General features: G+C 38.5%; 4 protein-coding genes and 1 long non-coding RNA gene across 5 annotated transcripts; all 5 read left to right on the forward strand.

Annotated features, from left to right (window-relative positions):
• Positions 1 to 18,048: 18,048 nt before the first annotated feature.
• Positions 18,049 to 32,680, forward strand: LOC141647346 (respiratory burst oxidase homolog protein B-like). Its single transcript, XM_074455488.1, has 12 exons — positions 18,049 to 18,392; positions 18,753 to 19,297; positions 25,467 to 25,623; positions 28,636 to 28,684; positions 28,775 to 28,888; positions 29,153 to 29,529; positions 29,735 to 30,173; positions 30,461 to 30,556; positions 30,646 to 30,761; positions 30,853 to 31,032; positions 31,455 to 31,990; positions 32,234 to 32,680. Exons 2-12 carry the CDS (start codon positions 18,766 to 18,768, stop codon positions 32,341 to 32,343), a joined length of 2,706 nt encoding a protein of 901 aa, XP_074311589.1. The 5' UTR covers positions 18,049 to 18,392; positions 18,753 to 18,765; the 3' UTR covers positions 32,344 to 32,680.
• A 2,741-nt stretch (positions 32,681 to 35,421) lies between these two features.
• LOC141648785 (uncharacterized) lies at positions 35,422 to 36,186 on the forward strand. The gene has a single exon (XM_074457502.1). The coding sequence runs from the start codon at positions 35,422 to 35,424 to the stop codon at positions 36,184 to 36,186; it is 765 nt and encodes a 254-aa protein (XP_074313603.1).
• Positions 36,187 to 41,031: 4,845 nt separating this feature from the next.
• Positions 41,032 to 44,506, forward strand: LOC141647347 (MLP-like protein 43). The gene is made up of 2 exons (XM_074455489.1): positions 41,032 to 41,300; positions 43,925 to 44,506. Exons 1-2 carry the CDS (start codon positions 41,114 to 41,116, stop codon positions 44,188 to 44,190), a joined length of 453 nt encoding a protein of 150 aa, XP_074311590.1. The 5' UTR covers positions 41,032 to 41,113; the 3' UTR covers positions 44,191 to 44,506.
• Positions 44,507 to 50,558: 6,052 nt separating this feature from the next.
• LOC141645984 (uncharacterized) lies at positions 50,559 to 52,850 on the forward strand. Its single transcript, XR_012545251.1, has 3 exons — positions 50,559 to 50,657; positions 50,755 to 50,864; positions 52,565 to 52,850. It is a non-coding gene; the product is annotated as an uncharacterized LOC141645984 (long non-coding RNA).
• Positions 52,851 to 55,360: 2,510 nt separating this feature from the next.
• On the forward strand, positions 55,361 to 58,981 carry LOC141647348 (ferritin-like catalase Nec2). Its single transcript, XM_074455491.1, has 3 exons — positions 55,361 to 55,916; positions 56,381 to 56,606; positions 58,434 to 58,981. The coding sequence occupies exons 1-3, from the start codon at positions 55,492 to 55,494 to the stop codon at positions 58,815 to 58,817; spliced, it is 1,035 nt and encodes a 344-aa protein (XP_074311592.1). The 5' UTR covers positions 55,361 to 55,491; the 3' UTR covers positions 58,818 to 58,981.
• Positions 58,982 to 72,089: the final 13,108 nt, after the last annotated feature.

Below are 72,089 nucleotides of genomic sequence, written 5' to 3' on the forward strand. Positions count from 1 at the left end.
TCAGTGGGTCCACCATGTGTATATGAAAGCTAGTCCTTGGTCTGATTACACTCCTTCTACTGATGTCAGTTGGCACTGGAAGAAGGTATGTCAGGTGAGGGACATTATTAAGCAAGGTTATCTGAATGATGGGAATGTTGATATCTATACTGTTAAAGGTTGCTACAATTGATTAAGGGATAGTAATGATGAAGTCACTTGGTATAAGTCTGTCTGGTGTACTCTAGCTGCTCCTAAACACGCGTTCATTGCTTGGTTAGCTTCACAACATGCATTGAGGATGAAGGACAGATTGTATGTCTATAATGCGGTAGCTGACAATCTTTGCTGCTTGTGTGCTATGGCTATTGAGAGCCATATTCATGTGTTCCAGGATTGTCCCTACACTTTGCAGGTGATGAAATTGGTTACCACTTCGTTAGGGGCTTCTTTTAGCTCTGGAAATGTGTTTCAACAGATTAAGAGGAGGAGATGGAGTAGCCTGAGAAAGAAAGTCACCAATGCTGCTATAATTGCAGTATGGTACTATGTGTGGATGCAAAGGAATGAAGCCTGGGTTCATCATAGATTGATGTGTCCGTCCATGGTGGCTAGGCAGATTGCTATTTCTCTTCGTAATAGATTTCATACATGTTGTAACAAGCCTATTCTTTCTAAAGATAGGCTTTGGTTAAGTAAGGTGCACTTGATGTAAACAATAGCACAAATATGATTGACATTTGTATGTATTGCTGATTATCAATGGAAAGCTGACATTTTAGCAAAAAAAAAAATATTAAATAATAACTTATTAATATAATAATATTAAATATAATAATAATAATAAATATGTTATGAATAATATTAATAATAATAAATATAATAATAAAATAATAAATATAATAATAATAATAATAATAATGATAATAATAATAATAATAAATGTATTAAATATGAATATAATAATATAAATAATACGAATTAATTATTAATAAATATAATAGTAATATAATAAATATAAAAATAATAATAATAATAATAATAATAATAATAATAATAATAATAATAATAATAATAATAATAATAATAATAATAATAATAATAATAATAATAATAATAATAATAATAATAATAATAACAATAGTAAATACATTAATTTAAAAATAATAAGAAGAATATCAATAAGAATAATAATAGTAATGTTGAAATAAACTAATATGAACTGAATTGAATGAATCGATCTCGAATCGAATCGAATCGAATCGAATCAATTGAATTGAGGTGAACTAAAATCGAATCGAATCGAATCGAATCGAATTGAATAGAGTGAATCGAATCGAATCGAATCGATTAGAATCGAAATTAAGTCCAAAAGAACAGGGCCTTACAAAGGATGGATTGGAATTAGAGAGAAAGCTTCACCATTAATCCAAGCTTAGCCATGGTGGAGGATGATTATGAGGATTTTTAGAGAGAAGGGGAGAGTTTAGAGTGATAAGAAGTAGGTGGGAGAAGTGGGGTTGAGTTTGGATAAGAAGAAAATCCCGAAATAAGATTCACGGGTACTGAACAGTGTCACTTGGCCGAGTGACCGGTTCACTCGACTGAGTGCACTCCACTCGGTCGAGTGGCTCACTTACTCGACCGAGTGGCACCTCATTCGGTCTACTGACATTCTACTCGGTCCACTGCAAATTCACTTGGTCTAGTTCGGGTCTTACTTGGCCTAGGTTATGATCGTTCCCTTACTTCCGAGTAGTCATGGGTCCCCTTACGTGACCCGAGATCCTTTGTGGGTTCCTAGAATAACCGAGTATTACAATCTCCCCCCCCCCCCCCAAAATGAAATTCATCCCCGAAGTTCGTCATACTCTCTCTTTTCTATCATTCCATTCCACTCTCAAGTCTCTCCCTTTTTGGCTTTATGCTCATGACTCTCATACTTGTAGTCATACGATGTTGTTTTACTTCTTTAAACTCTAAATTACTACATTCACTCCCCCTAAAATGGAACTTTGCCCCGAAGTTCGCTATGAGACCCTTTCCCAGTAAGACAATGTATGTACGCATGCCATTACACAATCAGTCCTATTTATCATCTATCCTCATTCCCATACGTATGTTGTCAAGTTTGCTCTCATGATTCCAAGTACGTCATATAATGTCCATATTCGCCTGTAGTTACCACTATACTCGTCCAATTATCAAATTCTCGCAATCTAACTATTGCCATAACTGTTGTTATCATTTACCCTTCTTATTATACCATGGAATTCACATATATGCATCTATATGTATTTATTATCACATTGTCATGTTATTTATCAATTACTCTTAAAAGTAGACATTCATGCACATGGAACGATGAAATAATGCAAACACATGTAGACAAATCACCAAAGCGTCTATTATACGGTTCTTAGGGTCGTCCCATTAGTTTTAGGTTGATTCATGCATAAAACAAGGTCAAATACTCCCAAATGTGTTCGAATTTTATCCTAACGTAGCTAAATAGAGTTCACTCGGTCGATAAGGTAGGACATGTGGTATTTGGAGTCGGAACTAGGGCGGGATCGGTCAAAGTCTCCGGTATAGGGTGGAAGCATCCTCGGGGTCGACCCCAGAAGAGGGAATGAGACGGAGGCTCGCCCGGCGGTAATAAGAGGTGAAAGGGGTAGCGGAGGGGTAACCTGTACTTCGTCCGCATTAGTCAATTCAAAGGTAAGGTCACTTGGGATGATGAAATGGTGGCCACGAGGACGAGGTTCATCCATAGGATCTAAAGGTGCGGTTGAGGGTAGGTTATTATTCAGAAGTTTTATGTACCAATCAGTGTCAATCTTCCAAGAAAAGGTGCCCCTGGTGTCATCTTGAATTACCCAACTATTATCCTTTAACCAAGCGAGGTCGAAGTACACCATATCCATGGACATCGGTCCATCCACTGCCCCCGGCGCATACTCTAGTAACCTCCTAGCTAGACGGGTTATCAAGGCCCCATAATCTAAGGAGCACTTGCCCGTCGCGGTCATTCTCTCAAGAGTTAGGCACACCATGGATATGACATTGAAACGGAAACCTCTTTGGTGGCGAGGGTTTAGGTAAGAGCTCAATAGTAGTACCTCAGTCGAGTTAAGTTTGCTTGGGTCTTTCCTCCCATATAGGAGGTTGATCAAACAATGGATAAAGACTTTGATGGCGGGGTGCTCTATGTCACTCACCTTAATTGCGCCACATCGATCTTACCCTTACTAGTAAGGAGGTGGAAGTACCTAGAGGCTCTCATGTCTTTGGCAAGTTTGTCATGGTACCCATCCACTCGCCTACTAATACCCACACGGTCGGCTACGGTGTTACAAGTTAAGTCAAAGGTGGTGTTCCTAAGCCTAAAGTGTACCAAATGGTTGACCTAATCATAAGAGAAGGAGCTTAAGAATTCAAGGGTCAAATTATGGTAGCTCACCTCTTGAAGGTTGTATAAACCTTCCAAACCAAGTCCCGAAAACATGACATGGACTTGTGTCTCCAAACCCAGTGTCGAAGGGTGCTTACCGACACACATTTTGTAGCGGCCATTCTCCTCGTGGCTAGGATTTCGAATCGGTCACGGTGCTCCTTACTTTCAAAAGCAATATCCGGATATCCCGGTAGTGATAGTTGGTGGTGCCTTTTGTTGTTGTTGTTGTTGTTGTTGTTGTTGTTGTTGTTGTTGTGGGGCGTTCTTCTCACGAGCGGCTCTAGGGTTCCTCTGCATGCTACAAGATCGAAATATACAAGAAGGTGCCAAGTAGAAGGTGTAAGAAGCAAACAATTTGTAGTGAATGGAGAATTTCTTGATCGTGAGGATGAAATAAAATAATTTTCCAAGACTTTAGCTCTCCTTTGAAGTAGTGTGAGGTTAGACTACCATTTGCCATGTAAAATAAATTTAAGTATAAAATACACATAAGACATTAGTATAACGGTTATTGTTCCGAAATTTTGAAAATTTAAGGATGGAATTATTACAAGAAACATCACTAACCAAGTTGAAGGAAACTTCTTAAGGTCCAATTTGATTGAAATAATCGAAATTTTCGGTTAACACTATTCATTTTCGGAAATTTTGACGGTTGAATTTCGTTATTTAATACTCCACTATGTATTAAATCAAATGTTACGCCATAAAATTTAAACTTAGAATTATTTGTCAATACATTTTGCCATTAAGTAAGTTTTTAAGACGGAAAATTATATTACAAAATCATATTCATATTCATAAATTTATTGGCCATGTGCCATTATAACATGTCCTTGTGAGATGTCATGAAAGGTTTTACCATACCATTCTAAGACGGAAATTTCCGGTTTCAAACTAAGCATAGGTTCTTATAACAAGGTGGTAGTCTTTCAACCTCACTACATTAAGTTTATGCATAAGGATCCAAATTTGGTCCCTTTAAACTCATCATAAATACCAAAATTTTTAGTTCATTTTGGACAAAATTTCCACTTTGTAACAACATTTGGCAAGATTAATGCTTGCTAATAAGTTCTGATAGACTGATACCACTTTGTAACACCGCGATTATCTTGGCCGGATAATTGGGGTGTTACAACTCCGGTTCCCATGTGGCCTCTTCCACGTTGTGATTAGACCAAAGTACCTTAAGTAAGACGGTTTCACCATTCCTTGTCTTGCGTACCTTACGATCCAATATCTCTTTAGTATTCTTTGCATAAGTTAGAGCCTCATTTAACTCGATGTTCTCAACCTCAAGTACATGAGACGGATCTCTCACATACTTCCGGAGTTGTGATACATGAAACACATTGTGGACCCGATCAAGCGATGGTGGTAGAGCTAGCCGATAGGCTACTTAACCTACCCGGTCTAGAATCTCATAAGGACCGATGAACTTCTGACTCAACTTTCCTCTCTTGCCAAACCTCATCACTCCTCGCATAGGTGACACTTTCAAAAGGACCTTGTTACCTACCGCAAACTCAATGTCTCTGCGATACAAGTCTGCGTAACTCTTTTGTTGATCTTGAGCTGCTTTCATCTTCTGTCGAATCAAGTGTACTTGCTCAATCATTTCTTGCACCATCTGTGTCCCCAAAACCACGGCCTCGGCACTATCATCCCAACACACCGGACTCCGGCACTTGCTTCCATATAAAGCCTTAAAAAGGTGTCATCTTGATGCTAGAGTGATAGTCGTTGTTATATGAAAACTCTATCAAGTCCAGCCTATCCTCCCAACTTCCACCAAATTCCATAGTGCAAGTTTGTAACATATCCTCTAGATTCTTTATAGTCCTTTCAGTCTGACCATATGTCGTGGGATGAAATCTTGTACTCATCTTTAAGGTAGTTCTCACGAATTCCTGCAGCTCTTGCCAAAACTGTGATATGAACCTCGCATCTCGGTCCGACACTATATCTTTTGGTACTCCATGTAACCGAACCACGTGCTTCCTGTACCCCAAAGCTAGCTAAATATTACTCCAAGTATCTTTCATTGGGATAAAGTGAGCTGACTTTGTTAAATGATCGACGATCACCCAAATCATATTATTACCTTCCTAAGTCCTTGGTAACCCCACAATGAAGTCCATAGACATCAACTCCCACTTTCATTCTGGTACCTCTAGTGATTGAATATTGCCATGTAGTCTCCGTTGTTCACTCTTTACTCTTTGACAAGTTAAGCACCTAGCCACGAACTCAGCAACATCTTTCTTCATATTAGACCACCAAACGTCTTCTTTAAGTCCTTATAGAACTTGTCACCACCCGGATGTACTGAATAAGGAGTGTAATGAGCCTCCCTCGTGATCAACTTCTTCAAGTCAACGTCACTAGATACACACCATCTCCCATCGAAACGAACACTCCCTTATTTGTGGATAGAAAACCTTGAAACTGTACCACTCTCCACCCTAGACTTCCACTCTTGAATCATGGGATCAAGTTCCTGTTTCCTCTCTATGTCATCATACAGATTAGGCTCGATAGTTAAGTCACTGATGGCATCACCCTTTCGAATCATATGGATCCCCGTCATAGTCATCTCATCCCTCAGTTTCATCAAAGAAATAGCAGTGCACAACGAATGTACACTCTTCCTACTCAAAGCATCCGCCACCACATTAGCCTTCTCGTTATGATAGATGATTTCCATATCGTAGTCCCCAATCAACTTCATCCATCGTCTCTGGTGCATGTTCAACTCTTTCTGTGTATAGATGTACTTCAAGCTCTTATGATCCGAAAACACCTTAAATTTCGCCCCATAGAGTGATCGCCTCCGAATCTTTAGAGCAAAAACCACTGCACTCAGTTCCAAATCGTGAGTAGGATAGTTCTCCTCGTACAGCTTCAGCTGCCGCGAAGCATAAGCGATAACTTTCTCTTTTTGCATCAAGACACAACCCAACCCAACCCATTCTTTGAAGCATCAGTATATACCTCAAAGTTCTCATTTCCTTCAGGTAGAGCTAGAATTGAAGTTGTGGTCAAACGCTCCTTTAATGTTTGGAACGCCGTTTCACAACTCTCATCCCAACGAAATCTAGTCTCTTTCCTCATCAAAGCTGTCATAGGTCTGACGATCTTAGAAAAGTCGTTAACAAACCTCCTATAGTAGCCAGCTAAACCCAAGAAACTACGAATCTCAACGACACTCTTCGGTGCTTCCCAGTTTGTAATTGCCACAATTTTACTAGGATCCACCGACACACCCTCTTTCGAGATCACATGGCCCAGAAAAGCCACCCTCTCCAACTAGAACTCACACTTAGATAACTTGGCATACAAGTGATTATCTTGTAAGGTCTGTAGTACGAACCTTAGGTGCTCCTCGTGCTCCTTCTTAGTCTTAGAGTAGACCAATATGTCATCAATAAAGACGACCACAAACCTATCCAAGAACGGACTGAAGATCCGGTTCATAAGATCCATGAATACTATTGGTGCATTAGTCAACCCAAAAAGCAACACCACATATTCATAGTGACCATACCGCGACCGAAAAGCTGTCTTTGAAATATCCTCCTCTGCTATCTTCAACTAGTGATAACTCGACCGCAAATCGATCTTAGAAAACACTATTTCACCACTCAGCTGGTCGAAAAGATAATCAATCCTTGGTAAAGGATACTTGTTCTTCGCGGTGACATAGTTTAACTATCTATAGTCGATGCATAGTCTCATACTCACATCCTAGTTTTTCACAAACAAAACTGGCGCACCCCAAGGTGATACACTAGGTCGAATGTACCCCTTGTCTAGCAACTCATCCAGATGCTTCTTTAACTCCTCCAACTCTTTAGACCTCATCCGGTACAGTGCATTAGATATAGGTCTCGTTCCCGGTTTGAGTTCAACACTGAAGTTAATGTCCCTCTTAGGAGGTAACCCTGGTATCTCATCTTGAAAAACATCGCTAAACTCCCCAACCACTGGTATGTCTGATGTTGTTGGCTCCCCTACCCGCATATCCCTTACATGACAAAGGACTAAATGACACTTATTCCTCAAACATGACTTTAAAGTCATTACCGCGATCAACTTCATCTTAGGTTTTACCACAAACCCCCTATATGACACCTTAACTCCCTTGGGCCCTTTTAAAGACACTCTCTTTTGTCGACAATCTATCTTAGCCTCATACTTGCCCAACTAGTCCATCCCGACAATAACCTTAAACCCATCCATAGGAAAATCTAACAAATTGAGCGGTAAGTCTACTTGCCCAACGATCATGGACACCCCTCAATATAACTTGGAACAGGACACTGACTCTACCAAAGGTATAAACACATTATATTTTACCAACTCATACTCTCCTAGACCCATAGCTAAGGCATGACTCCTAGACATAAAAGAGTGGGTTGCCCCTGAATAAAACAGAACAAAAGATAGTGTGTTATGAACAAAGAAAGTATCAGTAACAACATGAACATCATCCTCATCAAGCTACTTGCCCATCATAAAAAAAAGCTTCCTACTATTCTTCTGGCCTCCATCCTAGACCGTGGTTGCTGAAGTGGTAGGCTTGGCAACCGAATTCCGTATCACACTGTTGTTTGGACTGTAACACCCCAATACACCAAGATGCCTTACCAAGACCACCTAATGCATGAAAGTGCTACCATCTCTGTTTTCCGAGACAATGTACATCAAATTGACCATAAAGAACGTACTTAATTAAGTAAATGAGTTTAAGTGTTTACAATCATCAAAATTCCAAAACTGTTAAATGAAATACAAATGTTCCAAAACCAAATCCAACAAAATGAAAATGAGTTCAAAGACACAGCGGAAGACTTAAGTGACACGTGGTGACTCCATCCCAGCTATCCCTCGCGCAATCCACCTCATACATGCTTAATAACAGCTCACCATCCCCGAATGGATCACCACAGTTTTCAAAACATTTAAACGGGGTCAGTTACTAATTACACAAAATAATATACACAAGATACAACACACAGATCACCCAACTTCGTCAAATCTCCGCACACCTGACTACACACTAAAGTGTGTAGTACTGCCAGAATACCCATCGCAACAGATATTCCTCGCCGCCAGTGGGGGACCGCAGTCGTACCCACCAAATCCCCGCTCATCTATTCCGAGCGAAAACCCAAGTTCTTTAATGTGCACATCCCCTCATGTGGCGGGTTCCACGGAGGGTGAATCAAGGGCGTGAAGCCACTCCCGCAAGTGACTCCACTCAGCTGAGGACACGTCTCGCGAACCACAGACAAACACAACCGAACAAATTATACAACAATTGCCAATATGATAAAGATCCACAACAGTAAACAACCAATAAAAATTCACCATCAAACTCATGTAATCAATAACCGAGTAGGGAAACTGTAATACTGCGTTTAATATTCAATTTGGCGGGTGCCTTACATACTTTTGTATATGCGTTTCATAATTCGTTTGCGTTGGTTGGTAGAGAGGGTAAACTTCGGGACGAAGTTTCTTTTAAGGAGGGTAGACTGTAATACCCGGTATTTTAATATGATATTATATTAGGCCGAGTTACCAGCTGGGTCGTGTAGTGTATTTGTGACTCGGGTAATTATGTGACTCGGGTTTTAATTAATCTAACTAGGCTAGGCCCGTATCGTCTTAATAGCACCTATCCTATATGTATAACTCATCTAACCAAACCCTAATCTCCCTACCACCATATTCACTTTAACCATGAGAAAAGAGAGAAAAGAGAGAAGAGGGAGCCGTGTGTGAAGGGAGCCGCGTGAGGCATTGCGAGGCGATTTCTCAGCCTATTCTCATCCTATTTCGTAAGTAGACTATCCTATTACCTCTTTATTCAATTATTAGCATAATTATAGTAGTATTGGAATTATTTTTGTAACCCTAGAAATTGGTTTGGGGGTTTTGATTATAGATTGTATGAGATAAATGAATAGAATAGTTACAGCAAATTACAGATTCGTTGGTCTGTGTTGTTTGAGTGTTTTACCTGTCTTAAATTCGTGGGATGCAAAAAGTTAAAGAAGAGACTCATATTTATTCCAAGCCTAGTTTATGCCTGTGAAAATTGGTAGCATTTCACCTTGTAGTTTTTCCTGAAGAAATTATTTGTGAACGTCTATCTAAAAAGTCCGCGAATCAGTAGAGGCTGAAAGATTACTTCTAAAACATAATTTAGATATTGAATTGGTGCTGGGTATTTTTCATATATTTAATTTAAATAGTTTAGATGAGTTAGGCGTTGGTTTTACTTAAAAATCATTTGTCAAACTCGTTTTATGAATCAATACTTTTTATGCGACGGTTTCTGTCAGTTTTTGGAAATCAGTCTGAAAACCCTTGATAAGTTTGGAATTTGAGAAAAACATGTTAGATATAATTTGTAGCTAAGACTCATGGGGTTCCAATTCAATTGGCCTTGCATCAATTCGAATTTTCTGGAATTAGTTATTCATTTTATACCGAGTCTGCCATGTGCAGGAAAATCAGGGAAAGTCGTGTTTGTTCCTTAATTTGATATTCCTATTAAATTACGATGAGTCTAGGTTATGTGAATGATTAATTGACTGAGTAGGTAGTAATTATACATAATTATGTTATGTAGGTGATGGATATGTGAAGGATCATGATTGATTGCTTGTGCGTGCTTGGATTGCGAAAAGGTAGGGAAATACACTTGACTTATTATCGTTGTTGTTGAATGGTGTTGATTTGTTGTGTTTCGTATGACCAAGTTGTGAACGTTGACTTATTTCGTGGTTGTTGCTTTATGCTATGACTCATATACTAGATTGTGATTGATCGAGTTGATCGTATTGAGTATGCTATCACAACATTTTGTAGCTGGCATGATTTTATAATTGATCAGTTCAATGGTATACATATCGCATTGCATTGTTTACTGTTAAGCATTTCATGTGCATTTGAGTTGGAGGATAGTGTGGTGGTGACGAGGTTGTAATACGTTGTGATGTTGTGATAAGGCCCGGGCGGGTTCTGCGGGAGACCGCCTGGATAACCTCATTGCGAGTGGTATATCGACGACGGTCGATTGATAGTCTGTCGGGGATCGGTATGGCTGGGCGTTCCGGGTTATGAGATATGAGTTGAGATGGAGGTGGAGGTGACGGAGGAGCATGCATATCATATTTTGTTGTTTCATTGTATTCCCTACTACTCAACCTCGTGGTTGACCCTGTGTATTCGTGAACACCTGTGACGATCCAAATATTGGGGAGCAGACTTGACAGGTTTATGAGATAGGATGGGAGCTTGATGGGCGTGAGACACTGGATCAGAAGACTTAGTAGCTAGATCATCATTTAGAAGACTTTCACTTTTATTTATGTTAGCTCTTTGTAATTTGATGTAAATGAGGTTTTGTAAAAAAGTTAAGTTAAAGAAATTATGTAATTTGCCTTGGAGTTTAATTTGTTATTCACTACCTCGGGAAACCGAGATGGTAACAGTCCGGTTTATTAGGGAATGTCTTGCTAGAGGCTCCTTTATAAATCGGGGTGTTACAGAAACCCTACCTGGAATAAACAAATCACCAAAACCGTCACAATCAGCAATTCAAAATTGCTCCTCTACAAAATCACCTCCTATAACCACATAATCATATAATTACTATCTAATACACATCATACTCCCAAAATCCTCCAAAATACCCAATTAGGGTTTCAATCAAAATCAACGAAAAGACATAAAACTGTACAAGGATCTTATCCACAGTACGCCGAACTCAACGGCATAAAGAACACAACGATCTGGCAGCTCTAGCCCTTAGGATTTGATAGCAATGCGAAGAAGAAAGCGGCATAACATTGTTTAGGTTTTGTGAGATTTTAGAAAAAGTAAAAAGTGAAAAAGAAATTGGGAAGTGTTTTTATATCATTCTCGCATTGCTAACAAAACCCGGCAAAATAACCCGTAGAACAGACTTACTCGATCGAGTAAGTCACTTACTCGATCGAGTAAGTCACTTACTCGATCGAATGACCCCTACTCGGTCGAGTGCCACACTTACTCGATCGAGTACCCATCAGACAGTGTACTGCTTCGTAACCAAAACTCACTTACTCGACAGAGTAAGCCTTACTCGATAGAGTACCCAACAATACAGAAAACCGTAGTATTACATGGACGCTGGTAGGACCCTCAATTATTGCGGTTGTAGCCGCCATTGTTGTTGTTTTGCCTTCGATGATTATTCCACGACTCAGCTGGTTTGTTACCAGCCAAACTTTGACTTGGAGAATGTGAAAAGTTCCCTTGGTATGACCTCGGAAAACCTCATCCTCCTCTAGCAGCGCTCGTACGCGCATACCTCTTGTGACCCGTACCACCGTAGTTGAAACACGTAAGATTAGAGTTATCACTAGTACTTCGACCGCCTCCTCTTCCCCAAGCTCGAGATCCCCCTTCATAGTTAGATCCTCTAGAAAAAGTCCTAGTCTGATTATAGTTGCTCCTCTTATGGCTTGACTGATTGCCACCCTCACTCTCAGCCTTTCTCTTTTCAGCACCTTTTTCTTTAGCCTCCTTAGCCAAGTCTACTAGCCTCTCAGCGTCCCCCGCCCTTGCATAAACCTCTTTCAAATCCTTGAGTACCCCAGTTGGTAGCCTATCCATGATCTTCGGTGCTAACACTTTCTCAAAACGAAGAGCCAAACTCCATTGACTCAGTTGCATATCCTCCGCGTATCGTGACAGCTCAACAAACCGGTGGTAGTACTCTGTGACGGTCATGCTATCAACCATAGAAAGGAATCGAACTCGGCTCTCAACTTATGGCGAATGTGCTCCGGAACAAAGTGATCTCTCATAACCTTCTTGAATCCTGCCTATAGAATATCAGATTGCCCCAAATTCCTGTAGTACGCCCATGCCCCTTCCTTCTCATTATGCCACCAAACCCCAGCATCCTCCCTTTGGTAGAACGCACCCTGTTCTACAATAATCTCTTTCGGACACTTAACTACCTCTAGCACACTCTCCATCTCTCGGTGCCATTTGTCAAGCAGCTTTGGCTCACCAGTGCCCTCATAGGTAGTGTGGTTGAAGTGAGAAATGGTGGTACTTAGCCGGGATGCATCAACCGGTTTCCCTTCCCCTTTTCCCACATTCTTGAGTGCCTCCATGAGCAGTTCTTGCTGCTCGATCATTCTGGCAACCTCATCCAAAGTCATCTCAGATTCCTGAATTTACGCAGATGATCTCTTTGGCGGCATTTTGAGCTGATATAACCAAGATAAACGTAAGCACATAGCCTACGGCTCAAAATAAACAAATCATCCGCCAAAGAAGTACTCGACCGAGTACGTGGGAGTACTCGGTCGAGTACGGACTACTCGGCCGAGTACTGAAACTACTCGGCCGAGTATCCTTCTCCAGTTGCTGACCTCCAAAACACATAAAACATACTCGGTCGAGTACTCAAGGTAACCGGTCGAGTACGCCTCACTCGGTCAAGTGCCCCTCTTACTCGGCCGAGTGGTCATAACTAGTAGCTACTGTTTTAAATCTACGTACCCACACTCGGTCGAGTGCCTGGCTACTCGACCGAGTAGGCCTTAATCGGTCGAGTAACCACGCGCTCGGCCGAATCATGCCAGAAACACTATAACCCGTCACTTAAACATTATATATGCATATCATTTTCCATATTCATATTACTAAACATGCCAAAATCCATATAATAACACCTATCATGCTCATATCATCTACAATGCTCATATTCATGCAATCATATACTTTCAATTCATCCAACAATCTCACAAGAAATACATATAACGCATGTAACGACTTCCCAAGACACCCCATAGTGACCGGCTCAAAGTTGTAAGGGCCAAGATGCGGTTTTAGGACATCTCCCAAGCCTTTGCGGTAGTTCCAAACAACTCTTACCCGGGTTCATTTTAATTAGACACTCTATGTTCATTTGTTCATTGGTTTGAGGTTCCAAAATCATCGCTCTGATACCACTTTGTAACACCCCCATATACCAAGATGCCTAACCAAGGACCACCATAGCATATAAAGGTGCTACCATCTCGGTTGCCCGAGGTAAGTATATCAAAAGGGACCATCAAAGAAAGATTCTTAAGTATATAAAGTTAACATATTACATGTCTCAAAAACAAAAACCAAAGTGTAAAGCAACGTAAACCGATTCCAACTCAAAAGTATCTAAAGACTCATGGTAGCGGAAGCTAAGACTCTAGGTGATGATACTCCCTTCTTCGATCCCGCAGCTATTATACATCATCATCTGTCAATCTACTGCTCACCATCGCCGAATGGATCACCACAGTTTTGTAAAACATAAACGTGGTCACTTCACTGAATAATCAAGATAAGAAATCACAAATACAACCAATACAATCCAATCCAATCCAATTGTAGAACCATCCTCCAAACTCCATTAGTAACCAGTAACCGACTACAAACCTAAGTGTGTAGCTCTGCCAGATTACCCATCGCAACAAGTAACCCTCATCGCCAGCGGGGGACCGCAGTGTTGCCCACCTAAGCCCCGCCCACCGCAACGGGCGAATAACCCATGTCAATTCATCGCCAGCGGGGGATCGTAGCTACTGTTTTAAATCTACGTACCCACACTCGGTCGAGTGCCTGGCTACTCGACCGAGTAGGCCTTAATCGGTCGAGTAACCACGCGCTCGGCCGAACCATGCCAGAAACACTATAACCCGTCACTTAAACATTATATATGCATATCATTTTCCATATTCATATTACTAAACATGCCAAAATCCATATAATAACACCTATCATGCTCATATCATCTACAATGCTCATATTCATGCAATCATATACTTTCAATTCATCCAACAATCTCACAAGAAATACATATAACGCATGTAACGACTTCCCAAGACACCCCATAGTGACCGGCTCAAAGTTGTAAGGGCCAAGATGCGGTTTTAGGACATCTCCCAAGCCTTTGCGGTAGTTCCAAACAACTCTTACCCGGGTTCATTTTAATTAGACACTCTATGTTCATTTGTTCATTGGTTTGAGGTTCCAAAATCATCGCTCTGATACCACTTTGTAACACCCCTATATACCAAGATGCCTAACCAAGGACCACCATAGCATATAAAGGTGCTACCATCTCGGTTGCCCGAGGTAAGTATATCAAAAGGGACCATCAAAGAAAGATTATTAAGTATATAAAGTTAACATATTACATGTCTCAAAAACAAAAACCAAAGTGTAAAGCAACGTAAACCGATTCCAACTCAAAAGTATCTAAAGACTCATGGTAGCGTAAGCTAAGACTCTAGGTGATGATACTCCCTTCTTCGATCCCGCAGCTATTATACATCATCATCTGTCAATCTACTGCTCACCATCGCCGAATGGATCACCACAGTTTTGTAAAACATAAACGTGGTCACTTCACTGAATAATCAAGATAAGAAATCACAAATACAACCAATACAATCCAATCCAATCCAATTGTAGAACCATCCTCCAAACTCCATTAGTAACCAGTAACCGACTACAAACCTAAGTGTGTAGCTCTGCCAGATTACCCATCGCAACAAGTAACCCTCATCGCCAGCGGGGGACCGCAGCGTTGCCCACCTAAGCCCCGCCCACCGCAACGGGCGAATAACCCATGTCAATTAATGTGCACATCCCCTTGTGACGGGAACCACAAGTGGCGAATCAAGGGCGTGAAGCCATTCCCGCCGATGACTCCACTCGGAGGAGGGCGCACCTCGCGAACCATAGACAAACAAACAACCAAGCCAATCATCCAAGGACCACAAATTCAATAACAATACTAATCATGCCAATACATCAATCATTATCGTCTTAAATCAATTAAACAGGTAACTGAGTAGGGAAACCCTACCTTATTATGAATCCGAAATCACAAGCAAACAGCGGAAGCTAGAACTGTTCCTCTACGAATCCTTCACCTAGCAATAAAGACAAGCATGCCTATGTCACAATCATACCAAATAACCCCCTTTTCCCCAAATAAACCATTAAGGCAAAACCCTAAAAGACAACATACTAACTGATTACGAAGCACTAGAGACTTACCACCGAGATGGGGATAAAAAACGGAAATGTAGACTCACGATCGATCAATAGCCTTGAGAGTGATTAGGTTGATTAAAGAGATGATGAATGTCGTTAGGTTTTGTAAAAGTGATTTGTAAACTGTTAAAATGTAATTTATAATCTCTAATCACCTTAATCAAAACCGCGGAAATTAATCCCATCAGACCGGATACTCAGTCGAGTACGCGCTACTCGGCCGAGTATCACACTACTCGGCTGAGTGTTCCTTGACAGTAACCTGACCAGAAAACACACGACACCTTACTCGGCCGAGTTCCACCTATTCGGCCGAGTAAACTAAACTCATAAAACCGTGGTATCACAAAAAGTCTCTAAAACCTAATGAATATTAGGGTAAGCCCATAAACAAAACCTCCTGATAGTCGTTCGAAGCGACAACTATCAGATTCAAGGCATTAGTAAAAAAAATCTTCATCTTGACTTGGATCCTCTCATAATGAGATAGATGTAGCAGATGTATACATAAGAAAGCTCCCCGAAAACCTAATCAGAATTATGGTAAGCCCATAATTAGAACCCTCTGATAGTCTCGTTCAAAACGACAACTATCATATTCAAGGCAGTAAGGCATTATTCAACTAACAAATAGGCATTAAGGAAGTGGGCACACGGGCCGTTGGGCTAGCACGCCCCCAACACGGCGCACGACCTATTTTAACACGACATGGAATTGGCACGACACACACACGGTATGCTATGGGTCGTGCGCCGGCCAGAGTCTAAGTTAGAGAAAAAAGACCAGGCCTGGGCACGACGTCCTTAGGCACGCTCAAAATATAAAGAAATTGGGTTAAAGAGGAGGAATTGTGAAAGCACTCTCAAGCACGACACAACACGCATGGGCTGTGTGTCGTGCCTAGGCCGTCATTTTCTTTTGACTGGCACGTCACGACACTACACTACACGAAGCCCACTTTCATGGGTCTGAATCGTGCCATTTTCTTCTTTATGCACGGTAGAGCGACTCAAGGCACGACCCACTTCCATCTCTAACAATTAGATAGATGTACCCGATAAACCCACATAGATGACAGACGTTTACCCATCTACCTCAGAGTATGGCTCACAACGAATACTCTCACAACCGAGTAATCACAAACTCATGACATTTAGCAAGTCTGAACAATGTTGGAATTTGTTGTGCGAAGGTGGCTTAATGAACATATCAGCTCGGTTATGAGCCGTATCCACCTTTATTATTCACTTTTATTTCATTGCTCATTTATTGAAAAGTCATATCTCACATATATATGCTTAGTCCGCTCAAGATGAACTTGATCTTTAGCCAAACAAACATATTACCTTAAGAGTGTCATAGTACATAATAGCTTGAACCCGATGTAGACCCAGATCACTGACCAATAACCATATACCCTCTTTAACTGTTTCAGTCAAAGTCATATACTCTACTTCAGTTGTAGACAAAGTAACTGTAGGTTGCAGATCTGCAATGTAGCTTTCCAACTGACGAGTCGGGTGGTCAAACTCAGGTCTTGAGGTCGGGTGTTGGGTCAATACGAGTCAAGTCATTCGGATTGGGTCAGTTTTACCATGTTTAAAAAGCTGCTTTATCCCGTCTATTGCGGATGGTCTTACAGTCGTTCGTTATAATTACTTATTTCGCCGGTCAAATCAATTAGGCACACAAATACTTGATTTTTTTTTAAAACTTTTACTAAAACAACTAATCTTGCTTAAGATTGCACTATATGTTTTAAGCTTAAGACGGACAAATATTATCACACAGGGTTATATAGGATAAACCTTTTTATCTTTTCCAATGCATTTTGTTTTTGTACTATTCATCCTACATGGTATATTTAACCCGTCTTAAACAAAAAAATTTGTTACTAAGAAATTCATTAAGGTTGTTTTGCAATATAATCTACTCCCTCCCATCAAAACCAAAGATAACATTTTAAAATAGTACTCATCACATATATTGGAGAAGTGTTACTTTTAATTTAGATGAGAGTGAATATTATCATAAATCTACTTCTATCTATTTTCAAATAGTGGCATTGCCATCAATTTTCACAAATAGGGATCGAAAAATTATTAGAGAATTTCAACTCAAAAATTAGTACAAACAAATAATACAATAAGACAACCTCAAAAATTATTAGAAAATTTTAACCTAAATATTTGAGTTTTTTTAATATCCTACGAAACAACATTCTTAATCCTTACTAATGAATACCCTAAATCCACGAGGACCACCATACCAAACCCGCCCCCAAATGTTAATGCTTAATTACCCAAATCTTACCATTCTAAAACTAAACCTACATTTATCGGCTAATTAGTCAAAACTTACCACCAAATCATATGAGTGTTACAGTAAACACGACTACGTTAACAAATCATTCAATTCAATTCAAATCCAATGAGCCACACCATTTACGCCCCTTGGATTTTTCCTCCTAAAATTGTAACTTGTTTTTTTTTTTTTTTTTTGACTTATCCTTATTCTTTCCTACTAGTGCTTGTACTACCCCCCTCGCTTTTGTTCCGTTCTTCTATTATTTTTAGTCTTTTTCCTCCCACTGTCTCTCTCTTCAACTTGCCTTCGTCAACAACCCACTCTTATTATAAACTCCACAACATTTCACACATTCCCCTCCTTAAATTCATATCTAAACATCTTAACACTTCAACATTTTCCCTCCTCTTCTTTTCAAACTAACAAACAAACTCTCCAAAATCATAATTCACCAAATACTCGCATTATTTTAATCGATTGTGAGACGACCAGGTCTATATCATCATTTCCCAAAAATCCCCAATCTTGGTAAGTTTTTTATTTTATATTTTCACATTAACAAACTTGTGACCCCTCACAAGCGGCGGGATTTGCTATTAGTTAATTAATCTTATTCATTAGCACTTTACCTTCTTACTAAGCTTTCTCTTTTTTGTCCTCTTCATTAATTCATGCTTTAATCACATCATAATTTTCTACACATGATCACAATTACTCCCATTCATTCCTTTCCCTTCCCTTTCACATCTTTCTCACTTTTTTGAAGGCAAAATATCTTTTATATACGTAATAATATAAGTATTACTTTTTGTCCCGATCATTTGTGTACTTTTTTATACTTTTTGTCCCGATTATTTGTCTACTAACTCTTACAATTCCGTATCCCAGGGCACAACAAACCATGAGGAAACCCATGGAGATCCAAGATCAAAACGACAACACTTCCGACGGCGGAAGCGTACACTCACAATCCCGAGTCACTTTCAGCGGGCCATTAGTAACTTCAACCCACAAAAAACCAACCAACACCTCAGCGCGTTTCCAACACGACATGAACGAGTACGTTGAAATTACGCTAGACGTACGAGACGACGCCGTATCAGTCCAAGACATAAAAGGAGCAGTAGACGAACAAGAGGCGGCTTTGTTGACAACACAACTAGAACGAAGCCGACCACATAAGCTGACATCACAACTGTCAGCAAAGTTGAAGCAAGTGTCACGTGAGCTGAAGAGGGTCACGTCCGGTACAGACCGGCGGACCGGGTTTAAACAGCTTGATAGGGCTAAAACGACCGCGGGTCGGGCGTTGCGGGGATTGCAGTTTATTAATAAGAGTGTGGGGACGGAAGGATGGGATGAAGTTGAGAAACGGTGGGGTAAATTGGCTGTTGATGGTTTGTTGCTCAGATCTCGCTTTGGTCAGTGTATTGGTAAGTGTGTCTCATTTATTAATTCATTTACGGTTTTCCGTCTTATCATTTATTTATCTTTGATTAATAATTTCGTATATTAGTCTCAGTCCCGATGTAGAATAAAAACGATCACAAAATCTCCCTTATGACGGAAGGTATCCGTCGCAAACTTGCGACGGATACCATATCGTCTCACAAAAAACCCATAAGGGTGAGAGACAAAGCACATGGGGTGGGTGCCCACCTTGTTCCCTCTACCCATTTCCACTCACATAATACCCGTCGCAATATCCGACCCGTCGCAAGGGAGACCTACTGAAAAACGATAAATGAATGATTATTTTGTTGAGATTATAGTGAGTGAATAACTTTATGACGTCAGAAAAAATAATGGTAAATAAATCACAGTTTATTAATATTTGATGGGTCATTGATAATTATCATTACTCGAGTTTTTAAACCGTTAAATTTGGTTGCACAAAATATTTATCGATGAATAAGTGATGATTATGTCGATATCTGTGTAGATATTGAGGAGTAATCATGCCTAAACATAATCATCAATACTTTAAAGAAGTCTACTTGAGTCAATTTTAAGTAATATGTGAATTAAATTTATTTTGGAGGATGGAAATTAAATGTTAAAAGTTCATAGAACTCGATACTATAGACTGGTTTTCTTAGAGACGGTCTCTGAATTTCTTTTAACGCATTGGTAAATTGTGCACCTCTAAAGATTTAAGCATAGTGTTTAAGCTACTAATTTTAATTGACCGTCATTTCTAAATTGTATGGTCTTACGTCTCAAAATTAACACGCCAAAACAAAAAATTTAGTCGCTTTACCCCGTGTATGATTGCTCTAAGGGCATTAGCAATAGAGGTTTGTCAATGGGTTTGTGCGATGACATGTCCTCTATTTTTCAGGTTTGTCAACAAACCTCTTATTGCTAGACATGGGTGTTGAGGTTTGTTGTTGAGAATGGTTACTAGGTAGTATACGGTTTTGTAGAAAGAGAGTGTGAGAGGAGGAATAATATGTGTGGGCCATGTTATGAACCTTGAAAAGGTTTATCTATTGTTGGGATGGGGTTTGTAGGTAGATAAGTATGGAAAGATATATTATATTAGATAATTTGCAAAGCATGGTTACATGAGTATATATAGTTACAAGGGTACTTGGGCTACAAGACGGGTATAATATAATACAAAGATCGTATTGCCTAATTACAAAAGATTACGAAGATTATGAGGATCTCATAATCTTATCATCCCCCCTCAAGATGGACGGAGGAGGTAGAAGTCCTATCTTGCGTAGTAGCATATTAAACCGAGGACGCGGAACGGGTTTAGTAAGAAGGTCAGCCAGCTGGTCATCTTGAACAACAGGTACAACACGCAGTTTACCAGCTTGAACTCGTTCGCGAATAAAGTGGAAATCAATTGCGACATGTTTCATGCGAGAGTGAAAGACTGGATTGGAGCTGAGTTGAGTGGCACCAATATTATCACAGTAGATTGATGGTGAGCTAGGAATGGTAACATGAAGCTCGTGGAGAAGATGAGTAATCCAAGTAAGTTCGGCAGCGGCATTGGCAAAATCGATCGATATTCGGCTTCCGTAGAGGACCGAGCAACGGTTTTTTGCTTTTTTTGAGCTCCGGGACAAGGGATTACGCCCTAAGTACACAAGGTATCTTTGCAGTGGAAGTGAGGTCCGAGTCATTCCCACCCCGATCAGTCGGAGAAGGCATGAAGAGCGGGTGGGGAGTCTCGATAGATGGTTATACCGTGGGTAAGAGTGCCAGCGAGGTACCGGAGGAGGCGTTTGAGAGCAGTCCAGTGCGTGGTCGTGGGTTGATGCATGAATTGAGAGAGTTTATTCACGGCAAAGGCAATGTCAGGACGAGTTAGCGAGAGGTATTGCAGAGAGCCAACAAGAGCACGGAATTCGGTGGGATTGGAGTGCGGAGGTCCGTCTAGGAGTGTGAGTTTCTCGGAGGCATCCATTGGGGTCGTGGCAGGCTTAGCATCAAGCATAGCAGCGCGTTGGAGTAACTCAGTCGTGTATTTGCGCTGATTGAGAAAGATGCCAGTAGAAACGGGAGTTACCTCGACGCCGAGGAAATAGGACAGGTTGCCAAGATCTTTGAGGGAGAACCGTTGTGCGAGAGCGTTAATGAACTGAGACACGGCCTTCGAGCATGAGCCTGTAACAATTATGTCATCAACATACACAAGAACAAAAATCGTGACAGGTGAGTGACAAAAAAATAGAGATGTATCCGAAACTGAGTTAGTAAAGCCGACACTCAGGAGATAAGTCCGGAGTTCCGTGTACCAAGCCCTAGGGGCCTGTTTAAGGCCATAGATGGCTTTGTGGAGACGACACACGTGGTCCGGGCGTTGAGGATCAGCGAACCCAGGAGGTTGGGACATGAATACCGTGTCAGTTAGTGTGCCTTGAAGGAAGGCATCGTTTATGTCTAGCTGACGGAGAGGCCAGCACTTGGTCACAGCAAGAGTGAGGACTAGGCGGATCGTAGCAGGCTTTATTACCGGGCTAAAGGTTTCATTGTAGTCTATGGAGGGTCGTTGGTGAAATCCTTTGGCGACGAGGCGAGCTTTGTGTTTGTCGAGGGAGCCATCGGGTTTGTATTTGGTTCGGAAGATCCACTTACAACCCACGATGTTTTGGGCAGTGTCAGGTGGGACAAGACTCCACGTGTTGTTTTTGATAAGGGCGGAGTATTGTTGGTCCATGGCTGCTCTCCAAACCGGGTCAGAGAGAGCTTGGCGAAGGGTGCGAGGTTCGGTGGAGGTGAGTTGAGCAACCAGGTTCATCATGGTGCGAGGTTTGAAGATATTGTTGGTGGAGCGGGTAGCATGGAGGGGTGGTGGCGGAGGTGGTGGAGGTGGTGGTGGTGATGGTGATTGGGAGGCAGTGGACGTGGTTGTGGGAGTGGACTGTACAGTAGCCGGGGTTGTGGGAGGGGACTGGACAGTGGCCGGGGTTGTGGGAGTGGTCGGGGTGTTTGTTGTGGAGGAGGAGGTTTGTGGAGTGTTTGGAGAGTTGGGTGCGGAAGTTAGATTGGTGGGTGAGGGTGAGGCAGTAGATGCGGGCTCAGAATTGGGTGGTGGTGGGGTGGCAGACGGTGTGTGGGAGTCGTGGGCAGGATCAGGGATAGAGGAGAGGCACCATTGGGATGGTGTGGGTAGGTTTTGTTTGGGGTCAGAGGAGGTGCGGAATGGATAGTTTGTATCGACAAATTTCACATGACGAGATGAGTAAATGCGATCATTTGTCGGGTCGAGACATAGGTACGCGTGTTGAGTTGGTGAGTATCCAACGAACACACATGGTATGGATCGTGGGTCGAGTTTGTTTGAGGTATATGGTTTGAGCCAAGGGTAGCAGAGACAACCAAAGTTGTGGAGGGAGGTGTATTTGGCCGAGATTGGAAGAGACGATAATACGGGGTGGAGTTGTCAAGGGTTGGGGTTGGCATTCTGTTAATGAGATAGCTAGCACATTGGAAGGCCAAGCTCCAATATTTTAGGGGTAGGGAGGCGTGGTCCAGTAGTGCGAGACCGGTTTCTACCACATGACGATGTCGCCGCTCCGCATAGCCATTGTGCTCCGGGGTGTGAGGAGGAGAGGTGAGATGAGAGATTCCGTGAGAGGCGAGGAATGGAGCGAGTTTTTGATATTCTCCACCGTTGTCGGAGTATAGAGTGACGATGGATTTGGAGAATTTTTTTTCAACTAAGTTTTTGAAGTGAATGAAAATTTGTAGTGAGTCTGATTTCTTTTTAATAGGGTATAACCATATGTATTTAGTGTAATGGTCTACGAAAATAATGTAATATTTATAATTGTCAAAAGAATGAGACGGTGACGTCCAAACATCGCTGAAGATTATTTCGAGAGGTGAGGAACTTTGTAAAGACGACATCGAAAAAGGTAGCTTGTGACTCTTATAAATAGCACATGAGGAACAATGATCGAAATTTTTATTGATTAATGATAAGGAAGATAACATTTTTTGTAAAGTAGATAAATGTGGATGACCAAATCTGTGATGAAAATCTCCCCCTTCGAGCGGTGGCTAGTGCGTGAGGCGGCGTTGTGGTCGGCCGCAGTAGACGCCGTCTCGAGCCTGGACCGATGAGGAGAGTGTTCCGAGTGTGGTTATCCTGTACAAGAAAGCGATTTGATGAGAAAATAATTGAGACATCGTTTTTAAACAGAGTGAGACACGGAGATGATGTTCTTGTGCATCGAAGGGACACACAGAACACGAGACAAGGAAAAGGAGCGAGAAGGAGAGTGAAGAAGAGTTGAACCCGCGTGAGTTATGGGTAGGCCAGAGCCGTCCCCAATGACAATCTCGTCGGTGCCATCATAGGGTGAGTGCAAGGCAAGATTGGCGAGGTCAGTGGTGACGTGGTGAGAAGCTCCATTGTCAAGGAGCCAAGGAGAGGTTGGAGGAGGTGCGGTGAGTTCGGTTGGGTTGGCTTGTGGTTGGGTGGTGGTTGTTTTGGTTTGGCGAGGGACAACAATGTTGGGATAGAGTTTTTTGAAGGTAGGCGAGAGTAGAGCACATGGCCACGAACATTGCACCATTGACGGCGGCCTTGAAAGGGATTTTGAGAGGGTGGGGCGGGGGTAGAGGGAGGGTGGCGGGGGTGTATTTCGGGTGGATGGTGAGTGTAGGGACGAGAGGAAGTGGCTAAAGCCACGGGCCGGTCCAGTGGGTTAAGGTTAGCGTGTCGATTTGAAGAGCGAGTTCACGATTGATGAGTTTTTCGTGAAGTTCAGGAAAGGTTATGGAGGTGTCACGAGCCTGGATAGCCTCGACAAATGCCGGTAGCGAGAGTCAAGCCCATCGAGGACATGATCGGTGATGTCCTCACGGACATAGGTGAACCGAGTCCGGCGAGTTCATCCGTGAGCACTTTGATTTTGGTCATGTACTCGGAGATGGTGGAGGAGCCAAGGGAGATAGATTTGAGGCGATATTTGAGTTGTTTTATGTGGCCTCGGGAGGATGAAGCAAAGGTCGATTGAAGAATGAGCCATGCTTCACGGGTGGTTTTGGTGTTGTTGATGAGAGGTGCGACGGTTTTGTCGAGGGTGCCTGCTAGAGTACCGAATAGAAGTTTGTCTTGCTGAAACCAAGTGCCATAGGCGGGGTTGGGTTTGAGGGTCTTGTCTGCGTCAGTGATGGTTTGAGGAGGTGCCGGAGCAGAACCATTCACGAACGAGGAGAGGGAGTATCCGGCGAGGAGTGACTCAAGTTGGAGCCGCCATTGAGGGTAGTTGGAGGGGGTGAGTTTTTCGACAGAGGCAGCATTGAGGTGGAGGAGGGGTTTGAGTGGTTCATGAGGGTTGGGAATTGTGGCCATGGTGAAGGTATGGCTGTAGCGAGTATTAGGGTTGGGAGGGGTTTAGTTGGATCGTTTTCTCTGATACCATATGGAAAGATATATTATATTAGATAATTTGCAAAGCATGGTTACATGAGTATATATAGTTACAAGGGTACTTGGGCTACAAGACGGGTATAATATAATACAAAGATCGTATTGCCTAATTACAAAAGATTACGAAGATTATGAGGATCTCATAATCTTATCAATAAGTATGTATCATAACTTATGTGGCATGAGAACAAACCTCTTGGAGGTTTGTCTATTGCTAATGCCCTAAGGAGAAAGGACCTATCTAATTGGAAGGAGTGAGTATGAAAGTAATGCGGATTTGTGGAAATATTCCCATGGAAAAGGAAATAGCGCGATGGTTAAGAATTGGCTAGTTTTAGTAAGAAAATCAATTTTTCTTTGAAATTTTGAGTAACTTGTTGGGACAGAGCATTAAGATTACCCTAAATTGGTTTAAAATTTGACTATAAATGCTTAAATGTGTTGTTTAAATTAGGAAATTAGACAAGCGTAATGCTAGCTAGCCAGGGTGGTAGTAGGCAAAACATAAATGATCAGAATTTTGTTCCAATTTTTATATCTGTTTTTGTATTTTTCTCGTTTTTAGTCGTATACAGTTGGTATCGAATTCACCTGTACCTCGGTTTTTATCGAATATTTGAAAGAGTTGGTGTTGATGAGCTAGTAATGGGTCAAAACGGCCTCGTTTTGACTGAAGATTGAATTGAATTGTGTGAATGCAGGTATGAACGAGAAAGAATTTGCGGGAGAATTATTTGATGCATTGGCGAGAAGAAGAGGCATAGTGACGGGTACAATAACAAAGACTCAACTCCGTGATTTTTGGGAGCAGCTTTCTGACCAAAGTTTTGATGCTCGCATTCAAACCTTCTTTGACATGTGAGTTTTTCCCTATTCATTTTCCACTACATATCCTTTATGATTGAATAATTCAGTAAATATTTGCCGTGAGACGGACCCTCTTACATATTTTCGCGTATGTTAAACATGATTGAATAAGTAACGGTGAATGTGTATTTTCCAGAAATCATATTTGGTAGGTGTCGTCGCATAATTTTAATACTTCTAGAATTGGTCAATGTCCTCACAAGTGACGTACAACTGGTGTGAACTATTTCCGTAGATTTTTCTACTATTATATACTCTTTTTTAAAATAGTTATATCTGGTCCGACTAAAAGAATATATGTTGGTCAAATACTCAAATTATTGGACTAGTCCACCATGCATAAATTGGATTTTGTAATTTGCAAAGTTTACTTGTTCAGTTTGTCTTTTTATTTTATTGTATATTTTATGTTTCGTCTAAATGGAAAATGAATGGTAATTAAGAAAATGATGTCTATGATTAGCTACATTTATAATAAAAAAAAGACATGGTTGGACTCGTTTATTAGAGCAAGTCCAATGGTAAGCTAGTTTCAACTAGCTTACCATTGCTACATCACATTTTAAGCTAGTTTATTTTTGAGCTACTAATTCATTTTAATGGTTTAGCCAAAAGTTTAACTAGCTTGACTCATATGTTAATTAAGCAAACTAATTTCTATTGGTTGAATTTTGTGGTAGGGTCATTTAAGCTACTAGCTTAGAGCATCTCCAATGGTTACCTAAAAGGACTTGCTTGCAAATAAAAAAGATTTCAAGCTACTTGCGTAACCATTGGAGCACTCTACATAAACTAGCTTAAATTGAGCTAGTAGCTTCATAGAGCTAGTAGCTAAAATGGTCCTACAAAAAGAATGTAACCAATAGAAAAATAGAGGGTGTGTTAAGTGGGTTCAATTAAGCTACTAGTAAATTAGCTTAACCATTGGAGCAAATTGTAGCTTGAAATGGTTGTGGCTTAAAAAGTTGATGTGCCAAAGGTAAGCTAGTAGCAACTAGCTTACCATTGTGGATGCTCTTAATGAAGCTAGTTGCTTGGTTTAAGCTACCCTATATGTACTTGTCCAATGGTTTAGCCACTTGCTTACAATTTTAATAAATTGCAAGCAAGTCCCTAAGCCAAACCATTGGACTTGCTCTTACTAGTGTCATGTAATTTGTGGCACTTTGTGCTTTTAGTACCTTGACTTTTTTTAATTATATATCAAATTTTGAATTTTATTAATTATGTGTGATCAAAGTTTTCAAACTTGGATCTCCAGAAGCAATTAGGGTGTTCGGTTTCAAGGAAAGGAGAACTCCGTATTATTTAAGTCTTGGGAATTTAAGAAATTTACAAAAAATATTTTGAAAATTACATTACTAATTTGATCAATTGGTCTCTCTTAAGACGGGCAGGTCAGATAATACCTCACTTGGTTAGATATGGCCAGGGGCGGCCCATTGGGTGTTCAGTATTCGAACTGGGGCCCAACCGAGAGGGGGGCCTCCTTTAACTTCATATGTTGGTCAAATGCCTCTAAATTTTATTGGCCGCCCCTGGATATGACATTTGTTTTGTTAGTTCCTAAGAAAGTTTCTTTTGTCTCATCCATTCTATTTGACCCGTCTTAAGCGTCTTAAATGAGAATTTGTGAAGTTGGATATCTTCAACCTCGGGAATTATGAATGCAATTGCATGTGACCGACTCCAACCCCATGTTACAAGATGTGTAAGCCAAAAGCTTTAAAGTACTAAAATCAGGCTGAAGCCTGAAGGGAAAGGTAAAGACAAGGATTACACAGTTTTGTGGTGAGGAAAAGTTGGGTATAAAGAAATGGGCCTACCACCTAAGGCATCTATTGATCTGTGGCATGACAAATGCTTCAATAGTTAACGTCATAATATAAGTATTTGTATTCTTGTATACGTGCCTACTTCTTTTCAATTAGCTTACATATTTGCTCCGTGGAGATGAAGTGTGAAACAATTGAGGCGATGTCGACTGCGTGTTTTAAATCATCTGAACACTTATAAATAACGTCTATTTCAATCAATTAGCCACATTTGTTTTCTTTTTTCTGTGAAGAGAAATTTGGATTGTAGGTCTAAATATCTAATTGAACGAAATAGGAGTATTTAATATGGTAACCCGGGTTGCGACTTTATGTGTGGATTTTAGAGTACTGATTTCTTAGGACACTATACCTTCCTGGAATCGTGGATGGTATCGGTAATATTTATAGGCTTATAGCAGACAGTAAAGATGATGATTGATTACAAGATGAAATCTTAAATTGAGGATTAATACCGCTCTGTAGCGATTGAGGGGTGGCCAAAAGGCGGGACAGGACAGGAAATTTGCATCCCCGTCTTGGTGTGCTTGGGTAGGGGTTCGATCCCTGGTCATTAGGAAAATCAGGTGAAGTTACTGAGTATGTGTACAAGTGTAGAACGTTTCCATATCCTTATGCGTATAAGCTATTAGAATTTCTTATGGAAATGTAGCTTTCAGCCTTTCAAATCATATCATCATATTATTTTACTTTATCTCATTTTCAACATTTTGGGTTGGTTATGCATTTTGACCGTTCTTGTGGTAGACTGGTAGGCAACTAGGCACCATTGTACCAAGTTCCCGCGTTCCTGCTGTCTTTCAGAATGGTACACCGCTGACAATATTATAGGATTGTTGAGTCAAAACATAAGGTAAATTGAGACTCAAACTTAGTTGGGGAAATTGGGAAATAGGATTAGTCAAACGCGACGTCTCTAATTCTTGCGTACGACAGTTTTATGACTAATGACAAATACTCACTCCACCTCAATCATTCATTTGCTTTCTAATTAAAATATCCCTCACGATTGAATATAAAAGGTAAACAAATGATTGGAATGGAGGGAGTAATTAACTTAATCTCGAGATAATTATTGTGATGTATATTGAGACGGTAATTTGCATTAAACAACAAGTTTAAGTCCATAGTCGCTGTTTCAAGAGTGCTAATGTGCTTTTAACTATAGGGTCGACAAAGATGCGGATGGAAGGATTACTGAAGAGGAAGTTAAAGAGGTACGCGAGTAGAAAATTGGACTGTCAATATATTTTTTAGCATTTTTGTATTGTTTAAAATGACATTTAAGTAAAATTTTATTATTTCAGATCATCGCATTGAGCGCATCAGCCAATAAGCTCTCAACGATTCAAAACCATGCAGAGGAATATGCGGCCCTCATCATGGAGGACCTCGACCCTGATGGGCTTGGTTATATCGAGGTTCGCCATTTCTAACATTAAAAAAAACACACACAAAATTTACATAAGACGGTTTTACATTAAGTTTATTGAAAATTAAAGGACATTTTTCTTTTAATTCATTTTATATGTAGAGTTGGGGTTTGGGCTAGTCCAAATTGCTGTAAGCCCATCCCGAATCGGTCAAAATATTATTGGGCTTTTCATTTATTGTTTCTTTACACTTGTAAATGTGGTATGTGGTTTATTGATACTAAACATTTAGTGATCATTACTAAAATGCAGATCCATAACCTGGAAATGTTGTTGGTTCAAGCCCCAACTCACTCAAGTAACACAGTCACAGACAGCAGGAAGCTAAGTCAAATGCTTAGCCAGAAGCTAATTCCAACCAAGGAACCTAACCCGGTCAAGCGAACTGCAAAGCGGTTTGCCTATTTTGTCCAGGACAACTGGAAGAGGATATGGGTCGTACTCTTATGGCTTAGCATATGTATTGGCCTCTTTATATGGAAATTCTTCCAGTACAAGAATCGTTACGTGTTTCATGTCATGGGATATTGTGTCACATCTGCTAAGGGTGCGGCCGAGACCCTCAAATTCAATATGGCACTCATACTTCTCCCTGTGTGTAGGAACACCATCACCTGGCTAAGGAGCAGGTACTGAAATTTAAAATAGAACAATCAAATGTTACTTATACATTGCTTATGTCAGCTTGGTTAGATCATTAGGTATTGGGGGACGGGGGTGGTACTCATGTTTACGGTTCAAAGGGTCTCAGCTTTAGAAGTTGGTTTGTTTTCATTAAATGTTGAAATTGTTATAGTTTAATACTTAACATAGTTACTCCACATTCTAAATCAGGACAAAGTTAGGAATGGCAGTGCCTTTTGACGACAACATCAACTTCCACAAAGTTGTGGCCCTTGGAATAGGAGTCGGTGTAGCCATCCATGCGATTTGCCATCTTACGTGTGACTTCCCGAGACTCCTCCATGCATCAGATGCGGCCTACAAACCGCTAGGGAAGTACTTCGGGGAACATAGGCCGCCCAATTACTGGTGGTTTGTCAAAGGAAAGGAAGGGTGGACTGGTATTACCATGGTTGTCCTAATGACTATTGCATTTGTCTTGGCCCAACCTTGGTTCAGGAGGAATAAAGTCAAACTCCCTAAAGCCCTTAAAAAGCTTACTGGGTTCAATGCCTTCTGGTATTCTCACCACTTGTTTGTCATCGTTTACGCCCTCTTGTTAGTCCATGGCTGGTATCTCTACCTTAGCAAGGAATTCCACAAGAAAACAGTAAGAATCTAAACCCTTTCAAATAAATAGTTAATTTACACAATTTTAAACTACACTGTTTCATACTAAAATGTTGCGCGTTTTGAATTCTGCGGAAACAGTTTCATGCAATGTCTACTACTCCCTCTATTTGAGTCAATAAGCCTCACTTACCCTTTCTCGGGGATGATTTTAAAATGTGGGGGTTATTGACTGAAATGGGGGGAATATTAACTGAGAAGTTAGTAAATTGGCAATGTTTTCAAGGCCCACATTAATTTTTGATGTTATGCAATGAATTCTTTCAGACATGGATGTATCTTGCTGTACCAGTTTTAATATATGCTTCTGAAAGGCTTCTCCGAGCTCTTAGATCTGGCTACAAGACTGTCCAGATCCAGAAGGTTAGCTTTCCCGCCGGAAATATGATAAAATAACTATAAAAGAAAAGGTTTAATATCATGATTTAGAAATTTCATTATGTTCATTACAGGTTGCGGTCTACCCAGGAAATGTATTAGCTCTGCACATGAGCAAGCCTCAGGGATTCAGATACACCAGTGGACAGTACATTTTTGTGAATTGTGCCGATGTTTCTCCATTTGAATGGTAATTAACTGACTTAAATACTCAGGTCATGGAAATTAGACTAAATTTGAGTGATTAAATTCTGACATGGGTGCGCCTTGACATTGTTTAGGCATCCATTTTCTCTGACTTCGGCTCCTGGGGACGACTACGTAAGTGTTCATATTCGCACATTGGGTGACTGGACATCTCAGTTGAGATCACTCTTTTCCAAGCTATGCCAGCCCCCTACAAACAGTAATCAAAGTGGCCTCTTACGAGCTGACATTGGCACTGGATCTTCCATTCCCAGGTAATCATTCAATTGCACCTCTTCAACATACTCTTAGATAAAGTATTTGTGTTTCTAGGATTTGAATCGAGCCCTCTCGTTCCTTTTTGCTATAATACTGTGAAATTGTGAAAGGACCGACTCAAGAAGTCTAAGGTTATGATTGAGGCTCATTTAATGGTTTATCCCCAGTTGCACAGATGTGAGCTAACGTAAATGGTAAAGATATTGAGTAATGGTTGTCATGACTTGGGTTTGACCCTGTCAGCATCTACAGCAACTCTTAAAAAATATATAATTCTATAGGAGTAAACAACTGCATTATCTCCATGTCTCAGAGGCTTACGCCTATGATTCGTAAATGAAAATTGTACAAAATGTATAATTGAACCCGGTCTGGTTATCTAAACAAAATGTACATGTTCTTTATTGTGGTTTACTAGGATGCCTAGGCTCAAGATTGATGGTCCGTACGGAGCACCAGCTCAGGACTATAAGAAATACGACGTCCTCTTGCTCGTTGGTTTGGGGATTGGTGCAACGCCATTGATCAGTATAGTCAAGGATGTGATGTACCACATCAAGCAACAAAAGGAGGACATTGAGAACGGGATAGTAGACTCCAACAATGGAACTGGTGCCGGTAGTAATAGCAACAAGAAGAAACCCTTTGCTGTGAAACGCGCTTATTTCTATTGGGTGACTCGAGAACAGGGCTCTTTTGAGTGGTTTAGGAGTGTTATGAACGAGGTGGCTGAGAATGATCACGACCACGTTATCGAGCTCCATAACTATTGCACCAGTGTCTATGAAGAGGGTGATGCAAGGTCAGCCTTGATCGCTATGCTTCAGTCCTTACATCATGCCAAGAACGGAATGGATATCGTCTCTGGGACTAGAGTGAAGACTCATTTTGCTAGGCCGAACTGGAGAGCTGTTTTCAAGCATGTTGCTGTAAACCATACTGCGAAAAGAGTTGGTAAGCATTTCTCATACCTAGCTTACTTTAGTTTGTGATTCTAACGAAAATGCATCAGTTTAGTTTGGATTCTAGCTCGATAGGACCACAAGAGCTAATAGTTCTCCGGTCTCCTTCTTAACTGGAGACGCCTAGTTAAGCTAAATTAACCCCTTGCCACTTCTTCGAAGTGAAATGAGTCTAAATGTAGCCAAATTAAACCATGATTAAGCTAAATAATTCTGTTCTTTTTTAATGGCGCAGGGGTGTTCTATTGTGGTGCACCGGGATTGACTCAATCGTTAAGAAGTTTATCTCAAGATTTTTCGAGAAAGACCAGCACCAAGTTCGATTTCCACAAGGAGAATTTTTAGAAGAGTTGGCTTGTAGATTGTTAAGTTTATGACCTAAATTAAGCTTAGTAAATACATAAAGTATATATAGATAGAAATATATATTCTTTGATTGTCAAATTAGGTTTGATCTGCCTTTTCATTTGTTAGATATGAATGCAATTATGGACTTACAAATTCCACAAATTCTCATTTGTGACGGCACTATTCTCACAAGCAAGACTGATTGTAGAAATTCACCCCTCACCTTCTCCAACTTGTTCTTTTCACACATTTTGTTTTCCTTCTTACAAATGTAATGTGTTTTGAGGCTTGATTGAAATAAAGACCAACAATGCATATAGAGTTTTACATTTCATCTAACTTATTTTTGCTTATTTGAGATAATTTCAAATTAGTTCATTAAGAAACAATTTTATAGAAATAAACTTGAATTCATAGGAAAGTACAAGTACTACATTATGTTAAAGCGATTTCTATATCAACTAGTCTACCTGCTTGCGATAAAGAATTCGCTTTCCATTTAGATAATTGAGCGCACGAGGAATTATTAATACTTTCAAACATATTTTTGGTCACTATGCCGTCAATTAAAGGACAACCTAAGTACTTACCTAAACGAGCTTCTTCGTTCATACCAAGGATACCTGTAAAAGACACACGAAGTGAGCGGTCAATATTTCTAGTGCACTGATAAGTTGATTTATCGAACTTAACAAATTGTCCAGAAATCGTGCAAAATTTATCTAATATAGATTTAATAGTTCTACAACTCTGATTAGAGGCTTTAGCGAAAATGATAGTGTCATCCGCAAAAGTAAGGAATGGAAGTTTTTTTCAATCCAGGTCCAATTCTAATCCCAATATCACTAGAACTAAGATCGTTATTCCTTTGTAGAGTTCTTTCTAAAACCTCAGCACACATAATAAAAATATATGGTGAAAGGGGATTTCCCTATCTAATACCTCGAGTAGATGTAAACATGTTCCCTGGTGTTCCATTTACAAGAACCCAGAAAGAAACAGTTTGGGCTCATTTTTGCTAAGAAGTTATCCATCATAAGACTCTTAACAAATACGTTTAACTATAAAGTTATTGTTATGACAAATTTATACAAGTTATAGAACAACCTCTAACTTCTCTCTAGGGTTTCTATGAGAGCCTCCGTCTAATCTTCGTCTTTAGGGTCATCCTTTCTCTTCAAGGAGCCTTCTACTTTTCTCGTGGTGATTTCTAGACATCGAAATAGGGTTTGGGCTCATTTTTTATTCTCGACATGGCATCAAGTTCCGATTTGAGGCAAAGGAAGGGCAAAAACGTAGTGGGAGAGGATGAAGAGTTTGTTTGGGATGTGGGAGAGGAGGAGACGGAAACTGATAAAACGAAGGCCATTACGGTGGGGGTAACGGGACGTCGAAGGCAATAAATGCAAGGGCTGCAATCGACACCATGACAAAATTGTGGAACCCTAAAGGTAATGTTGCTGGAAACCTAATTGATGTTAAAAATAAGATTTTCATTTTCAAGTTTGAACTTGAGAGCGATAAAGTTAAGGTAGTCGATGGGCAACCGTGGCATTTTGATAAATTCATTTGGTGCTTTAATGACCCCATAAGTGATGGTAAAGTGTCTGATACACCACTATACCATGTTCCGTTTTGGGCTAGGGTTTATGATTTGCCATTGAGGGGACGCACGAATTTGGATAATGTTCGGAGACTAGGAATGCAGTTAGGCCGTTATGTGGGAGTCGATGAAGCGCCAATGCCTGAAGTGGAGAGGGCTGTCCGGGTTAGGGTTCTACACGATGTGCGTTCCTCGTTGCGTGATTCTGTGAAAGTTATACTAGCGAAGGGAGAGAAGGTCGAATTTGAAGTGAAGTATGAAAGACTTCCTATATTTTGTTACGGCTGTGGAGTCTTAGGACACGGAGAAAAGGATTGCGACGATGGGCCATATGAAGAAGGGGAGCTTCGATTTAGCCAAAATTTGAGGGCCTCACCACGGAGGGTGGTGAAAACCATGGCTGAGGTCAATCATACAAAAGCTAGGGCATTGTTTGGAGTTTTTGAAGAAGAGCAAAGGCGCTATGAAGAGGAGGCAGTCTCGAATATGATAGCGAAACTCCAAAGCATATCTATTAAAGGCAAATCGAGGAGTGTGGTAAAGGAGGGCAGAGGGGAGTGTAGTGCTGAAAATTTGAGGCGAAGAGAGGAAGTGCAGAGGAGTAGGAAAAATGACGGGATGAGAGAAGGAGGGGAAACTAATGTGGAGAGCGTGGAGACAGTAGGAAGTTTGTTGGGTGGGGAGGAGGTGGATGTAAGGGAGAATACCGTAGTGGAGAGTGGAGAGCAGCAGGAGGAGGGAGAGATAGTGGCGATGGTTGGTGTAGGGCAGGGTCAGGAAGGTGAAAAGGGGAGAGGGGAGGCGAGGAAGTGGACGAGGAAATATAAGGAGCCAAAGGAAGGAGGACAGGGAGGAAGAGAGACCGGTATGGTGCATACGGGTGAAAAAAGGAGTTGTAGTGTGCTGGGGAGTGAAGGACGTGAGGATGGGGTGTCTAAATATCGGAAAATCATGGATGTATGTTCATCTGAGGCGGAGGTTGAGGGCGCTCAACCCCGTCGGGCCCAATGAATCTCTTAAGTCTCAACTGCAGGGGGCTGGGCAATCCCGCTGCAGTTAGTGGTCTCCGTAATTTACTACGGAAAGAGGCCCCCGCCTTGGTCTTTCTCTCCGAGACCAAGCTTAGCGGTGAAGAATTTAGGAGAGTTAGGGCTAGTTTTGATGAGTATGAGGGAATGGAGGTGGATAGTGTGGGGAGGTCTGGGGGTTTGGCGTTTATGTGGAAGAAGCATGTTCGTTGTACGTTTCGGTCGGCTTCGGTTCACCATATGGATTTCGAGATTATGGAGGATGATGGGTCTTGGAGAGCGACGGGTTTCTATGGGTGGCCGAGTGTTTCTGAGAGGCATCTTTCGTGGGAACTGCTCTGATTACTAGGAACACAATATAATGGTCCGTGGGTGTGTATTGGGGATTTTAACGAGGTACTCTTTGCGACGGAAATGAAAGGGGGAGTGCGACCACAAAGACAAATGAATAATTTCCGGGAAGCAGTGGACGATTGTGGATTGAGGGATGTCGAGTTTGAGGGGTACATGTTTACATATGACAATGGACAGGCGGATGACGATAATAGGCAAAGTCGAATAGATAGGGCCTTGTGCAATGAGGCTTGGATCGATTTGTTTCCGAGAGCTAAGCTTACCCATCTAGAGCGTGAGTGGTCTAACCACGCCCCAATCTTGTTGCGTATGGTGCGTAGAAACCGTGAGGAGCAGCCGGTTAATAAAATTTTCCGGTTTGAGCATATGTGGGTGGGGGCGGATGGTTGCGAAGAAGTGGTTCAAGAGGCCTGGGATAGCGGGGGCACGGACCTGGTTGATTTATTAGCTCGGTGTGCGGAGGATTTACAAAAGTGGAAGGGGGTTAGCATAGGCAAAGTGATGAGAGACTTGAAGAAAAAGCGAAGGCGTTTAGAGGTGTTGAATGCGGGGGGGAGGTCGAGGAGGGCAGTAATGGAGAGGAAGGCGGTGGTGAAGGAGATAGCGGAATTGTTAAAGCAAGAGGAGCTGTTTTGGAGGCAAAGATCACGGGCAATTTGGCTTAAGGAGGGTGATAGGAATACGAAATTCTTCCATAGAAAAGCAACACAACGCAAGGAGAAGAATCATATAGCCAAATTAGTTGATAATGAGGGTAGGGTTTGGGAAGGCAGGGATAACATTTCTAAGGTGGCTAGGGAGTATTTTGAGGATGTTTTTGCTACGGGGCAGCCGGCGGGTTCGAGCATCGCTTGATGGAGTAGAAGGGAGGGTTACCGAGAGGATGAATATGCTTCTTCGATGCGATTATACAGAGGAGGAGGTTGTGACCGCGCTGAATCAAATGCATCCATTGAAGGCTCCCGGACCGGATGGCATGAATGGGTTGTTCTATCAAACCTATTGGCACATTGTGGGACAAGCTGTGACTCGAACGGTGATAGGCATTCTACGAGGAGCTCCTTTCCCGGAAGGTATTAATAAAACTCACATTGTTTTAATTCCAAAAAAGAAGGCTCCGGATAAAATGACTGATTTTCGCCCGATTAGTTTATGCAATGTAATTTATAAATTGGTGTCGAAAGTGTTAGCTAACCGGCTTAAAACTTTCTTGGGTGAGATTGTGTCGGAAAATCAAAGTGCCTTTACCCCGGGTCGTCTCATTACTGATAACATTCTGGTTGCTTTCGAAATGTTTCACTATATGAAAAATTCCAAACATAAGAATGGGTATATGGCTCTCAAACTTGATATGTCTAAAGCTTATGATAGAGTGGAGTGGAATTTTTTGGAGAGAGTTTTAATCAGAATGGGAATGGATACGAGATGGGTGAATAGGGTAATGCTATGTGTGACTTCGGTGCGTTTCTCTGTTCTTATCAACGGCTCCCCGACGGAAGAATTTTGCCCTAAGCGAGGACTTAGACAAGGCGATCCGCTGTCCCCATATTTGTTTATTTTGTGTGCGGAGGTCTTATCCAGTATGATGAGAAGGGCAGCGGAGATTGGGTCTATTCATGGTGTACGGGTTGCCCCTCAGTCGCCTATGGTAACGCATTTGCTTTTTGCGGACGACAGTATTTTCTTTGTGAAGGCAACGATTAATGAAGCGACTAAGGTGCAGGAAATCCTACATGAGTACGCAGGAGCCTCGGGGCAAGTCATTAATTTCGACAAAACAACGGTTTCTTTTAGCCGGGGGACAAGAGAACGAGATAAAAGCGGGGTTACCCAAGTTTTGGGGGTGCGTATGGTGAATGGGCAGGATCGTTATTTGGGGTTGCCGACCATGGTGGGCAAATCGAGAAGTGTGGTGGCGAATGTTGTACGCGATAAACTGGGGAAGAAGCTACAAGGATGGAAAGGGCAGTTGTTTTCGAAGGCAGGTCGGGAAGTGTTGATAAAGGCAGTAGCCCAATCAATCCCAACCTATGCTATGAGCGTCTTCAAACTCCCGGATAATTTTTGTAACGAACTTCGGTCCCTTGTTTCGCGTTTTTGGTGGGGAGCAGCTCGGGGTAAGGCGAAAATTCCTTGGGTTGCGTGGTCAAAGATGTGTAAGCCGAAGGGGATGGGTGGCCTGGGATTTAGGGACTTTCATAAGTTCAACATGGCGCTTCTCGGAAAACAAGCTTGGCGGTTCTTGACCGATAAATCTATCCTCATGGTTCGAGTTCTTAGAGGTAAATATTTCCCCACGGGTAGGTTCTTGGAAGCTAACCTTGGAGATAATCCTAGCTATACGTGGCGAGGAATTTGGGAAGCCCGAGAGGTGTTGAAACTGGGTGTACGGAGACGCATAGGAGACGGCTTGACTACGAAAGTTTGGACTGATCCATGGGTTCCACATACACAGTCAAGGATGATCCTTTCCCCGCGAGGTGAAGCACCGGCTGATATGATGGTAGCGGATTTGTGGTCGGCTGATGGAGGTTCGTGGGACTTGGCTAAGGTGAGTGAATTGTTTCTTCCTTTCGAACAAGAACGAATCGTAAAGATACGCATAAGCAACACGAGACCTGAGGATGGATGGACATGGGACCTCGAAAAGAATGGGGACTATTCGGTAAAGTCCGCATACAGAGCTTTGCTTGGTGGAGAAGGGGAGGCAGTTGGGTCATCGGATTGTATACGGGAAAAGGCGCTGTGGAACCGTATTTGGAAAGCGAATGTTTGGCCCCGAGTTAAGGTGTTTATGTGGCAGTTCTGTAATGAGGCAATTGCTACAAAAACGAACATAGCTACTCGAATCCATTCCGTGGATGCGGGTTGCCCAGTGTGTGGTTGCGAGTTGGAGACTAGTCTTCATCTTGTAAGGGGTTGTGGGTGGACGGGAAGGGTGTGGGATAGGTTGGGGTTGGAGGTTAGGAGGACGGAGGGGTATGTGCGGGTGAGGGAGTGGGTGGAGGATGTGTGGAGGGAGTTGGGGGATAGCGAGATAGATACTTTCATCTTCGGGTGTTGGGCGATGTGGGAAGCAAGAAATAAAATGGTGTTTGAAAACGAGAAGATTGAGGTGTCGAAGGTGGTTAAGAGGGTGGAGGGAATGAGGCGGGAGTTGGAGGTTGATATACACAACAGGGAGGGGAGAGTGGTAGCAGTAGGAGGTGGTGGACAGTGGGAGAAACCGGAGACAGGCTTTGTGAAGCTGAACACTGACGCAGGGGTAAAGGAGGGCTGGGGATTGGGGATTGGGCTAATCTGTCGTGGAAGTGAAGGGGAGGTGGTGTGGGGAATGGCGGAGCATAGGATGGAGGAGATGGAGGTACGGCTGGCGGAGGCGTTAGCAATTCTTGAAGGCGTTAAAGAGGCAAGGAGGCGCGGCCACACGAGTATTATTATCGAGAGTGACTGCAAGACGGTGATTGAGGCTTTGAAGACGAAGGAGAAAGGAAATAGCGACTTTCATTTACTGCTAGATGACATTCTTTATTTTTGTTCTGATTTCGATTATGTTTGTTGGTCTTTTGTAAGTCGAAAACTTAATGGTGTAGCTCATGAGCTTGCCCATTTTGATTCGACACTCATAGGTAAGCAATTTTGGGATAGTTCGCTACCCGAACATGTTATGTCGTCGGTTTTTAGTGATATCAATGAAATGAGGTAAACCCGCTTTGGGGTTGTTTCAAAAAAAAAAAAAAAAAAAAACAGTTTTAATACATTCGATAATCCAAGAAATCCAAGTAGAATTAAAACCCATTTGCGTAAAACTCTCTTCAATGTAGTTCCATTCAAGTCAATTATATGCTTTCTCCATATCAAGTTTAATAGCAATCCATCCTCCTATACATTTGTTACGCTTAAAAGAGTTAAAGATCTCATGTGCTAGAAGGATATTATCTTGAATAAAACGATTATTAGGTGTAAAAGCACCTTGATACGGATGTATAACCTTATGTAATACACTTTGGAGACGATTTGCTAAATTTTTTGAAATAATTTTATAAATTGTTGAACAAAGACTAATGGGCCAAAAATGGTTTGCTGATGGAGGATTATCAATTTTAGTGATTAATGCTATAAAATTAAAGTATGATTGACTTCTTTTAGAAGTTTACCAGAATGAAAAAAATGCTAAAACTGCTTTATTAGCAGAATTTTCTACTATATTCCAGTATTTTCGAAAAAATTCTACAGGAAAGTCTTTAGGTCCAGGACTTTTATCTGCAGCTAAATTGAAAACGGTTTCTTTAAGCTCTTCCTTACTAATCTTACTGGTAAGAAAATTGTTATCTTCATCAGTTATTATTCCACTAATAGACCTAAAATCCCCAGTTTTATCAAAATGAAAAGTTGATTCTTTGTAAACCTCAGTTTGAACTCATTAGATATTTTTTTGTTGAATGAGATCTTGATCAATAAAGAAAACATCATCCTTATTAATAAATTGCTTAATACCATTTCTACTATGTCTAATTTTGGCATGATTTTGAAAATATTTAGTATTATTATCTCCAAAATTAGCTTTGTTTATACGAGCTTTTTATTGCCAATACATGCGTTTATAGTCAAGGAGGACATCACGCTTTTTAAAACCACGACTTCTAAAACCATTAAATGGGATGAGCCTAGTTGGTTTTCTATATTGTTTAACTTGTTTTCAGCAATTGAAAATTATCTAAAAATATTTTCAAAATAGCCTGATTCTACTTTTTAGCCTTTTATTTTAGGAATTTGTATTTTTGAGAAAGGCAAAACATATATAACCCATGAAATTAGTATTGCTAACACTTTTTTAACCAGTTTACTAATTGGTATTGCCAAAAAGAACACTTTATTTCGCTCCCACTTCACTATACTTAATTCACTATACATGTGTTTAATTAGACCTACAATTTAATCCAATTTAATCAAATAGGATATTTTCTTTAAGAGTTGTATGTAAGAGTGAACACGCTAATTAATGGCCATACTTGTGGACACTAGTTGTAGGAAAATCACATGGTGTATTTTGTGGATAATTCTCCACCATTAATTTTTCATTTGGCCTACGATGTGATATTCAACCAACATTACCGTATAGCTACACAAATTCTTATTAAGACAGGTATATGAGTATCCGTTTTAAGTTAAAAATGGGTTAAATATTATATATAAGACAAACCAGGGGCGGCTATGACCAAGTGCGGGCTGAGCGCGTGAACTGGGCCTCCAAATTTTTGGGCCTCGTCTTCGTATAAATTATGGAAACATTAGTCATATATACATAATAATCTCCATGTATATTAACAGAAGTGTGATAGCGCATTGGTGAAAACATGTTTTAATTGTCCATGCCACCCGAGTTCAAGCCTTGCCATAACTATTTTTATTTTATTTATTTTCACAAATTTTGAGGGCCTCTGTTTTCATTTTGCACAGGGCCTCCGAATTATTCGAGACGCCCCTGAGACAAACCAATTTGGATTGAAATTAATAAAAAATTTGTATACAAGTGAAATATTATTTGATCTATTTTATTCTTAAAACGGTTATATCCATCTGAAAGAAAACCTGTATAGCTAACTATACAATCAAATCAAGAATTATTGGGGTGAAAGAGTAGATAGCTAGTGTAACTACACCTCACACAAAATTTCTATAAAAGGGGCATTCCTTTTTTGTTCTCATCACCTCAAACCAAAATTTCTATTAATAAGTCTCACTTCATAATTACTTTCTTTCTAATAATATAATTAGAAGAATGGGTGTGACAGGGAAGTTGGAAGTTGAGATAGACATTAAGCACTCAGGAGATGTGTTCCATGAATTATTTGGGACTAAACCACACCATATTAGTAACATTATTCCTCATAGGATTCATGGATGTGAGGTTCATGAGGGCGAATTTGGTAAACCTGGTTCTATTATTCAGTGGGAGTACACTCATGGTAAAGAATCTTTTTTTTCTTGATTATACTAATTGTATATGTTTTATACTTCTATAAGATAGTATATAATACACTACGTATGTATCTCGACTCATTTAACTGGTAAAGTATACAATATGATAACGTTTTGAGTTGACAAGGCTGAGTTATAAAAGTAACATGACTCTAAGACGTCGTTATAATTACATAATTTCTCGTTTGGTAAACTTTTTAATTTACAAGCCTTCCAAGTAAACGTCATTACTCAACCATTAAAACAAGAAAATGATAACACGAACAGTTAAAAACAAATCTCCATGGTTATGTGAGGGTATTATTTTAATAATATGAGTTGTCTCAAGTGCTTTAAAAAAAGTGCTTTTTAAATGGCAAAGTACATTTGACAACGGACCGTTCCGGATCATAGGATGATGTTACGATTTTATTACAATCCAAAAAGTGGCAACCGATTCATTTATAAGTAGGATCTTAGAATCTTACGATTGTAACTATTCTAAACATTTTGAAAGTAGTTACTTAACATGATCTTACAACCTTACAACTAGATTCCGTGTCTGTAATAGAATCATTTTTTCAGTAACTAAAATTTTAAATATAACTAGTATAGATCCCGCACTCGCGCGGTTTTTTAGATAGAGATATAAGAGAAGAGGTAGAAAAGAGAAGGTTTAAAACTTTTACTCCTAATAAGATTGTCGGTTTACTGAAACTTTATTATTAACTTTATTTTAAAAAAAAATATTGTTGTTATATCATTATATCTACTAAAAGCGCAATATAAACGTAAAATAATGACATTTATAATACAATTAGATAAGATATGCGTTTTGATCTCGTGCAAATGGACGGTTTTTTTAGATTGTAATTATGTAGAAAAGTTAGCATTTAGAAATTAAAGTTTAAATTCAATATTATAGTTTACAATTATTATTAATGATAGTATTAAGAGGTAAAAATTACATTCATTTCTATTTTTGTGTTGTATTAAGAGGTAAAATTTATATTAACTTGTTAAATTTGATGTTGCGGTCTATATTTCTTAAATATTAGATACATTTATAGTTAAATAAAATTGATAATAAATCAATATTAGTAAAAATATATAGTAGTTGAAAGTATATGATAGAATATGTAAAATATATGGTAGTTTAAAATAATTGGTAGAATAAATTTCTCTACGAAGATTGACACATAAGAGTTGTAGAGTATATGAAAAACCCAACTATATAAAATATCCAAAAATGTTAAGCCAATTTCTAGGACAATAATTTGAGCGGAAAAATCTCTAAATCCATCTATTTTTCTAGTAGATAGAGGATGACACACAAATTTTTATATTTTAAAGTAGGATCGAAAAGTCAATTATGGCAAATATTATTTGGATGCTTAATGAGATTCCATTTTGTAATTTGCTTAAGTGTTTGGGCCCACATATTTTCATCCTATACTGAGATGATATACACATTAAATTTGGCTTATCTTTAGCCCACCTATTCTATTGGATCTATTGAATTAAGATAACATAAAAGAAAGCCCATTTACAACAGCATTAAGTTAGGCGGGAAAAAATTACAGATTTCTTATTCTTTAGTTTAAGGGGACTAGGTTAAACTCCGTGCATTAAATGCACGGCTTATAAAGCTTTTTTTATTTCTACTAAATTAGATATATAATAGTGGTATCTCATTAATTGTTCATTTTTCTCATCGCATTTTGCTTTGAGAAATAAAAAGTTGAAACTGAAATAATTAAAAGAATTGAGTAGCATGTTGAAATATATTTTTGTCAATAATATTTTTTATACCCCAAAGCTAATGATTCCAATTTATAAATTTTCTCATTTTGTTGTCTCGAAAGTAATTTAAACGGTTTATAATTTTGTTTTATACATAGTATGAGTCAAATCATTCCCAAATAATAGAAGCAGTAAAATATTTAGTAAATCATAGTTTGAACAATTTTTTTAATTAAAATATTTTAATTAAAAGATTATAGATTAGAGTTTAGTCAAAAAAATATAATTTGATGAAAAGATTAATTTTAATGAAAAGATAATAAGTTAATGAAATAAATTATTATATTTATTAGTTAGCTTACTTAGTTAATGTATATATATATATATATATATATATATATATATATATATATATATATATATATATATATAATTGTTATTACTTCCCTTATTTAGAAATATGCTTTTTGAAGGGAAAATTTGTGAGAATGCCTATTCATTTAGTAAATAGGGGATTTTCATGTAAGAAATAACAATGACTTGGGCATTGTCGGCACATGATTATAAGTGTTTTAAGATTTAAATATTGAGATTTTACCATACACCAACATTGTAATTATGTTTTAGTTATTAGTTTGTAGGATCCTATGATCCAATCCGATCAATTTGATACCAATGCAAATCTAGTCTCCCATTGATTAAAATAAGATGAGACATAAAAGTAGACAGGTGATCTCAATTCATTTTATACTAATCACCTAAACACCAAAGTGGATCGCGATCATAACAACATTGATCAAGATCACCCGAAATATTTATCCACATTAATTTGTGACGAAGTAGATGAGCTGATTAAATTATTTGTATCATGCATGAAATAAATATACAGATGGAAAAAAATATGTAGCGAAGAACATAGTGGAAGAATTAGACGAGGAGAAAAAATTGGTGAAATTCAAACTGATAGAAGGAGATCTCCTTAAAGACTTTCGGAGTATTACTTACACGCTGCATGTGGTACCAAAGGGTGAAATTGATGCAATTAAATGGGAAATTGACTTTGAGAAGAATGATGATTTTGGACCGTACCCTACTGATGTTATGGACTTTATCATTGCTATGACTCGAGATGTTGAGGCTCACCACATCAAATGATGTCGATACTAGTTTTAAACCCGTGCAAAATTGCAAGGGTATGCATTTGGGCCGGTATTAATGTTTTTGGATGTATTTTTTTTTTTTTTTTTTTTTGCATTTCTATTGTACTTATCTAGTTGATCTAAATCAGCGATCTACATAATTAATGTTTAAACTTGTTACAAATACGTGTTCACATGCAATGGTTTAAGAGAAAATAACAAAGGATATCTTTTTTTTTAAAATATATCGTACTATCTAGTTTTAAAAATTATGAATGTAATTTATTCGCATTATATGTAATTCAATCCCGTAATTAAATGTAATTCCTTCTCGTAATTATGTAATTTTATTATTATTTAATTTTTGTAAAAAAATTATGTAATTCATTTATTTGTAATTAGTTTCATTTATTTCGATTTGTAATTCATTCCGCTTATATGCCATTAATTTCATTTATTCGAAATGTATAAAATTATTTCATAGTATTATTTCATAGTATTTGTTCTAAGACGGAATTTGTCGCATGTTTGTATAGCCGGAATTCTGAAGAAATAAATACATTGCACACTAAAGGGTCCCACCGTAACATGTATTTAAAAAAAAAAGCTGAATTAATGACGTGGCACGCCCTCGATTGAGTATTGTCTTTTGAATTAATAAAGATAAGATGTGTATCACATGTAGATGCCCAATCTGTGGTTGATGATATACACATTGATATAGAAATCGTTTTTTCTAATATGTGCCTTAAGAATGTAAAGGCACATATTAAAGTTATTTAAAGGGAAAGTTTAAAATAAATATTTAGTGGAAATGAAAAGCAAACTAAGTAACTCATTTTTTAAGATTTTTATTGTCAAACTCTCCGTTAAACTTTCATTAACATGTGCCCTTATATAGGGCATATGTTAGAAAATCATCATATCATATCATATATTATATTAAAGCAGAAACCGCAAGCCCCATTATTCGCCACGTGTCACAACCCCTCCATATGCCACGTGTCACTCTCAATTTTATTAAAAAAAAATTAAATATTACAATCACGTAAACAATGCAAAAAAAACTGTAACTTGCTGATTTTGAACTTTATTCTTGTGCAAATTAAGGAGTTATTTTCAGTGGAAAATTTCAGCAAACGGCTTAAAAAATGTTTAGGATATAATTTCTGAAGTCATTTTATAACATATTTTCGGAAAAAGATTTCGTATAATCACACAAATAATGCCGAATTTAACTCCAACAATCTCGCCCTACCCTGATACACAGGAAATCATTTTTATAGAAACGTTATAGGAAAAAGATTTTATTTGTTTCCTTAACTAGTTAGAAAGATTATAGGATTGTAACCTTAATTAGTTAGAAAGATTATAGAATTGTAACCTTAATTAGTTAGAAATATTATCCGAAAAATATAACAAATCTTGCCAATTTAAGTTTGCCATTAGTCTCCGCCAAAAATATTCTACAACATAATGTTACTGAATTTTAATAAACCTAAAATTATATAACTTATATAAATATATAAGTGAAAGTTGCTGACTTTGAGCTTTATTCTTGCGCAATTTAAGGAGTTGTTTTCGGTAGAAAATTTCAACAAATCAATTTTTAAAAATTCAGTAGAAGTTACCCAAAAGTATCAAAAAATTCGAAATCTTGATAGGAAAAAGATTATAGAAGAAAGATTCCGTATAATCACACAAAAAATGCCGAATTTTACTCCAAAAATCTCGCCCTACTTTGATACACAGGAAATCATATTTATAGAAAGATTTTTGGAAAAAGATTTTATTTAGTTAGAAAGATTATATGAGTGTAACCTTAATTAGTTAGAAATATTATCCGAAAAATGTCACAAATCTTGCAAATTTCAATTTGCCAAAAATCTCGGCCAAATCAATTCGATTTTACAAAAATATTCTTTCTTAGCATAACAGTTGAACTGATTTTACAAAAAATATTCTGCAAAATAATTAGTTACAGAATTTTAATAAACCTAAAATTGTATAACTTATTCATCTTTTTTTGTGCTCTAATCTACTCTTCACAATACTTCTTTTAACTTGCAGTTACTCTAATTAAGGTTGGTTTAAAAATATAAATCTACCATATAATTTTACACAAGTGACAATACAACACTAACCAATGACGTAGAAATTCACAACGATTAGTTGTATTTACCACCATTTTGATACTTCACATTATAAATGCATAGTTGGTATTTATTAAGATGGGGTTAAATAACACCGTACTTGGATGGATCGAACAAGCTTATTATTAATCCCTAGATATTATGCTTTTGTCCTATGTATTTTATTTGATCCATTTTAAGTTTAAGACGAGATATTAGAATTTAGAACGTAAACATTGATATGCCAACGGGGACGAAAACCATTTTATACATCTTTACTTAAATGCGTATGAGAACCTAAACATTGATACGTCAACGGGGTAGGAAAATTACATGTGTCGCATTGCAGTAGTTCCAGTTTGTGTAATAACAATTCGGTAAATAAAGTATGAAGTTTCATACTCCCTTGAGTCCTTTCGTCCCGATCATTCATTCGTTTGCCTTTGGTTTGGACACAAATGGCAAAAAAAGAGGAGGGGGTCAATTATTAAATAACACACTACTACAGATACAGGCTATAACAATGGTTAAAAACCGTTGTTATATAAAAAAGCGTCCGTTGTTAAAGCGTCCGTTGTTAAAGGTTTTAACAACGGTTGGTTTTTCTAAGTAACCCGTTGTGAAAACTATTAACAACGGTTTAAAGTAGAAAAAACCGTTGTGGAAAGTGTGACTAAATTTTGGTGGGAAAGTTATAACAACGGTTACAGTAGAAAAAACCGTTGTTATAACTAAAGACAACGGTTTTTTTTTAAAACCCGTTGTTGTTGATTTTTTTTAAAAAAATAAATAAATTATATATTACTAGATGCATGCATTATTACTGCCCCTTATAATTCCGATGCATGCATTATTACTGTCAAATCCCTGCATATGAAAGGACAATATATGGAATGAGAAGGGTTATAAGATTTGAAGCAGATATGATGGCACAACTTCTAAAACATATTTTAATTAAAAAAAGGGAAAATTACAACTTACCAGTGTTACCACCTAGTATTTTCCGTATTTTACAATTTATCACCATGTATTTCGTTTATTACAACATACCACCGACATTACATAGTATATATCCCAATTACCACCGTATTTCATTTCCGATCTACATTTTACTTAAATCCCGACTCATTAAGTTAATAAAAAATAAAATGACCAAAATACCCATATTTCTATTCACCAAAAACAAACAGTCAAACACTCACTACCTAAACTAATTATAAAATCATTTATCACCACCTCACCTCTATAATTCATCATCATCATAAGTTCATAACATATGGCCAGAAGCCCAGAAGGTTACCAAACACCACCAATAACAAAAAAAAAAATTAGAAAAAAAAAATCAAAGTATCGTTTGCCTTCGCCACCGCCACCGACCCACCGTACCACATGTCCCACCAGCTTCTTAGTCCTCACGACCTCACAACTCCCACCTGACCACCACCTCACTGCCACCCTATGCAAAATGCTAACCCATTCCCATAATCTCACATCGCACCAGTAGGCACCACGGATTTGCCACACGACTAGTCAACCTCCAAGCTATTGTCACCATAACCCCTACCCACAGGGTTTATGTGGGCGACAAAGAAGGTTTCATATGGTATTTCAGAGGAATTGGTTTTTTTGGGATTTTGTTTTTGTTTTGGAGAAGGGGTCGGGTTCGTTGTGATGGTGGCATAGTTGACCGATGGGGTTAGGTGGTGGAGTGGTCAACGGACCTAAGAGTTCGAGATGGAGGTGGGTGCCAATCGACTGATTTAGTGAAGAGATTAGAAAACATCGGTAATGGGCGAATATCCGACGTCGATGGTGTGGAACAGGCTGACGCTGGCGGCGATAGTAGGGTGTTAACAGGTGGTGAGTGGTGACTCGTAGCAGTTGTGGTCGTGTTGGGTGGGTGACAGATGAGAGTCACCAGCTATTAAGGCGGTGAAGACGGCTTCGATGGTGGATCTCGGATGGGAAGGAGAGGGTGGCAGATGAATTGTGAGGGAGGGATGAGAGATTGAGGGGCATCTTGGGTATTGTATTTAATTTTTTATTAACTTAACGAGTCGGGATTTAAGTGAAATAATATCGGAAATGAAATACGGTGGTAATTGGGATATATACTATGTAATGTAGGTGGTACATTGTAATAAACGAAATACATGGTGGTAAGTTGTAAAATACGCTAAATACTAGGTGGTAAAATGTAATTTTTCCTTTAAAAAAACAACTCAAACGACACATTACTAAGTATAAATTCATGCATTATCTCAATAACCATTCCATTATCTCACTATCTTCACGTCCTAAACTGCTCCAAACCCTAAATCTTTAAAACAAACTCCAAACTTCCTTCAACAATGAATGATACCATCCGTAATACATGCATTATGACCGAGTACAACAAGAGTTTCATCCGCTGGTTGCTGGACATCGAGGGCAGGTACATGAGCTACCTTGAGGACGCTCGGATCGCACTCAAGGACGCCAAAAAAAATGGCTTGACAGAGCAGCAGATGTTGCAGCTATATGACGATATAGCAACTGCGGAACGAAACCTCCAAATTAAATAGCAAAGGAGGAGAGGATGGATATCATAGAAGAGAATAAGACTCTCTATGCATATCTAAGAATTGCATTTTTAGCAATGTAATTCGTTTTTTATGTATTTATATATTAATTAATTAAGTTTATTATGCATTCCTCTCCATCATCTTCTTCTTTGTTTTATTTTATTTAATTTGTTTTACAAGCTAATAAATGCGGAAAAATAACAGTGACAAAACTAATTAAGCGAATAATACTTAGAGAAAGAACAATAATGATCGATAAAAACACATGCAAATGAAATAATTAGAGAAAGAAAATAATGACTGAGATGACAAAACCTAAAACCATGCATATAAAGCGATACCTGATAATTAGAGAAAGTAAGAGACGGTGACAACAACAGTGACGGAGATGATAAAGCGACGATGAGAAAGAGAGAAAGAGACGATGAGAAAGTGTGTGTTTGTGTTTGTGTATGTTTGTGTTTGTGTTAGGTTTGTGTTTGTGGTTGTAGCTGATCTGTGTTTGTGTGGTTTATATTATGGAAAGTATTGACAACGGTTTTTACACATAAACCCGTTGTCATTAGAGAATATATTAACAACGGGTCCTTAGAAAACCGTTGTTAAAAAGTATTAACAACGGGTTTATATATAACCGTTGTAATTACTTTTCACTAACTTTGCGCCAAATTATTAACAACGGTTATAATGTATTACAGAGTAAACTGTTGTTATTAGTTTTTATATTAACAACGGTTGTGCAAGTTTGACCCGTTGTTAAAACCTATAACAATGGTTATCAACACATAACCGTTGTAATTAAGTTTAGTAAAATTCGCGCCATCCATTCTACAACGTCTTATGGTGATTTTCGTGAATAAGCGTTGTTAAAGGGGCGTTGTAGTTGCCTGGATTTGTAGTAGTGACAAGTTAATTAATCAAATTGAGTGTGGAGTATCAAATTGCTTATCAAATGCATTCCTAAAATATAAAGGCACACAATTGATTGAGACAACCCAAAATGGAATAAGCAAACAAATGAGTGGGATAAAGGGAGTTTCATATAAGGAGTTACTTATCTATTGTTTTACACAATTCGGGTTCAGATCAAGTTTTGGTCCTGAATTCGGGTGTCAGGTAGGGTTATTCAGATTCGCTCAATTTGGACAAGTCTAAGTTACGTCAGCCGCCTTGTAACGCCCCGTAAATTTCGGACCGTTAATATATTTCGAAAATAATTAATTAATCAAGTAAAATTTGACAATAAAGTATTTAAAGTAAAAATAATTCAAAGAAATATAATTTTATTATATTTTGAAGAAAAGTATTTATTTTGATAGTTTTGAAATGTTTAAAAATAGTTTAAACCGTGTAAAATCTTTTATTTCGAAATAAGGGCGTATCGGGGGGAAAATAACAATTCGTTTGAACGTTGGGTAAACGAATTTGGAAATGGGTCGTATGAATACTCAATTTTATTGTAATCTCGTGTTTAAAGACTTTGGTCTTGACGGAATTTGCATTTGACTTACGGATTTAGTTATTATTGAAACAAGTCAAACCCGACTCGTAAAAATCCCGACAAAAAAATCCCGCACCTCCTTTCCTCCTTTCCTTCTTCCCTTACGCGGACCACACCCCCCTTTTCTTTTATTTTTCTGATTTCCTCTATCTCCTTCTTCTTCCTTAAGTTCCAAACTCCATTTTTATATAAAAACTCAAGCAAAATCGTCACAATTTCTTCGTTACTAGTCCGTTTTCCGCATAATTTACCTTTCCGGAATCCCCTCGCCACGATCTACAACTTAGTATGTTCTAATTTCAGTTTTCATTAAGTTGTTTTAAGACCAAATTTCGGAATTTTCGGTTTATATGCTTATTATTGTGTTTTAATTGTTTATTTAGGTGAAGGATTGGAAGACGAGTTTGGGGACTCGTATATTATTGAAGATAGCGGATAGTTGCTAGTTAGGGTTTGGGTTTGAGGTGCTAATTGCTCTTTTTTCTAGCTTAAGGTAACATATTTCGAGCTACTCGACGAATTATCGTCACAATCTTTGTTGTTTTTGTATGTTTGGTGATTTTTGTTTGAATAGTAGTTTTCACATGTAAAATTTGTTGCATGCATGTTTAATTTGTGCCTTTTGTTAGTTTAAATTATCAAAGTTGAATTGGGGACGATTAATTAATTTTCAGACGGTCTTTTATTAAACAAAAATGGAAAAATAAGGTGGTGTAGGGGCCCGTGGCAGGCCCGTGGCAGGCCCACGGCTAGCCCACGGCTGCCCGGGTTGGTCCGTGCTTGTTTTGCGGTTTTTCGTACAATCTTGGTCTTTTCGGGTTAATTAATATTAGAATAGAATAAGTAACAAAAGGGTAGTAATTTGAATTGAAGCATACTAGTAACAAAAATTATGTTAATGGGAAAAATTGTGCTTATATTAATAGTTATCACATGTTAGGATAGTTTACAAAATGAATTTTATAGCGATAATTGTAATGTTTTGTTGATTGTGCCGAAAACTGAGCCTTAGTCCCTTTGACTGATGCGATGTCAGTTAATTGAGTGATGGGTCAGCCGCAATTTGACCCGTACCTGTCGCAGGGCTGGGGTTGCGGGTAAAAATTCGGTTGAATGAATTAGATAATCGGCCTTTTTCTTGTTTTAGGCCATTTATTACATCTCTATTTCACATGTGTAGTTAATTGAATTTAAATAGCTTCTTATTTTGTAGAAATGGCCCTAGTTTCCCCTAAAGCCTTTTATATTGTTATAATTGCTAGGATTGGAAATTAGTATTGAATACTTATTGAGGAACTGTTGGTTTGTATGCTGTAAATAGACATTTATATAGCCTTTCACATGATAGAATGTTAGCATTTAGGTTGGTAAGTAGGACTTTTTGCCCTCTTAAGGTTAAGTGGGTGTCTTACTTGACTTGTGTGGTGAGTCTTGTGTGGTGTGGGCTAAAGTATTCAAGTGGGACTAGTGGGACTAGGTCCTAGGTGAGTATTTCGGCCTTCATCATAGATAGGTCTTTATAGTCTCTGACGAGTATATGTTCACTGCTTGATAGCCTTTGTGTTCCTGACTAGTGGATTTATATCCAAGTTGGGGCATGACCTCAGGTACTTATTTTGATAGTATGAGGTCAGCTTAAGTACTAGCCAACCCTTCGGTGGTGTCCTTAGGGTACTCACTTCACTTTGTCTTAAAAAAAGTTGTGGGTCTTGGGTGCGGTGGTGTGTATCCGCATGTCTAGGTCTGCGCAGATTTTAGGCTAGGATTGTGTTGTCTCTTGGCCATGTTTTCTTAATAGTAACCGCTGAGCCAAGATACCGGTTCGATTACCTTCCCTACCTCGTGGTATAGACTCGAGTTACAAAGTGACTATTGACGGGACTAAGAACTTATGCCTGTCTTTGATATATTGCCCTTTCTTGTTTGATGATTCTATGAATCATAGAAGGTGAGATGCAAGCCGGCTATGGTTGATAGAGTTTGGATTACAATTTGTTATATGATTCACATGATAGTTTAGTTTGGTCAGTTTAGGGGTCATTTGTTAGAATACATGACAAGTAAATGGTTTATCAAATTGTTTACATGTTACATTACATGTTACATTAATTTTGACGATTCGTGGCTGTGAGGACTCGAAGTTACTCCTCACTGAATTGTGGCTTTCGTGTTTGTATAAAATGCGATTGACAGGTTGTTGATGCTTTGTTGGGGTCACCGATGAGCTAGCGAGCAAGGAACCTTGGACCTAGTTTTTGGCTATTCTATTAGTAACCCTTTTATCCTTTGGTTTGTATATTATTTGAAGGGACATATGTCTCCCTTTTCTATTTTGGGTTGTATCATTCTACTTTCTATTTAGCTATGGCATAGTAGTTCATCAACTTTTGCAGGGTTTTGGCACCCGCTTCTGGGAATGTTGGACTTCTTGAGTTGGATTGGTTGTGAATGGTTCAGTTAGAAAATTTTTTGAAATTGCAGGTTTTTGGATAGTTGAACCATTTACAAACATATCCTACCAGTTTTTCTGTAGAATTTACGTATTTAATTAAGGCTGGATTTAAGGGTGTCACACGCCTACTTCGACTATTTGCCAATAACTTATCAAAAGTCGAGAAAACAATCATAGTATTTCGAATAAAAAAATTCATAGTATCAAAAGTGTATGGGTAGTAGACAAAGTGAAATTTTCTATAATTTAATAATTTACTAAATCCAAAAAATATGTAAGTTGTTACTTTTAATAACACTTTCCGTTTCCACCCGTGCACTGCACGGGTTCAAAAACTAGTTTGTATTATTTGTTTTAGTTGCTATTGTTGCATTAGTATTCTCACCCATTAGTGATTACAACTTATTTAATATTTATATAGACGTGAAAATTATTTTGATAAATGATAAATCAAACATGAAAAGTTTGACAACATACGTTGTGAAGGTAGTAATTAAAGTTGACCGTCAAAACCAACGGCAGATTAGGCCATGTTTGACAAACGACAGAAACAGTTTTATAGTAGCAGATAACGCAATTAGAAAAGGTTAGTAAATTTTAGTAGCGGGTTTGACTATTAAATTAAATTAGTAGATTTCAGAAAAGGTATTTGATAATTTGTAAAATATATGACAATTATATCATTTTTCATGTACAAATTGAATATGCTCTTACAACATGCTGCTAATAACAACATATTCAAAAATCGTAGATTCCAACTTGACCGACCAGTATGCTATCAGAATATGTCATTTACCAAACACATGAAATTAATAGATTGATTAGTCAATTTATCAATCTACAATTTAAGCCGAAATCTGCTAAGTTCACCAAATATGTTATTTACCAAATAGGATCATAGTTATGCTTTAAGATGTATATATCTCACTAAGTTATTGAGAGACCACTTTGTATAACCTCTTTATGTATTTTTCCGTACTCATTTTACTATTGGTTGTGACTCAAAATGTCTCTTTCACTTGGTATTGTTTGATAACAATCGTACATATTTATCATATATTGTAACAATTTTTATTAGTAATTCATTTTATAGTGTATGTACGTAGCTGTTTTATTGTTATTCGTATAATTTTTCCATCAGTTTGTAATTGATTTCTAAATAAATTTATTGAGAGACCGTCTCTCAGGAGATCTATAATATAAAAATTATATTAGTTTGATTTACGTTAAAATACTAACAATATATAAACCTTGTGAAAATTAATAATGAAAGTTGAGTATCAAAATCGTGAAAGATTATTATAACTTTAATCTTTAGATTAGTAATATAATTTTTTTTCTAACAAAGTTTAGGTTAAGGTAAGGCCTTATCCAGTTTAATGTCAGGGCAGACTATCGGCCTCTTTGAGGACTTAAAGTCATTAATGATATTTATTCCCTATTAAAACACGCAATATAGATGATGTATTGATGTTAGCATGCTCCCTCAGTTCCGGTCATTTGTTTACCTATTTTGTTTTTGGGTGTCTCAATCAATTGTTTTTCTTTCTTATTTGGGAATGTCTTTGATGGACAATATATTTGTACATGAAAAATAAACAAATGACCCAGACGTAAGAAGTATTTTTTTTTCAGTAAGTGGACTATACATCTGATGGTAGTTTTTGAGCATTAAGATAAAACTTTCGAGTTTTATTTTAAAAATTATGAGTTTTATTATAAAGTTTTTGAGTTCATGCTTTTAAACATAAAGCTAAAAAAATTACAATATAACTAAAAAACATTACATATAAGCTCAGAAAATTTTGAGTTTTGACGTCAAAAACTAACATGTAACTTATAAACTTTATAAAGCTAAAAAAAATACACAAAAACTCAAATATATGTGGAGACTGGGGTCTGATGTAATACATCCAATGTATAATCATTTTTTCTCATTTTTTTTCATATTAAAATACCTACCCAAATTTGCATGTAAAAACAATGTGCAAAATTTGCAACTAATTGCAGTTGTAGACAAATTTCCTCCCGTAACTTCATGTATTCTAGCCTTTTTCGACATTGTCAATTTAACTAGATGACATCCAATTTTGCACGTCTTATTTATTCATACCAAAATTACTCAACATCATATTCCCAAAATTTAATTGTTTTGTTTTTTTATATTTTTTTGGGTCTAAAAATTCAATTGTATTGTTAAGATATCGTATGATCACCGTAAAGTTGTCTAATCCCACAAGTTACATACTTACATTTAGTTAAACCGTAAAGCTAGTCCTCCTAAAACAAAAGTATTCATCTTAATATTAAAACGGGTTAAATATCACCCTGCATAAGTATATAGGACATATACTTCGTATTTTGTTTTTCCCTAGGGATTCCGCTTTTGTAGTCTCATTCATCACGTTGGTATAATTTAACTTGTCTTAAGGTTAAGATGGATATCCCCGTCTTAAATTAGAATTTGTTAACGGGGCTTCGCCCCTCTTATGTACCAAAAAAAAAAAAAAATTAGAATTTGTTAAACCATAATCAGTCATCTAGTATAAATAATGCTTGTGCCATGTTACTATATTAACTCATAATTAACCTTAATCAATTTGATTAAACATTTCTTTCACAAACTCTCCTAATTAATCAAATCTAATCTTGATTAACTTCATCAAAAATGGGATTAATTCCCATGTTTATCATAATCTTAACACTCCTAAGCTCAATTGGGTCAGTCTACCCTGGGAAGGCCCTACACCATGTTAATGATTTGGGTCCTTACGACGATTCAACTGATTTGGGTCTATTTGACCCGTTTTATGATGCAAATGACCCGAATAACCCGACCTGTAAATCACCAATCCCACCATATGTGTTGCCTATATACAAAATTGATATAATGCTATTGCAATTTGCTCAAAATCTAGAGCATATGGAAGCAGATTACTTCTTATGGGGTGCTCTTGGATATGGCCTTGACACGGTTGCACCACAACTAACCCAAGGTGGTCCGCCTCCGATCGGAGTTCAAAAGGCTAACCTTGACAATCTCACTGAATCTATCATTACAGAATTTGCTTATGAGGAAGTTGGACACTTGAGGTTTGCAAATTAAACATTGATAATACTTTAAATACTTTATTAAACTATTGATAATTTATTAAATTCTATTGATTTTAATTTAATTTAATTTTAATTCATTTGAAATGTTGCTACTTCTTTTGTTAGTATCATGATATATCAATTTCATGAATTCATAGCTTTTATTACAAGCAATTGATTCACGAATACGTCATGACATGCATAGAACTCGGTTATTATAGGCCTAACGTATTGTTAACTTAAAACTCATACGTACCGTCCCACTTAAAACTGTTGCATATATCAATTTTATTCATAGAATTCGGTTATTATGGGTCTCGATGGTGATTATATAAGCATGGTATTTTCTTAAACTCGTGTAACTTGGAATAATATATGTATCTTTGCGCTCGCTTAGAACCCTGAACCGAATTTCATCAGTAATCAAATTTTGTACTAATAGAAGTTGTTTTTGATATGTTTAGGGTATTAAAAAGGACCGTTGGGGGAATTCCAAGACCATTGTTAGACCTAAGTCCAAAACACTTCGCAAAGATTGTAAATGATGCGTTTGGATATGAACTGGAACCGCCATTTAATCCATATTGCGACAGTTTGAGCTACATGTTGTCAACATATATCCTTCCCTATGTTGGACTAAATGGTTACGTTGGTGCCAATCCACTCATCAAAGGTTACGTTGCCAAGAGGGTACGTTTACGTAAACACACTTTTTTACCTACGTGCATTACCTAGCAGCTCTATTTTTACATTAGTATGTATTTAGTCCCTCCGTTCTAGGTGAGATGTTTACACTTTTTTTATTTTGTGAGGGAGAAATAAAGGAAGTGTAAACATATCACTATAACGGAGGGAGTAACTCATTACGTCTCTATCTGAAAGTTCGAGAGCTTAGTATATCAGGTAAGGCCGTAAGGGTTTGATCTAGCTAGTTTGGAAGCCAAAAGGCAAGTGTTAAGGTGGTTGGGATTAGAGCTGGCAAACAATGATACGACACGAAAACATTGTATGACGAAGTTAATAGGTTTAGGTTGACGCTAAATGACCCATTTATGTAACTGGGTCGACACGAAATTTAATTGGGTCAGGTTTAGGCAGTTGAGCTTTGTAAACACAAACTCGACACCAATAACTTATTGATTACATTAAACCCTAACTTATTTTTATACTCCGCCACATAAACATATTTACACTTTCCAAAAATTAACATGATATGAAAACACGACACGAATTAACGGGTTTGGGTTGAAACTTGATGACTCATCTATGCAAGTGGATCGACACGAATACGACACGATTTTAAATTTTGTTGGGGGTTTGGGGTGAAGAGAGTGTAACACGAACACGAATCAGACACGACTCAATCTGTTTGTCAAGTCAACCGTTGAGATAATAATAGGTATTTGTAGTAGTTAAACGTGATATGAGACTCTTTGGTTACGTAATCAATATATTGAAAATGAAAAAAGTATGAGTAGTAATTTAATTTGCATAGGTAACTTGAATTTACCTATAACACGTAAGGGTGACATATAGAAAGTTATTTTCAAAGAATGAAGGAAAAAATGTTTGGTACAACTCTTCAACTAATAAGGTCTACCTTATGACAAATAATTGCGACTTTGTACGTTTATGTGGTTTCAGTTGGAAACTGGAATGGATGTTCTATAATTGGGACATTTCCACTAAGATTAGAACACTAACCTAGGAGGCATTCTATGCTTTAAACAAACGGATGGACCATAATTGGTCATTTAAATTGATTTTACATCATTTCTATTACTCCGTAGTAAAGTAAGTTATTTCATTACTATCGGATTTTTATAGTGTTAATTTTCGTCTGCATTACAAGATATTCAAAACCATTATTTCTATTTTATTTACGCAAAGGCAAGGCTTTGTAAGCCGGTCATTCTATCAGACATGCATGACCGTCAAATAAATTTGAGAAGACCAGTTCTAAAAAACTGTTTGAGACCTTATGTAATACTTCCTCCATTACTCAATATTTGTCGTTTAAGCATTTTCTTTTTTTTTCCATATTATATGACGCTTAGCCATAAATGCACCCATTACAATTTCCTAGGTCCTATATCTCTTCTTTAAGTATAATCTGATTGGAAGAGCATTAGTATAGTAAAATCATTATTTGGAAACAAACACAATTAACATTTGTTATGACTAATTAATGGTAATTTCCTATGTATTTGTCTTTTTCCAGCTTTCAATGGTAATTTGTTATGACTAATTAATGCATTAACATTTCCTATGTATTTTCCTTAATATTTGTGAAAATTTCTAAAACGACATATAAAAAATAATGGAGAGAGTAGATAAACTCGTTTTTTTTTAGTAGATGATATTCGAACGTGGATAGTTAACTAGCAAAAGCAAATTAGATTCAAAAATCACGTAGCTTACAGCAGTGTGTAATACACATTAATGTTGTATATATACAGAATAATTAATAAATATCTTCAATTTATTTAGTAATTTTAATTTAACTTGTGCATGCAGCTACTGGCAGGACTACTAGGAGTTGAGTCAGGACAAGACGCCGCGATAAGGATGTATTTGTACGAAAGAGCCGATAAAGTAGTGCACCCGTACAAATTCACCGTAGCCGAATTTACCGAGCGTATTTCAATACTAAGGAATAAATTGGGAATGTGTGGTATAAAAGATGAAGGCATCATAGTCCCTCCAGAGCTCGGGGCTGAGGGCCGGTCTTGTACCAATGTCTTATCGGCTAACCAGGACTCGCTTTCGTATCCTCGGACCCCGGCTGAGATATTGAGGATTGTGTATGGGACGGGGAATGAGCATGTTCCTGGTGGGTTTTACCCTGAGGGTGGTAATGGTGAAATTGCTAGGATGTACCTTCATGACAAGTGTTATTGATCGATGTCCTAGGTTATGTGAACATATGCATGCATGCCTACATGATGGTGCTTATGTAATAATAACCTTATACGTGACATATGTAGTGTGCTCGGTATGGGAGTTTAGTAAAAAAAAAAAGTTTACTAAACCTTGTTTATAATTCAAACAATTATTATATAAAACCGTTTTAGATAAGTATTATTATAAAACCAAGTGATTATTTATCTAAAATCTCAACTAAAATAACTTCCATCAATTACTACTTTTCATAAGAAGGGCATCAATATCTTTTATTATATGGTTTTACAATGTGAGATTGTAAAACCGTTTCATAGGAGATTATTATTAGTTTTGGCATGATCGCACATTAACCATGTTCATAAACAAATTGTAACAAGTCTTTGTGTGTTACTTTACTTTTTCTTATAACATATCAATATTATATATTAAATTATACTATACAGTTTTAAATTAATAGCACCGTGTGATGGATCCGATTAAGGGATCTCAATGTAAATATTATATAGTTTGAATTAAAATTAAATTATATAGAAACTTGATAATTTTCCTAAACATGGGCAATTTTCTTAAAATAAAATAATTAATTAAAATGGTCAATTTCCTTAAAATAAAATAATTAATTAAAATGGTCAATTTCAAGGAGGCTAAAAGAAAGAAGATGTCTGGTAATTTTCCTAAATTTTTATAGAAGACTAGAAGATGGTCAATTTCCTTAAAATAAAATAACTAATTAGTATAAACATGCATACTTATGTTATCTATATAACATTATTAAAAGGCTAGCCTAAAAAAGTCACGTAGACAATGCCACATGGGATGAAAAAAAGCCACGTACGCAATAACAATGTGACTTGGCAAACTAATATGACATGGCTTATCAATTTATTATTATATTGCATTAATTTAGTTCACTTATTTCCTTTAAAAATCCACCCATATTCCATTAGCTTCAAACTTTATTAACTAAAAAAAAAACTACAATAAAAAAATACGCATTAACTATAAGTTAATAATTTCAAGATATTTCATATGGGGTGGTATTATATGTATTCGAAATAAAAAAAAAAAAACCGAATACATGAAATTAAGAACGAAGAAGAATAAATGAAGTTGAAAACAAAAAAAATTATACATACAATATAGTTAAAAGGCTACTTAAAACATTTAATTTTTAATCCACATGTCGATTTTTTATTGGTAAATACTAATTCATCTATATTGATTACTTGATTATTTATTTATACAATATTATAAAAGTCCAGATTATGTATTAAAAAGTTATCTTTAAAGCTGTCACATGCTTATAAGTACAAAAAAATTTTAAAAATATTAATTGTAAACACAAAAAAAAAATTAATACAAACTCTTTATTTTCCTCTCATAAATTTGGTTATTAATCTACTTATTCATTTAACCTTTAATTTCTTTTATTTAATAGGATGGTTTTTGGTTTCTCTCACCATCATTATAATTTGTAGTTATCATAATTTTTTTTATCTCCCTTTTAATTCACAAAATCGTTCCTCTTCCATCGAATAAATTGTTGAAATTAATCAATAATTAATAACAAAAAGTTTCTTATGTAACTATTATAATAACAAGCCTAATTTTCATTTTTATTCAAAAAGTTGGTAGGTAAAGTATACATACATAGATAATTAAATGAATTCTTTCGCTTTTTATCCTTATTATGTTTTAAATTTTCTTGATAGTAAGAATATTATTTAGTTATTGTTTTTGTGTTTGTATTAAAATTGAAGGAAGATGACATAATTAATTATCAATAACATTACATGAAATCTATATTATCTAATTAAAAGGGCAGCTTAGAACATTCAATTTCATTTCACATAACATTTTCACACCCCATTAATTCTTATTCATTTTTATTGATTATTTAATTATATTGACAATATGACATGCATGGAATAATAATTGAATTTATAAAACTATAATCTATAATTAAAAAGTAAGTCAAACTATCTACCATTATCTGAATGTCATATTTTAAATTTCATAAGATAATTTCTAAACCATTCTTATGCAAAGTGGATTTTGTAAAAAATAAAAATAAGAATATAATAAACCAAATCTTTTACATTCCATTTCTCCTTTGCTCCATATTTAAGTCTATATTAAATTTCATAATAATGAGAAAAATCTATAACTCAATAATCTAAATATAAAATATATAAATCTAATTAAAAGGCAAGCAAAACTAACTATCATCATTTACATGTCATATTTTAATTACATAATAAGACAACATCTTAAATCAATCTCATGTAAAGTGGATCTTGTAAAAAATAAATAAATAAATAATAATAATAATAATAATAATAATAATAATAATAATAATAATAATAATAATAATAGTAATAATAATAATAATAATAATAATAATAATAATAATAATAATAATAATAATAATAATAATAATAATAATAATAATAATAATAATCAAGCAAAACTTATACATTCCATTTCTCTTTATTCTTTATTAATGTTTATATTAAATTTCATAATAATGAAAAAATGATGCTCAAAAGTCATGAACCTTGATTCATATTTATACCTATATTAATTTTGATAATAATGAAAAAAGGATGCTCAAAAATCATAAAATGCATCCTCAATTCTTTATATATTTTTGATGGAAGATAAAAATAATAAGCCAAAATTTTTCCTCTCTATCGTCAGTAGAACTAAATGTATCACTAAACTTTTCTATCATTCTATTAATATCAAGACAAGTGTATTCAGGTTTTAAAATTATTAACTAATTTATTTACTTTTTATGTAAGTTCCATTGGGTTATGAAATGTTCATCACATTCTCAATTTCATCGTTTGTGTTTGTTTTGTTCTCATTTAGGGGCTATCAAGATTTGTGGTGTTGAGATATTCAAAGGTAATATACTTACATCTCTACAACTTTATTCTCATTCCCTTTTTCTTTCACTATTTAAGAGGAAACTTAAGTTAACAACGATAATATTGCATAAAACAAATTTCACTATTTTGTTGGTTAATTCAGACTAATTACTGAGTTACTTTTTTTTATTATAGAGTCGATTCGTTGGAAAAAGAAGACTATATAAAGAAGTAAAATACTAGAATAGCTTAAATAACTATATATTGGAGACTAACTACAAGATTGACGACTTCAACGTGAATGACTAATAGATGGTTTTTTTTCAAATGTATATTTTATTTTTGTATTTGTTTGTTTTTTTTCATCATTTTACCTTCGAAAAAATAGCAAATTCACCTGTTTTTGCTTATTTAATTTATCGACTTTGATCTTTATTTTAACATGTAAACGCCCATAATCTTATTGCGCAATCAGTGATGACTTATTCATAAGGTGAGCTTCTATATGTTTTGATATTTTATAAAATTTCAATTACTAAAAACACTACAAACATCACACTCAAAACAAAACATCCCGTGAATTTCACGGGTCACAAAACTAGTTAATTATGAAATAGGATCATACGAGTTGATCATTTTTGGTGAGTTACTCCTCTAAATCTAGACCATTGATCTCATCTAAGATGGAGGGCTGAGATTAAATCTTACTTAACCTATATATACTCACTTTTCTCTCAACCTCCCTCGTTATTAGAAAAACCACTCTCACACTCTCCCTCCTCTCCTTCTCTCCCTAAAAAGACAGAACAAAAAAAATAGAGCAACGACATCCTCGTTCAAATTTGTCAAATTGAATTTTCATCAAATTCGTTCAAGTTGCAGGCTTAATCATCATCATCTCGTTCAAATTTGTCATCAATTAAGGAGATTTCGTTGTCTATTTCGCTTCATCTTCGTATTTCTCTTCAATTTCACTATTGTGGACAGCGGGCCGCCCACGGGGGCGCTTGGTGAAGGTCGAAAAACAAGCGTTTGCATTTTGTATGGAGTCGCCACCAATTTTTATGGGAAATTGGAACCGTTCGAATACCTCGTGTCATGTCAAGACACAAAGTAGTGACATGAACACTAAGCAATCGTTACCCTTAGCATTCTATGTCTAGAATGACTCTCGTGGATGCCAATGAACACGGGTGCTCACGGAGATCTGGAGTAAGGGGTGAGGGTACGTATTAGGAAGCTCTTTTGATCGAACACCTAATCCCGCCCGCCTCGATAGCGGCCTCTACTAATGATTAGGGAAGTTATTCGTACTCGATATATTGTCGGCTATATGCATGCAATGCAACATCCAAGTTTTAATCCTAGCATGTGAGAATTAATACTAAGTCGGTTGACACGTAGTTAGCAAACAATTGGGTCGAAGTTGGACTTAATGTTCATTTACATGTGAAAACATACAAGCAATAAAATACAATAATTATGAATTACAATAATGAAAATTACATTAATTACATTGGGATAGGCGATTTATGTCGAAAATACCCTTAAAACGGATGATTTGAGAAAAAGAATAAAAGAAAGAATTACGAACAGGAACAGAAGGTGATATTACGGATAATAGTTAGTTAATACGTAAATTAAACAAACTAGGTCAAGGCAGAAACGGAGTTCAGGGACAGAACTCATCCTGGAACAGCGCAAAGCAGATCGCGCCCTTTGGAAGAGGCGCGCAGCAGACGCTGCGTCTGTTCCAAGGGTGAGTTCTGGCTGTGAAGCCGGAACTGCAAGTCGTTAATGTTAATCGGTGAATTTAAGGATTAATTATGATAATTGACTCGGATAGAAGTGATTTATAGGTTATTTACATATGAATGAGTCATGAAAGCGATAAAACATGGATAAGACGGATGTAAACGGATTAATTACATGAGATTATGATGAAAACACTAATGAGTCCTCTGTTGAAATAAGTCAATTAGGCTAAATACGACGGATATACAACGAATATGTGAATAAGCAGATGAAAACTATATCAATGACGAATTCCAGAAACTCAATATGAACAAATTGAATCTCTAAAATCCGGGTTTGAATTTAATGACGAAAACCCGCAAATATGAGATTACTTAGGATTTAAGTCGGATTTGTGACGATTAAGACATGCTAATGAATGATGAATCATATGATACAATATACATGTGAATTATCAGTGACGATTATATCAAAGAATTAACGGACGAACAAATAACAAATAAAAAAGAAGCGAATTACAGAGGACGAGGAAGAAGAAAAGAAGCAGGAACTGCGGCAGCCTCACGAAGAGGCGCAGCAGGAACTGCGCTCCTTCGAAGAGCGCGCGATTCTTTGCGTCTTTTCTCGACGTCTGTCTACTGGAAATCCGCAAAAGCAGAGTTTTAAAGCACGGTTTTAGAAATCGGTTTTAATGGTATTTTCGACATAAATCTTACAATTGGTGATACGAAAAGTAAAATACAATAAATAAATAAGGATTATACACCCTCAGACTTACATGTTGACGAAACGAGAAGGACTAAGAATATCGATTAGTGATGCTCGACGCGAATGCAAAGAGAGTGCCCTCGTAAGAGGAAAACGATTGATTAATTAAGTTGATTGAGTGTAGTTGGTCAAATTGGTCGGTCATGCAACGGAGAGGCTGGTACCCGGAAGGATCCGAGCTTACGTGGTCGAAAGTTCAAGCATGTAGGCGCCAATAAGTAAGAACAAAGTCTAGAATGCAAAGGGAAAAGAGAAGGGCGGACACTCGCGTGAGAAATATGAGGAACGAAGGCTCCTATTTATACTAATCACGTGAAGGAATAGGGTTTCGGAGACTCTTTGGAAGTGAATCTCGGAAAGATATGAAAAAGATACGTAAGACATGCAAAGAAGGGCCTGGGAAAAGGCGCAGCAGCCACTGCGTCTCTTGGAAGAGGCGCAAAGACTGGCTGCGTCTATTCCCTGTGGAGGTTTCCTCTTTGAAGAAAGATTTCGCGTTTGAGTTATGGTAGGACGGAAATAATTCGATTATCTTATGAATATTACGGGATATTATTTGCCAAAAGATAAAATTTATAAGATATGGAATAGAAATATCCGGAACATTCGAATATTCGACTCGGGATTTAATGATTATCGAAAATGGAGACGGTTTTTGACCCGGACTCCGAATGTACTCTAATTACTGCCAAAACGACCGTATCGGGACGTAGATGACAACTAAGAGGTCGACATTTAATATTTGAGCAATCACTTGACGACAATCTTACGAACTGTCACAAATCATTCCGCGTATCAAACATGCGGCCCAATCATCACCGGGTGGTTTGCGGGAGGTGCAGAAATGAGGTATCTACAGAGCCCCCACTTTGACTGAGGCTTGGACAAGGCGAAAGTCAAAGTATAGCCATCAGGTCAATCGAAGATTACAACCTGACGACTATGGCGACGCGAGGCGGTTCAAGGGGTCTGAACCAAGGACCTGTCGTCGGGAACATTTTAGAGTCTGTCGACTTCCGGGGAGGGTCGTTTAAAGTCCATTAGACTACGTAAGGAAGCTCGCCAGCCATAAGAAGAAACCATACCTGAGATACCCCTGGGTGAAACGGAACTGAAGACGCTTCAGCAAAACTCTTTGGTCTGAAGATAACTTGGTGTCTGAAGGCATTAGGGGTCACAGGGATTATGAAGAAACTTCTTTCTCGAGATGCTTTCAAGAAATATTGAAAGCAGCAGGACGTCGGTAGAAACTGCCGGGGAATCCGCTTGCGTCGGTCTCAAGCGAACTCTTGCAAAAACTTGAGGTTGAATCTGCTTGCGTCGGTCTCAAGCGAACTCTTGTTGGGAGATATATTGACGATTAGGAACATCTTGATCGTCGTGAGAGAAATCTTGAGTGAGCAAGATCGCAAAATATCTTCTTATACTGGGACAAATGTTTTGACGACTAGGAACATCTTGATCGTCATGGAAGAAATCTTGAGTGAGCAATACTGCAAAATATTGCTGCGCTGGGGACAAATGTATAATAATATGCAACAGTCCGCTTGCTGGCTGATAAAAATGCGGGCCGGAACGAAAGAAAATCATCGAAACGGACCAAAAGAATATAACAGCGTCAAGGAAGAGGCGCACCAAAGATGGGCCCACAAATAACGAACTTATAACGAATTTTTGAAAATCCGTATGGAGGGAACACAAGGAAGAGGCGCAGCAAGAGCTGCGTCTCTTGGAAGAGGCGCAGCGCCTGCTGCGTCTTTTCCCAATTTGGCTTTTCCTGCGTAAAAACGCGAAATCAGAGGGGTTTGTGTTCATTATTTCGAAACACAATTCACTCATTTCTCTCTCAAATCTTCACCATTTCCGCCAAGGTTTGATTCAAAAGCTTGCTTTAAACATGACTAATCGAGGTATGTATCTTAATCTTGCATTAATCTTCTGCATTTGTTGAATTTTGAGCCGCGAGATTTAGGGTTTTCGACCCTTTTGATCGAAAATTTGGGGCTTTTCCCCCAAATGGATTTGCCTTGCCAAATTGATGCTAGAAATGGATAGTAGGTGATGTTAGGAACATAACCATGTATTTGTTTCGAATTTTCATCAAGTTTTGAGCCTTTGAGCGAATTTTGAGACGGTTTTACAGCTAAACCGTAATTTGCTTCGAAAATAGCCTTAGGATTGCCCATTTGCGATGAAACTTGATATTTGGGATCCTTGGATGATGGGTAAACTTTCTACCATCTCGGAATTTTGGTTTGTGACAACTTTTTCAGGACACCTCTCTAGGGCATAATCGCCGTTATAACGAAATCTTGCCGATTTCCGACTCGAACCTTAACTAGGCTTCGAACTGGACTTGATTCGACCCAATTTATCACATGAGTAATCGGGTTGGCGGGAACGTGGCCAAGGATGGCACGAGAGGAGCAGTTTTAGAGCTTTGAAGGCTCGAAAATCCCTTAACGAAGGCTTGTTGTCGTATGACGCGGCCTGAATTTACTTTAATGTTGCAGGTGATGAGGCTTCTACTTCTGGGAGAGCTCCCATGGAGATAGACGCCGCTGTTGTTGAGGAGGCTTTAGAGCAGGCCTTCACCGCTGCGGTGATGGCTGCTGGAGACGAGGCTCATGAGGAGGAGGCTGCCGAGGAGGAGGAGGCCCCGAGACGGGCCAACGTCGGGCGAGGAGGTCGTCAGCTGAGAGGAGCTCCTGTGTGGGCTGAGACCTGGGAGAGTAGGCACCTTGTGTGGGCTACAGAGGGTCACCTGTCCTACAGGACGGTGAAGAGCTTGGTAAATAAGAATTCACTACTCATTACCTATTCTCTTTCATTCTTTTTATCCAAACTTCTTTCAAATTTCAGTCAAAACTAAAGATAGCTTTGTTTCAAATCATAATAGGAGGCCGGGAACATCAGGTCGTTCTCGGGTTACACGACAGCGATGGAGCACTACGAGCAGCTGTCGGCGGAGGAGAGGGCCATGATCGAGCGTGGAGCGTTCGGTCCTCTGGTTCAGGTCTGGAGGGATATCGTGAAGAGGAAGTTGCGGGCTAACCTTAGCCTGGTCCGCGCTTTCTTGGATCGATTCTGGGATACGACTTCCACGTCTCACCTACCCTTTGGTGAGGTGGGAGTCACTTTGGAGGATTACGGCATGATTTCTGGTCTGCCGTGTGGGACCGAGGAGATGGTGTGGCCGGAGACTGCTATGAGGGCGGACTCGGCCGAGGCGAGGAGATTGATCGGCTGGAACTTGTCGCCGAAGGCTGTTGCAGTGCCGGGTTTGGTACCCAGTACTTACATCCGAGACTACTTTGCGGGGAAGACCCCGACGCTGGTGACGATTGATGGGAGGGAGACAGCTCCTCCTCCTTGTACAGCTGAGCAGAGGGCTCGTCTGTGGCTTTGGTGGTTCCTGTCTTCGATTTACCTCGGAGACAAGGGTGAGAGGCTATCGACGAAGCTCCTTCCCTTTCTTTCGACCGAGTTCCCTAGGGCGCCGGGACCGGGTCATCGCTGGTTTTGCGGTCCTCATCCGCTTCATGAGGGCCATGGTTCGTCCGGAGTTGATGGAGAAGGGGACTTCTCCTGGCGCTGTCGGACCTGGACTACTGTTGGAGGTATGAACCTTCCTTTAGACCAAAGTAAATTCCTTTCTTTATTAAATCATGAAAGATCGTCATTGATTATTCTGTTTTACAGGCGTGGGTGTACTCTTACTTCCCGAGTCTCGCGCCCAAGAGGACGGAGTCACTGGAGAGGGCCTATCCCGTGGTGAGGGATTGGGTCATGTGTCGGACGAAGAGCAAGCGTTCTTCTCACAATATCTACCGGCGGGACGTGAACGCCCTTCAGCTGAGCAGCGTGAGTATCCCATTTATTCTTCTTATACTTTGCTTTTAATTGATCATAGGAATGATTTTTGCCTTCGTAGTGTCGCAGTGGGTGCCCAGACCTTGGGCGGAGTACGCTGGAGCGCCTCCTTTTATCGCTGAGGTCCTTCGACCTAGGAGCCCGAGCCGGCTGCTGCTGTGGACGTCGATGGGTCCTGTGTGGTACTTGGGCGAGCGGTTGGCTCGTCAGTGCTCTCGGGACGCGTTGACGGTTCCCGTCGATCCTCCCAGGACGATGTTTAGGGAGCCTTCTCAGGCTGAGAGGGAGGCGGACTTGGCTGGTGCCAGTGGCGACGACCTTCTTCTGCCTGGCGAGGACTACTCGGCGTTCCTTTACGGGAGGTTGGCGTACTGGCCGGTAGTGGTGAGTATCTTTTACTTTTGCTTGGTTTTGATTTTGAGGATTGCGACGAAAGATCATCGATTAACGAGAGCTATTTGTCTTTGCAGGAGGTTGAGGCGGCGGGCATCGAGCCCCCAGAGTACCCCGAGACCCTTGAGTACACCGACGCGACCGGGAGGACGACGATCTCCGAGCTGCGTGACTTTGACGTAGCTGTGAGGGATGCTGGCCTAGACGACTGGCATCATCTGATTCGGAGGGTGAGCATCCAGCTTATATGACTTTTGTGTAAGAACACATTTGATTGAGTTTGCTCAATTTGTTGAGAATTTCTTTTGAAATGCAGGTCGCGCCGTCTCGGTTCGTGGCACTATGGAGGGTGGCCAACCGGCTACGAGCTACCGCCATCGAGGCACTCGTCGGTGATCGAGGTCGTCAGGTATGAACCTTATTTGACTTTTGATTTTGATTTTTTTGATTTCCAATTTTGCTTGAACCGATTGACATGAGCCAATTTGTCATTGTTTACGGTGGTGACCGCGAGCCGGGAGCGAGAGGTGACCGATCTCGGAGGAGACCGCTCGCTTGCTGAGGGAGCTCGAGGTTCGGGACGCCGAGATCGCCGTTCTGGTGGCGAGAGTTGCCGAGTTGGAGGGCGCCCAGCAGTAGCCTTATGTAGTTTCGTAGACTTGTACATTTTGGACATTTGATTTTCGAACATTTTTGGACTCTGTTTGGGGCGCAAGCCCCCAGTTTGCTTGGACTTTTGGACTTTATTCGGGGCGCAAGCCCCCGATTGCTTGTACTGATTTTGCTCGTCTGGTGTATATATGGTGGCCCGAGTGCCTTTTTTCTTTGGGTTGTGTTGCTTGTACCGCAGTTAGTTCTTGAACAGGTTTGGTAGACAACGGTTTCGCCGTCATGCTGCCGAAATTTACATGGAAATTACGCAAAACATATATTTTATATACATAAGGCCTTTAATCAGCGCAAAATGAGACTCAAAAGAGCACGAGGAAAAGCAAAAAATTTGCCGGAAATGACCGGACGGTAGGGAGGGTTACCCCCTAAAAAAAACAAAAAGAGAAATCTGTAAGTGTAGAAATGAAATGTTGAAATGAAAACAAAAGAAAATTATTTCCCAAAAAGAAAATGAAATTTACTTCCTAAAAAAATGAAAAAATGAAATTCATTTCCTAAGAATAAAATAAAAAAAAAAAAAAAATTAAGTGTCATGAAATGGCGAAGGTGTCGATGTCGCCTCGAAATGCGTGTCCGCGAAAATAGGAAACTTGAAACATGGTAAACTGCTCGTATTTACCAAAATAAAATCCCGTAGGAATAGGAAATTATTCGTTATAGAATTAGGAAAGATCCAAACGCGGAAATCACAGAAAGTGAGCCTGGGGAAGAGGCGCAGCATGAGCTGCGTCCCTTTGAAGAGGCGCAGCAGCGCCGCGCCTGTTCCCAAGCCGGTCCGTTCGGCGGATTTTTGGAAACAAAGAATTAGTATAAATAGAAGCGTCGACGGGGCGTTAATTTACACAATTCTTCCGTCTCTTCCTCGTCTATTCACCTAAAACTCTCAAAATAAATCTTCAAGAGAAATTTGTCATCATGAATACTTTGGAGATCCGCCTGAAGGAATGGACCAACGAGTTTTCGAATATGGAGAAGCACGACATGGGTGCTTATAACCTTGGGTCTCTGTTGAGTTTGAAGCTCATTAAGGTAATAAAACCGTTCTTGGATGCTTGCCTTGACTATTGGGACCCGAATTATCATGTTTTCGCGTTCCCGGGAGGCGATATTTGCCCATTTCCTGAAGAAATTGCCGTTATTGGTGGGTGGAACCCCGAACATTTACCTGCGATTCCTTCCACTTCACAAGGGTATAAGAGCAAATTCAGAGACTTGTTTGGACTGACTAGGCTTGAGATGGATCGCTTAGTTACCCCGAAAGGCGTGAGAATGTTGGACTTTGTAGACCGATTCATTAACAGGGCCGACCCTACTGTTTCCCATGTTGCCAGGAGGAGGGCATTTGGCTTTTGTTTGCTGCACGTGTATGTCTTCCAAGGACACGTTGATGAAGATTTGAGAGGTGATCCCCGTCTTTTGGGTCTTATTGAGCAAATGGAGCTGCGCAGGAGCCCAGCTTGCTTGTGCTTAGGAGAGATTATCTTGGGTTTGGATAATAGGAAATCCAACCGCGATCTGCCGTTCTTGGGGAGTCCCGTTATTTTGCAGGTAAAAGACATCATCTTTTCTTTTTCTTTCTTCTTTTCTTTTTTCGTTTTTTTTTTTTCGTTTTTTTTTCGTTTTTTCGTTTTTTTTCGTTTTTTCGTTTTTTTTTTTGGTGTCTAATACCTGCTCTTGGTAGGTTTGGCTTATGGAACGGCTCCGATTGATCGAGCCCCCAGTTCATGCACTTTCCTATCATTCCCGTATGATTGCGATGAGGACGCGGATGTACATGGTGGACTTCACCCGGGTCTGCGATTATTGGAAGAACAAGCTGAAAAGTGATGATGGCCCGTTGATTAGGTGGGTTGTACCGTGGTGGCACCTCAAGTCTGTCACTGGAGTGTCTTCTTTGGATCCCACTAGGTCCGTGCGCATTCCGGGATTGGAGTTTATGGTATGCATCTTTCCGGAAAGGTTGATGAGGCAAGTTGGGTTGAAGCAGACGATCCCTAGGCTTAATACCGTCCCGCAGACTGCTATGGCGCTTACTACAGAGAGTCGAAGAGAGTGGGCCATTAAATGGGCCCAAAGAAACATGTGGTTCTTGAGTTTCTCCGCCAATGCTTTGTGGGTGTCGGACTCTTATCTGAGGTGGAGAAAGGCTGCAACTCCGGAAGAGCGCGAGAGACTGAGGAAACGTGAGCCGATCGATTACAAGGTGCGCGAGGGAGAGAAAGAGAAGGAGAAGCATCTGACAGAGGGAGAAGAAGAAGCTGGATTTCAGGTCATTCATCCTTCAAAGAAATCAAAGACTACTCCTGTTGCAGAGATGGTGGTTGGCAAGAACGGAAGAGTCAGGCCTCGAGAAAGACCGTTGGTGATTAGGTCTGAAGTGGTGCAAGAGCGCCCGGCTCGATGTCGTGACAAGAAATATGACAAGAGTGACAAGGGCAAGGGGAAGATGGAGGAATAGCCCGAGTCCTTATTTATTATTTGATTATTATTATTATTGTTGTTGTAATAAAAAGGAGGGATTTTTAGAATCCTAGCCTATTCTATTTTTATTATGTAACGTACTATTATTATTTAGAAATTGAATGAAATAAAAAAGGTTAAATGGTTATGAAACCGTTGAGATTTTCCACTTATTATTCTTGTCGAATTTCAAATGCAATGCAGATGTCCTTCTATTTACATTTTTTAGATATAATGGGTTGAATCCCGTGAAGGATTGCCTACGTATTCACTTAAAAAAGCGAAATCAAACCCTTGCGCGTAGTTCAAGTAAATGTAAAAGAATAATTGTTCGAAGCAAGAGCTTGTAATGAACATAGAAAATAAGCATGAGCTTTTGCTTACTCGAGAGGTGCGAATTTAGTTTGTTTGATGATATGAGGATGACAAACTTGTCAAAATGCAAGAGCACAGTGACATTTAGCTTATTTCGGTT

Source organism: Silene latifolia, chromosome 3 (assembly GCF_048544455.1).
Source record: "Silene latifolia isolate original U9 population chromosome 3, ASM4854445v1, whole genome shotgun sequence".
NCBI lineage: Eukaryota > Viridiplantae > Streptophyta > Magnoliopsida > Caryophyllales > Caryophyllaceae > Silene > Silene latifolia.

What these genes read in the sequence shown, in the direction of transcription:
- LOC141647346 (XM_074455488.1), top strand. Translation starts at nt 18,766, where the DNA reads ATGAGGAAACCCATGGAGATCCAAGATCAAAACGACAACACTTCCGAC. An exon ending in AGGAATTCCACAAGAAAACA is followed by an intron (nt 30,174 to 30,460) that starts GTAAGAATCTAA and finishes GAATTCTTTCAG; the next exon opens with ACATGGATGTATCTTGCTGT. An exon ending in AGACTGTCCAGATCCAGAAG is followed by an intron (nt 30,557 to 30,645) that starts GTTAGCTTTCCC and finishes TGTTCATTACAG; the next exon opens with GTTGCGGTCTACCCAGGAAA.
- LOC141648785 (XM_074457502.1), top strand. Translation starts at nt 35,422, where the DNA reads ATGAATAATTTCCGGGAAGCAGTGGACGATTGTGGATTGAGGGATGTC.
- LOC141647347 (XM_074455489.1), top strand. Translation starts at nt 41,114, where the DNA reads ATGGGTGTGACAGGGAAGTTGGAAGTTGAGATAGACATTAAGCACTCA. An exon ending in TCAGTGGGAGTACACTCATG is followed by an intron (nt 41,301 to 43,924) that starts GTAAAGAATCTT and finishes ATAAATATACAG; the next exon opens with ATGGAAAAAAATATGTAGCG.
- LOC141647348 (XM_074455491.1), top strand. Translation starts at nt 55,492, where the DNA reads ATGGGATTAATTCCCATGTTTATCATAATCTTAACACTCCTAAGCTCA. An exon ending in GAGGAAGTTGGACACTTGAG is followed by an intron (nt 55,917 to 56,380) that starts GTTTGCAAATTA and finishes TGATATGTTTAG; the next exon opens with GGTATTAAAAAGGACCGTTG. An exon ending in AAGGTTACGTTGCCAAGAGG is followed by an intron (nt 56,607 to 58,433) that starts GTACGTTTACGT and finishes TTGTGCATGCAG; the next exon opens with CTACTGGCAGGACTACTAGG.